The sequence below is a fragment of the Prionailurus viverrinus genome, chromosome E2, assembly GCF_022837055.1.
Source record: "Prionailurus viverrinus isolate Anna chromosome E2, UM_Priviv_1.0, whole genome shotgun sequence".
Lineage (NCBI taxonomy): Eukaryota > Metazoa > Chordata > Mammalia > Carnivora > Felidae > Prionailurus > Prionailurus viverrinus.
In genome coordinates this window covers 4,152,095-4,203,889 of record NC_062575.1, presented here as the reverse complement: position 1 = coordinate 4,203,889, position 51,795 = coordinate 4,152,095, and the positions used below count along the sequence as shown (strand labels likewise).

The 51,795-nt window shown below is 45.5% G+C and overlaps 2 protein-coding genes across 3 annotated transcripts; one reads left to right on the top strand and one right to left on the bottom strand.

Annotated features, from left to right (window-relative positions):
- Positions 1–11,581: 11,581 nt before the first annotated feature.
- Positions 11,582–28,567, bottom strand: LOC125152382 (V-set and transmembrane domain-containing protein 1-like). Of its 2 annotated transcripts, XM_047834183.1 has the most exons (9): positions 28,394–28,567; positions 23,078–23,113; positions 22,667–22,951; positions 19,439–19,477; positions 14,900–14,992; positions 14,760–14,787; positions 14,550–14,587; positions 14,412–14,443; positions 11,582–11,783 (listed from the first exon to the last, which is right to left on the bottom strand). In XM_047834183.1, the coding sequence occupies exons 1-9, from the start codon at positions 28,425–28,427 to the stop codon at positions 11,751–11,753; spliced, it is 618 nt and encodes a 205-aa protein (XP_047690139.1). In that variant the 5' UTR covers positions 28,428–28,567; the 3' UTR covers positions 11,582–11,750. The 2 variants fall into 2 exon arrangements, with proteins under 2 accessions (XP_047690139.1, XP_047690140.1); XM_047834184.1 differs by lacking the exon at positions 22,667–22,951.
- A 9,094-nt stretch (positions 28,568–37,661) lies between these two features.
- LOC125153178 (T-cell-interacting, activating receptor on myeloid cells protein 1-like) lies at positions 37,662–40,818 on the top strand. The gene is made up of 4 exons (XM_047836081.1): positions 37,662–37,737; positions 37,869–38,159; positions 38,417–38,713; positions 39,930–40,818. The coding sequence occupies exons 1-4, from the start codon at positions 37,662–37,664 to the stop codon at positions 40,070–40,072; spliced, it is 807 nt and encodes a 268-aa protein (XP_047692037.1). The 3' UTR covers positions 40,073–40,818.
- Positions 40,819–51,795: the final 10,977 nt, after the last annotated feature.

Sequence of the window (51,795 nt, the reverse complement as noted above, 5' to 3'; positions counted from 1 at the left end):
AAGGAGCGGTTTTCTGAGCCAATGTTCTTATCACACCTCCGTCTTTACAGCGTGTATGCTTACAATGAGGGTGACACAGTCTTCCTATTTGCCCGCGATGTTCTCAGTTTTAGCCCCCAAAACTGAAACATCCGTGTCCTGTGAAACTTCTCGTTCCCACATCCTGGGACACCACCCCCCCCCCCCGCACCCCCTCCTCCTCCGCCCCCCAGTCCTGGGAAAACTGGGACAGTGGGTCTTTCCACTCACAGCAACCCTATCGGATGCCTGTCTCTCTAGGGCAAGGACGTGGAGTCCTAGAGATTTTAAGAAATCTTCCTTAGGTTCACATGACCCGAACGTATACCCAACACCATCTGAAAACAAAGGACACTCCCTTTCCACAGTCCTGGCCTCTTCCCCCTCGTGTTGCACCCACTGGACACAAGTTAGGAGAACAACAGTGGACGTGCCCTGGCTGCTGCATTTGGGATTTTAGAAAATAAGCAATCAGGAGTCACTTCATTAAAACTGAAGAGGCGCCTGGGTGGCTCAGTCGGTTAAGCGTCCGACTTCGGCTCAGGTCATGATCTCACACTTCGTAGGTTCGAGCCCCGCGTCGGGCTCTGTGCTGACAGCTCAGTCTGGAGCCTGCTTCGGATTCTGTGTCTCATTCTCTCTCTGCCCCTCCCCCACTCACGCTCTGCCTGTCTCTCAAAAATAAACAACTGTTAAAAAAAACTTTTTTTAAAATAAAATAAAATTGCAGATGTCCTCTAGTAATTTAGGAGGAACACCAGAGGGGATGTCCAGGAATGATAGCTGTCGGGGTCATCGGTTTTAACGATATTTGTCAAGACTGTGTTGAAAACAAAATCCCTCCTCAGACTAGCTCTGACTTAAAAACCTTTTTTTTTGGGGGGGGGGGCATTTATGTAATTAATTAATTTTATTTGGGCTCACAGGGTTCCAGGAATGATTGAGCAAGAAAGCTGCACGGATGGAGGGCAGGGAGGGGGTGCTGAGTTTGGGAAGCAGTCAGAGCAAGAAAACAAAAGCGACAGGCACTCCCTGTCCTCCTTGGAGGGGGGGAGGGAGCTCTGAATCATCCTCGGGTTTCTTGTTAAAGAGCGGCTTCCTCCACATGGTGAGACAGATGGGCACCGAGAACTCCCAAGTTTTGAAGAGAATGACTTCCTGGACTTGAGGAACAGAGGTACGATCACCCTCCCCCCAGCTACCGCCCTCTCCCCGAAGCAGGGGTGGGGGGTGGGGGCGGGGCTCTCCAGCACCTCATGAGCCTGTGTGGGGAGCAGAGGGGAGCAAAGTGGAAGCTCCTTCAGGGGCCCAGATCCTGGGAGTTTCTGGCTGAAGCTGGGGTGCCAGCTGAGGCAGCTCCAGGGGGCACAGAGCAAGTCGGGCACAAGGAGCTCACCTCCAGAAGGGGCCCCGGGCTTGGGGCTTCCTGCTCTACCCCTGCCACCTTGAACCTCTCAGGCGTTTATCTTGGGAACGAGTTCCTACTCTCGTTGTGAAGAGAGACAGCTGGTTCTGCAACTTGGATGGGAGCTTGTTTCCCGGAGAATTTTGCAGCTTCTGGCCTCACCTTGACAGTCCGGGTCGCATCGCTGCCGCTGACTACAGCAACTGGCTTGGGAAGGGGGTGAACGAGTCCCAGAGCAGAGAGGCCTCCTGAATCTTGGAGCCCTGGCCTGTCCCAGATTCTCCCACCCACCTTCTTTGGGTGTGTCTGCCTCTCTGCTCGCACTGTGTGAGTTGGGGGAGGGCACTGGGCACGGGGGCGGGGGGGGGGGGGGGGGGGGGGTGAGGACAGGAAGCAGAGGAGGGTGAGGGGTCAGTAAGCTTGGAGAAAGGGAAAAAAGGGAAAAGAGAAGACACACTCTGGATTGTGAACCTAGAGGGGCCTCTGCTCTACAAAGAGTCTCTCTCTCTCTCCTCTCTCTCTCATGCACACACACACCATAGTAGACTCCCTCCAGCTGCCAAAATAACATTCTGTAGAATGGGTGATTTATTGATTTATTGATTATTTATTTTAACATTTATTCATTTTTGAGAGGCAGAGCGTGAGTGGGGGAGGGGCAGAGAGAGAGAGGGAGGCACAGAATCCAAAGCAGGTTCCAGGCTCTGAGCAGTCAGCACAGAGCCCGATGCGGGGCTCAAACTCACGAACTGTGAGATCATGACCCGAGCCAAAGCCACCGCTTAACCGACTGAGCCACCCAGGCGTCCCTAGAATGGGTGATTTAAGCAAAAGGCATTCATCGCCCTAATTCTGGAGGCAGGAGGTGCAGGATACGGTGACAGCCAATGCACTATCTGGCAAGAGTGGTCTTTCAGGCTTGCACATGACCACCTTCTTGCTGTGTCTTCACGTGACCTTTCTCTGTGCTCATGCAGTGGGTGGAGAGAGAGACAGAGACAGAGACAGAGAGAGAGGGCAAACTCTTGGGTGGCTCTTCTCATAAGGACACTAATCCTCGCAGATCGGGACCCCACTCTTATGACCTCAGGGGCCCCTCCTTTAGGCAAAACCACCTTTGTGGTAGGAGGGATGGCCACTGGGGCTTTGGGTGTCAAGACAGAGAGGACCCCAGGAACCATTCTATCCTGCTTGTTTCCCACTTTGTTGGATCTGAAAACTGAGGAAGGGGCAAAAAGGTCTCCCGTTGCACCCCAGAACATGTATGTCCTAGCTTAATTCAATTCTTATTCCGGTGATGTATTCGGATTTCAAAAAGCGATGGTCTAGGACGGGTGTTGGCCATAGGCCCATCACTTGTGTTTGTAAATAAAGTTTTATTAGAACACAGCCCCATCTATTTGTTTAACATAACAGATATGGCTGCTTTCATGCTTCAAGAGCAGAGGTGAGTTGTCATAAGAGATCCTGTGGTCCACAAAGGCTGAAAATACTACCCTCTGGTCCTTTTCAGAAAAATTTGCTGACCTCTGGTCTAGGAGCTGGGAGGCTTGGGCTTTCTATCCATTGTGTAGATACATGGATGAAGGATGCTAAACCCTTATTATTCCTGATAAGGTGGGGGCATGCATTCACCCAAGATAAGTGCTGGAGGCTTTCTTCTTCATGGGTTAGTTGTAATTATGTACGAGTGGAAGTTTGGCCTCCTAAACTGTAGTTTTCCTGAGGTGCAGGTTATAAGTGAAAGGCAAGATAAATGCTTGATTTCTTTCCTCTGTGTTTAACACTTTTGTGAGTTGGGTTTCTAGCATGTTCCAAAGATAGCCAATAATATCTTTTTCTAAATTGATCTAGTAAGTGAAAGCCCCCCTTACCTCTTTGGCTAAAAGTCTGCAAGGCTGTAAGCCTAGAATTGTCACTGTCAGTCCCAGACTCCTCAGGACAGCTGGTCTGAATAATAATGATAACCCAGAAATAGAAATAGGGAAGAGAGATACAGAGAAGTGTAAATGATATTTGAGCCTGTGGATGCAATTGTCAGAAGATATCTGTAGCTCTGTCTTTTGCTTAGTTAGGTTACATGACTCAATTTCTTCCTTCTTTCCCTCCTTCTCTCTCTCTTTCTCTCTCTCTCTTTATGTAAGCTCTACACCCAACATGGGGCTTCAAGTCAAGATCAGGAGTCACATGTTGCACTAACTGAGGCGAGCCCAGTACCCCCACCCCCACCCCGTTTTTCCTTATTGTTTCCAAGCCCTTCCAAATTAGGTTTCTCCTTTTGTCACTTCCTACCAAGAGTTTGAACTATGCTAAGAATGGAAGGCAGCATGATGGAATAGGAGGGGGCATATTTTGAGACGCCTGGGCAGCTCAGTCGGTTGAGCACCTGACTCTTGATTTCAGCTCAGGTCATGATCCCAGGGTCATGGGATTGAACCTCATATGGGGCTCTGTATTGAGTGTGGAGCCTGCCTCAGAGTCTCTCTCTCTCTCTCTCTCTCTTCCCTCCTCCCTCCCTCCCTTTGCCCCTCTCCCCTGCTTGTGCTCTCTCTCTAATAAATAAATAATAAAAAAGAAGGGGCACCTGGGTGGCTCACCCGGTTGGGCATCCAACTTCTGCTCAGGTCATGATCTCATGGTTTGTGGGTTCGAGCCCCACGTCAAGTTCTGTGCTGACAGCTCAGAGCCTGGAGCCCACTTTGGATTCTGTGTCTCCCTCTCTTTCTCCCTTCCTCCACTCACTCTGTCCCTCTCTCTCCCGAAAATAAATAAACATTAAACATTTTTAAAAATAAAGTAAAAAGTAAAAAGAAGTGAGCATATCTCATCAGATTGAAGACACAATTTTTTTTAAGTTTATTCATTTATTTCAAAAGAGAGAGCAAGCAGGGAAGAGGCAGAGAGAGAGGGAGAGAGAGAGAATCTCAAGCAAGCTCTGCACTGTCAGCACAGAGCCAGACACAGGGCTCAAACGCACAAACCATGAGGTCAAGACCTGAGTTGAAACCAAGAGTTGGACGCTTAACTGACTGAGCCACTCAGGCACTATGAAGACACAATTTGAAGGAAAAAAAACGGGTCTTTCAATAACAAAGGGCACTGGGGCAATTGGTTTTGCAAGCAGAAAAATTAGATCCCCACCTCATGCCTCAGACAAAAATTAGTATCAGATGTATGAAATATAAAAAAGAAAATTGAAAACATTGTTTAACGTTTATTTGTTTCTCTGTGTATGTGTGTGTGTGAGAGAGAGAGAGAGAGAGCATGAGCAGGGGAGGGGCAGAGAGAGAGAGGGAGATGAAGAATCCCAAGCAGGCTCCAAGCAGCCCCAATGTGGGGCTCGATCTCACAGTGAGATCGTGACCTGAGCTGATGTCAAGAGTCAGACGCTTAACTGACCAAGCCACCCGGGCGCCCCAAAATTGAAAATGTTTTAAATTTAGAACATATAGAAGAGTATATTTGTCATGTAAGGCTAGTCAGGACACAGAGAAGTCTCTCAACATATAAATGAAAAGATGAGTTACTTTGAGTAGCTAACATTTAAAAGATACAAAAGGAATGAAAATATGTCACAGACTTCCAGGAGATGTTTGCAGCACACGGCTTACAAAGGAAAGGTGTGCCTGCTGTATAAAAATCAGAAACAGGGGCGCCTGGGTAGCTCAGTTGGTTAAGCATCTGACTTCGGCTCAGGTTATAATCTCAGAGTTGGTGGGTTCAAGCCCTGGGTTGGGCTGTGTGCTGACAGCTCAGAGCCTGGAGCCTGCTTTGGATTCTATGTCTCTTTCTCTCTCTGCCCCTCCTCCACTCATGCTCTGTCTCTCTCTCTCTCTCTCTCTCTCTCTCTCTTAAAAATAAACATTAAAAAAATTATAAAAATCAGAAAGGAAAAGACCGATAGCTCAGCAGAAATATGAACAATGGATAGAAACCATCAATTTACAGAAAAGAAACCCCAAATGGTCAGGAAAATGCAAATTAAAACAACAATGAGATATCTTTATATAGGAGGCTTAAATTGGGTTATGAGTTCATCTATTTTAATCAGCAAAAAAAAATTATCAAGTTTAATATATTTCTGAAGTGGCAAGAACATGGGGGAATTGGGAACTTATACATCCCTGGTGAAAGTATAAATTGGGAAAAGTACCTTAGTTTTTTTTCAGTTTACCTCTCCTCGTGGGATTAAAGGTGTGCACATCAGACAAGACAGATTTTACTTCTAAATGTATGCCATGGAAAGATCACATTTGTGAACAAGAGGGTAGGTACAAGGACGTCTTTTGCAGGATTTTTCTGATAGCACAGCTCTAAAAACAACCCAAACATCTAGCAGTCAAGGAAAGAACAAAGAGAAACCATGGTTTGTGCAATTTAACCAAGTTCTTTTCAAAAATTTGTTTTATTGAAATCTAATTCACACATCAAAAAAAATCTATGCTTCTTTTTTTTTTTAAAGATGTTTAAGTAATCTCTACACCCAGTGTGGGGCTTGAACTTACAACCCCGAAATCAAGAGTTGCACGCTCCACTGACTGAACCAGCCAGGTGCCCCACAATCTGTTTCTAAAGTGTATAATTCAGTGGGCTTTTAAAAATATATTCACAAGGTTGTGCAACCATCACCAGTTTCTAATTCCACAGTATTTCCATCACCCCCATAAAGGAACCCCATGCCTATTCTCTCTTCCTTCAGCCCCTTGGCATGCATGAATCTGCTCTCTGTGTCTAAGGGTTTGCCTCGTTTGGCTATTTAATATAAATGGAATCCTATAGTATGCAGGTTTTTGTGACCAACTTCTTTTACTGGGAATAATGTTATTTTAAAATTGTTTTATTTATTTATTTATTTATTTTTTCAATATATGAAATTTATTGTCAGATTGGTTTCCATACAACACCCAGTGCTCATCCCAAAAGGTGCCCTCCTCAATACCCATCCCCCACCCTCCCCTCCCTCCCACCCCCCATCAACCCTCAGTTTGTTTTCAGCTTTTAAGAGTCTCTTATGCTTTGGCTGTCTCCCACTCTAACCTCTTTTTTTTTTTTCCTTCCCCTCCCCCATGGGTTTCTGTTAAGTTTCTCAGGATCCACATAAGAGTGAAAACATATGGTATCTGTCTTTCTCTGTATGGCTTATTTCACTTAGCATCACACTCTCCAGTTCCATCCATGTTGCTACAAAGGGCCATATTTCATTCCTTCTCATTGCCACGTAGTACTCCATTGTGTATATAAACCACAATTTCTTTATCCATTCATCAGTTGATGGACATTTAGGCTCTTTCCATAATTTGGCTATTGTTGAGAGTGCTGCTATAAACATTGGGGTACAAGTGCCCCTATGCATCAGCACTCCTGTATCCCTTGGGTAAATTCCTAGCAGTGCTATTGCTGGGTCATAGGGTAGGTCTATTTTTAATTTTCTGAGGAACCTCCACACTGTTTTCCAGAGTGGCTGCACCAGTTTGCATTCCCACCAGCAGTGCAAGAGGGTTCCCGTTTCTCCACATCCTCGCCAGCATCTATAGTCTCCTGATTTGTTCATTTTGGCCACTCTGACTGGCGTGAGGTGATACCTGAGTGTGGTTTTGATTTGTATTTCCCTGATAAGGAGCGACGCTGAACATCTTTTCATGTGCCTGTTGGCCATCCGGATGTCTTCTTTAGAGAAGTGTCTATTCATGTTTTCTGCCCATTTCTTCACTGGGTTATTTGTTTTTCAGGTGTGGAGTTTGGTGAGCTCTTTATAGATTTTGGATACTAGCCCTTTGTCCGATATGTCATTTGCAAATATCTTTTCCCATTCCGTTGGTTGCCTTTTAGTTTTGTTGGTTGTTTCCTTTGCTGTGCAGAAGCTTTTTATCTTCATAAGGTCCCAGTAATTCATTTTTGCTTTTAATTCTCTTGCCTTTGGGGATGTGTCAAGTAAGAGATTGCTATGGCTGAGGTCAGAGAGGTCTTTTCCTGCTTTCTCCTCTAGGGTTTTGATGGTTTCCCGTCTCACATTCAGGTCCTTTATCCATTTTGAGTTTATTTTTGTGAATGGTGTGAGAAAGTGGTCTAGTTTCAACCTTCTGCATGTTGCTGTCCAGTTCTCCCAGCACCATTTGTTAGAGAGGCTGTCTTTTTTCCATTGGATGTTCTTTCCTGCTTTGTCAAAGATGAGTTGGCCATACATTTGTGGGTCTAGTTCTGGGGTTTCTATTCTATTCCATTGGTCTATGTGTCTGTTTTTGTGCCAATACCATGCTGTCTTGATGATTACAGCTTTGTAGTAGAGGCTAAAGTCTGGGATTGTGATGCCTCCTGCTTTGGTCTTCTTCAAAATTACTTTGGCTATTCGGGGCCTTTTGTGGTTCCATATGAATTTTAGGATTGCTTGTTCTAGTTTCAAGAAGAATGCTGGTACAATTTTGATCGGGATTGCATTGAATGTGTAGATAGCTTTGGGTAGTACTGACATTTTGACAATATTTATTCTTCCAATCCATGAGCAGGGAATGTCTTTCCATTTCTTTAAATCTTCTTCAATTTCCTTCATAAGCTTTCTCTAGTTTTCAGCATACAGATCTTTTACATCTTTGGTTAGATTTATTCCTAGGTATTTTATGCTTCTTGGTGCAATTGTGAATGGGATCAGTTTCTTTATTTCTCTTTCTGTTGCTTCATTATTAGTGTATAAGAATGCAACTGATTTCTGTACATTGATTTTGTATCCTGCAACTTTGCTAAATTCATGTATCAGTTCTAGCAGACTTCTGGTGGAGTCTATCGGATTTTCCATGTATAATATGTCATCTGCAACAAGTGAAAGCTTAACTTCATCTTTGCCAATTTTGATGCCTTTGATTTCCTTTTGTTGTCTGATTGCTGATGCTAGAACTTCCAACACTATGTTAAACAACAGCGGTGAGAGTGGACATTCCTGTCGTGTTCCTGATCTCAGGGGGAAAGCTCTCAGTTTTTCCCCGTTGAGGATGATGTTAGCTGTGGGCTTTTCATAAATGGCTTTTATGATCTGTAAGTATGTTCCTTCTATCCCGACTTTCTCGAGGGTTTTTATTAAGAAAGGGTGCTGGGGGCACCTGGGTGGCTCAGTCGGTTAAGTGTCCGACTTCAGCTCAGGTCACGATCTTGCGGTCCGTGAGTTCGAGCCCCGTGTCGGGCTCTGTGCTGACAGCTCGGAGCCTGGAGCCTGCTCCCGATTCTGTGTCTCCCTCTCTGTCTGCCCCTCCCCTGTTCACGCTCTGTCTCTCTCTGTCTCAAAAGTAAATAAAACGTTAAAAAAATTAAAAAAAAAAGAAAGGGTGCTGAATTTTGTCAGAGGCCTTTTCTGCATCGATTGACAGGATCATATGGTTCTTCTCTTTTCTTTTATTAATGTGATGTATCACATTGATTGATTTGCGAATGTTGAACCAGCCCTGCATCCCAGGAATGAATCCCACTTGATCATGGTGAATAATTCTTTTTATATGCTGTTGAATTCGATTTGCTAGTATCTTATTGAGAATTTTTGCATCCATATTCACCAGGGATATTGGCCTGTAGTTCTCTTTTTTTTACTGGGTCTCTGGTTTAGGAATCAAAGTAATACTGGCTTCATTGAATGAGTCTGGAAGTTTTCCTTCCCTTTCTATTTCTTGGAATAGCTTGAGAAGGATAGGTATTATCTCTGCTTTAAACGTCTAGTAGAACTCCCCTGGGAAGCCATCTGGTCCTGGACTCTTATTTGTTGGGAGATTTTTGATGACTGATTCAGTTTCTTCGCTGGTTATGGGTCTGTTCAAGCTTTCTATTTCCTCATGATTGAGTTTTGGAAGCGTGTGGGTGTTTAGGAATTTGTCCATTTCTTCCAGGTTGTCCAGTTTGTTGGCATATAATTTTGCATAGTATTCCCTGATAATTGCTTGTATCTCTGAGGGATTGGTTGTAATAATTCCATTTTCATTCATTATTTTATAATGTTTATTTATTTTTGAGAGAGACAGAGACAAAAATGCAAGTGGGTTAGGGACAGAGAGAGAGGGAGAGACAGAATCCGAAGCAGGCTCCAGGCTCCGAGCTGTCAGCACAGAGCCCGACGCGGGGCTTGAACTCATGAGCTGTGAGCTCATGACCTGAGCCGAAGTCGGACACTTGAGCCACCCAGGCGCCCCTCTGAGCACAATGTTTTTAAGGTTCATTTGTGTAGTGGCATGTTATTCTTTTTTGTGGCTGAACAATATTCCCTGGTATGGTTAACAGCTAAATTCTATGCAGTGGATAATGAGCCAGACCCACAAAATTCCCCCGAGGCGATTTCCAAAAGCATAATATTGAGGACAATTAAGTCACAGAATTATAATATACAACATGATTCCGTATATTTGTATATATACTAATAACACAGAGAATCTTGCCCTATATTGAATATTAGTAGATGTCTGTGTAGTGAAAGTGAAAAAATGCATAAGAATAACATACAGCAGGGGCATCTGGGTGGCTCAGTCGGTCAAGCGTCTGACTTCAGCTCAGGTCATGATCTCATGGTTCGTGGGTTCAAGCCCCACATCAGGCTCTGTGCTGACAGCTCAGAGCCTGGAGCCTGCTTCTGATTCTGTGTCTCCCTCTTTGCCCCTCCCCCACTAATGCTCTGTCTCTCTCTGTCCCTCAAAAAAGGAATAAAGGTTAAAAAAAGATTTTTTTAATTAAAAAAAATAATAACAGGGGCGCCTGGGTGGCTCAGTCAGTTAAGTGTCTGACTTCGGCTCAGGTCATGATCTCGCAGTCTGTGAGTTCGAGCCCCACGTCAGACTCTGTGCTGATAGCTCAGAACCTGGAGCCCATTTCAGATTCTGTGTCTCCCTCTCTCTCTGACCCTCCCCCATTCATGCTCTGTCTCTCTCTGTCTCAAAAATAAATAAACATTAAAGAAAAAAATTAAAAAAAAAATAACATATAGCAGCTTGGATAATGTTCACCTCTGGGGAGAGAGGAAGGACAAGAGATTGGATGTGGTAGTGGTGAAACACAGCAAAAGTAAGGTCAGTGTGCCTGTTTCCATTTATACTATTTGGTGTTTTCCATTATGGTTGAATCACTTCATAATTAAAAACCTAACCTAGAAAGAGAAGAGTTACCCTGTATATGCTTGTGAGCTAAGAATATTTACATGTGCATCCTGAATGCTTATACTTTGGTTCATTCACATATTAAACAGTGACTTCCAAACCTGATTGGCTGACATAACTTTGGAATCAGAGCTCGTGTATTTGTGTTGATACGTAACTGGCCATTCGGTGTCATTGTCACACAAAAGAGCCCACCCTCAGAAAAATCCTTACAATGACATAATACGTAAATTAATGAAGTGATGGGTGCCAAATAACAACACCAACATATACTTGGCAAGTCTAGCTTCGTCGTATCCTTCGATTTCAAAGAAATAGTGTAGATAGAAACACGATGGCACTGAGAAAACTCTCCCATTCGCATCAGAAAGGAAACTGGTCTTAACTTTAAGACTGGATGGCTCTGCCCAGCACGGCTTGGAAGGATCATGAACCAAATATGTTTAGTGACTTACCCCGGTGCATGCGACTTAGGGTTGTGTTTGATAGGTCGTAGTTGGGTGCCTACATTTGTGGCTTGTATCTTGTGCTCCTTTTCAAAATCCCTTGGTCTATGGGATGCCTCACCCAACAGCAATCAATGGAGTTTTCTGGGGGAACAGTTTTCTATGCTTTCAAAATCCCTTGGTCTATGGGATGCCTCACCCAACAGCAATCAATGGAGTTTTCTGGGGGAACAGTTTTCTATGCTTTCAAAATCCCTTGGTCTATGGGATGCCTCACCCAACAGCAATCAATGGAGTTTTCTGGGGGAACAGTTTTCTATGCTTTCAAAATCCCTTGGTCTATGGGATGCCTCACCCAACAGCAATCAATGGAGTTTTCTGGGGGAACAGTTTTCTAGGTATGGGGTGCCATCTAGAATTCCCTAAGTGGGTATCCTGGTACTACCAGCCCATACACATGGTATGTGTTCTTAGCCTATGTTTTAAGCCAAACCGTACTAAAGTCACACTCCAAATTTTGGGGAAATCCAGCCAGTAATTCTTGAGAGGTGTGGAAGCAAAAAAGCAGAAACTTCATTTTATTACTATGGATTATGAGCCAAGGACACACAGTGACCTGGTTTCCCTGTGTTCGGTCACCTCCACCACCTCAAATCACGTTCTCCTCCTTCCAGGGATCCTACAGCACTGTCCGTTCACAGGATCCTGGGGGCTCCTCGGCGGGGGACAGAAGCCGCCGCAGGTGGTGCCTTGGGGTTTCGATCAGCATAGCTCACTCCCTGGGGGTCTTTCAGCCTTTGGGGAAAAGAGATGGGCATTTAGAGCTTAGCTGTCTCCTATGGTACCTACAAGCCACATATGGCTATTTACATTTAAGTGAATTAAAGTTGAATCGAACTCAAAACTCAGGTCCTCAGTCACACCAGATGCGTCTCAAATGTGCACAAGCCACATGCAGCCAGTGGCTGTTGTATGAGCACAGCTTTGGGACACTTCCATCATGGCGGGAGGTCCTACTGGACAGAGCCATTCTAGGAATGGCCATGTTTCACGGACGATGAGGGTTTTGACTCTGGTTTTTTTTAAATTTTTTTTTCAACATTTATTTATTTTTGGGACAGAGAGAGACAGTGCATGAACGGGGGAGGGGCAGAGAGAGAGGGAGACACAGAATGGGAAACGGGCTCCAGGCTCCGAGCCATCAGCCCAGAGCCGACGGGGGGCTTGAACTCACGCGAGATCACTCGAGATCTCGCGAGATCGTGAACTCCCGGACCGCGAGATCGTGACCTGGCTGAAGTCGGACGCTTAACCGACTGCGCCACCCAGGCGCCCCTTGACTCTGGTTTTAATGAAACGATGCTAATGAGTATAACTGGGACTAATAACAGTCATTGCAAATGTATGGTTTTGAGAATAAGAACTACTATCCTTCAAGAATTCCTACTGGTTATGTAATATTACACTGTTTTTAAAACAGTGTTATTGGGGCGCCTGGGTGGCGCAGTCGGTTAAGCGACCGACTTCAGCCAGGTCACGATCTCGCGGTCCGTGAGTTCGAGCCCCGCGTCGGGCTCTGGGCTGATGGCTCAGAGCCTGGAGCCTGTTTCCGATTCTGTGTCTCCCTCTCTCTCTGCCCCTCCCCTGTTCATGCTCTGTCTCTCTCTGTCCCAAAAATAAATAAACGTTGAAAAAATTTTTAAAAAAGTGTTATTAAGATATAATTTATGTACCATGTGTGCAATTTGATGACATTTAGTGAATCGGTACAATGATGTGGCTGGCCATCGCCACAATAAGTTTTAGAACATTCGTCACCCAAAAAAGTTCCCTCGTGCCTATGTGCAGTTACACCTGCTCTCCCCACCCCAGCCATAGGCCACCACTGATGTGCTTTTTCCTGGAGATGTTACACAATGGAACACCACCATGGACAGTCTTCTGTATCTGGCTTTTTTTCACTTAGCAAAATGGTTTTTGCAATACATCCTTGTACCAAAGGTACCTATCACTAGTTTCTTCCTTTTTTATTGCTGAATAGAATTTCACTGTATGGAGGTAGCACATCGTAATATTATATTATTTTAATATTATGATCAACAATTTGCTAATCAATGTCATTAATCCAACGCTTAAAATAGGCCAGATTTGTTCATTGAGGCTTCATTTGTGAATCTGTGAACTATGTTTTTCCATACCTTAAAAAATTATATGAATATCTAAGTGAATGCCATGTGCATAAATATTTTTTAAACACAACATTGAACCATTTGTACTTTTTGCTAATGCCTCTTTTTACTTGCTCTGACATAAAGAATAAACCAATGGACCTCTGTGTCCTATGGAAAAAATGTATAAACGTTATCTGTTATTGCTCTTAGAGGTAATGCTAATTAAAAAAAATTTTTTTTTGTTCATTTCTGACAGAGACAGAACGTGAGTGGGGGAGGGGCAGAGAGAGAGGGAGACACAGAATCCGAAGCTGGCTCCAGACTCCGAGCTGTCAGCACAGAGCCGGACACGGGGCTTGAACTCACAGACCACGAGATCATGACCTGAGCTGAAGTCAGACAACAAACTGAGCCATCCAGGTGCCCCAAGGTAATGCTAATTAATGTTGAATCACAAGTAAACAGTATTTTAAATAGAAAAAAATGATGTACATTGGTTAACATTTGTTAATTGATGCTTTTATGCCATCTGAAGTTTAAAATTTGCTGGAAACTCCAGCAAACCCTTTATGATTAGCACATCAGTGGATTCACACAGGCCTTCTCATGGGGGATTTTGATTCCCACTCGATATGGGAGGCAATGAAGGGTCCAGATCACAGGGGTTTCATGATTTGTCTCAGACCATATTGGTAATAAATAGTAGCCATGGGCAGTTGGAGTCTAGCTACTTGGGAACAAAAAGCCCATGTATCTTTGTTGATTGAGATGTAACTGACATATAACATTGTATAGGTTTTACCACTGTGGTGGTAATCGTGTTGCAATATATAAATGTATCAAGTGTTTATTTGATACATTTATATATTGCAACATGATTACCACCATAGTGCTAGCTAACACATGAATCCCATCACATAATTACCGTGTCTTTTCCAAGCAGTGAGAACAGTTAAGATGTAATCTCTTAGCAACTCTGAAGTTCCAATACATCGTTACCGACCATGATCACAATGCTGTGCATTTCATCTCCAGAACTTACTTATCTACCAACTTTCTCACCTCCTGGTAACCACCATTCTGCCCTCAGTTTATATGAGTTTGGCCGAAGCATATGTTTTTAAACACAATGTTCATTGGCCTCCGGTCAATTGTGTGAGCTGGGGGCAGTCATATAACCAGAGTGTGGGTTAAACCAGCGGGTGAACAGGGTCAGCCTATGGAGATAAGTGAGCTCGTGGGGAGAACTCACCGAGACAGATGTCCTTTCCAGGTCGGATGAATCTGCATGTGAGAGAAAGGGGGAAAAAAATCAGTTCTCAGATTGCAGGAGTCAGACTTACCCTTCCTATCCCACCATGCCCATGTGGTTTCTTCCCTTATCACTCACCCATAGCCTCCTGCTGGGACAGTTTGGAATGGCTGGTTCTGAGAGACAGAAACACATTAAAGTGTGGGATCTGAAGACTGGGGGAGAGGATAGGGTTTTGGACAGAAGAAGAGAGTCACAGCATGGGTTGGACGGGAGTGGGAATCACAGACACGCAAACAGGGTCTGTGAAAGGTGGGAGGGGGCACGAGATACGTTGAGTTTATCTACCTCTTGGTGGATTCTTCATGTGACAAATCTACAAAAAAACACATAATAATAATAATACAGGGAGGAATTTAGCTGATGAGAAAATCCTTCACTTCACTCCCCTTCCCCAGTGTTTTCGATCGGTGCATCCCTGAACTCACCATGCTGGGTGCATCTGTTGATGAGGAAGACGGAGAGGAAGAGGAGCAAAATGGAGAGACAGCTGCAGGTGGCAGCAATGATGGATCTGGTGACTGGTGGGAGAGGAGCAGGTCACACAATCAGTTTGGCTGCCCAGACACCCTGATCTGCATGCGGCAGGACAGTCATCAGCAGCTAGACAATCCGGCTTCTAAAGCCTCCAGCTGCTGCTTCCGAGCTGGACCTTCCGATGTCTTAGGGGAGTGAATCTGACTTTCCCTTTCCCCATTCAAAGCGAGGATGGGAATAGTAGCTACTGACTGCACTGCATGGTGGGGGGCTGGGGGGGTAACCAGGTGGGCACTCCCAGAGAGGCCCTCACCCAAGGGAAATTCCCAATCAGTGTGTCAGCCATATCAATAATAATGAAGATTTATGGGGCGCCTGGGTGGCTCAATTGGTTGAGCATCCGACTTCGGCGCAGGCCATGATCTCACAGTTCGTGGGTTCAAGCCCCACGTCGGGCTCTGTGCTGACATCTCACAGCCTGGATCCTGCTTCAGATTCTGTGTCTCCCCCTCTCTCTGCCCCTCCTCTGCTCATGCTCTGTCTCTTTCTGTCTCTCAAAAATAAATACATGTTTTTAAAAAAATTAAAAAAAAAAAAAAAGTCACACAGCCGGGATGGGCTTCAAGTCCTGGGATGTCTAACCCTTCAGGCCAGGCGGCCCCGGGTCCGGGCAGCTCTGTGCTGGCCACTGGGTGTGGAAACCCCAGAGAAGTGAGCTCACAGTCTGGGCAGATACGCGTTTCCCCACATAACGGCGATGCTGGCAGAGGCAAGTCCCATCAGACATGAATGGAAGTCCCAAGTCTCTCCCAGTTCAAGGGTTGTTTAAATGTTATACACCCCTGGGATATTATTCAGAAAATCCTACCATCTGCAACAAAGCCTATGAAACCTGGAGGGCATTATGCTAAGGGACATGAACCAAAGGCAAACACTACATGATTGGATTCCACTTACACTTGGAATCTAAAAAATTAAAAAAAAAAATTTTTTTTTAAATTGAACTCATAGAAGCAGAGAGAAGATGGTTGCCAGGGGCTGAGGGCGGGGTAAGTGGGGAGAAGCTTCCAGTTAAAAGATGAATAAGGATTCCTGGGTGGCTCAGTCGGTTAAGCGTCTGACTTCAGCTTAGGTCATGAGTTCGAGCCCCGCGTCGGGCTCGGTGCTGACAGCTCAGAGCCTGGAACCCGCTTCGGATTCTGTGTCTCCCTCTCTCTCTGCTCCTCCCCCGCTCCCACTCTGTCTCTCTCTCAAAAATAAATATTAAAAAATATTTTTTTTTACATATGGAAAGAGGGGCAACTGGGTGGGTGTCTCAGTTGGCTGAGTGTCCCGACTTCGGCTCAGGCCATGATGGCCCCACGTCTGGCTCTGTGCTGACCGCTCAGAGCCTGGAGCCTGCTTCGGATTCTGTGTCTCCCTCTCTCTCTGCTCCTCCCCCGCTCCCACTCTGTCTCTCTCTCAAAAATAAATATTAAAAAATATTTTTTTTTACATATGGAAAGAGGGGCAACTGGGTGGGTGTCTCAGTTGGCTGAGTGTCCCGACTTCGGCTCAGGCCATGATGGCCCCACGTCCGGCTCTGTGCTGACCGCTCAGAGCCTGGAGCCCGCTTCGGATTCTGTGTCTCCCTCTCTCTCTGCTCCTCCCCCGCTCCCACTCTGTCTCTCTCTCAAAAATAAATATTAAAAAATATTTTTTTTTACATATGGAAAGAGGGGCAACTGGGTGGGTGTCTCAGTTGGCTGAGTGTCCCGACTTCGGCTCAGGCCATGATGGCCCCACGTCCGGCTCTGTGCTGACCGCTCAGAGCCTGGAGCCTGCTTCGGATTCTGTGTCTCCCTCTCTCTCTGCCCCTCCCTGTCTCACACTCTTGTCTCTCGCTCTCACAAAAATAAATAAATATTAAATTTTTTTTAAAAAGGTGAATAAATTCTGCACATGTAATGTATCGTATGGTGACAGTAGCTGATACTCTATTGTATAATTGAAATTTGCTTAAAGAGATCTTAAGCATTCTTACTAAAAAAAAAAAAAGTGAGTACGTGAGGGGCAGGTGCATTCATTCATTTGATGGGGGGATTCCTTTCACGGCGTACTGGTACTCCCAACCATCACGGGGCACACTTTAAGTACCTTATTTTATTTCCCGGTTACAGCTCCATAAAGATGGGGCCGGAAGGAGAGGGGTGGGGTGAGAATACCTGACTCACAGAGCTGGATAATGACGGAAGGTGCGAGTGCTGGCTTTACAACGCTCAGTCTAGACTCTGACTCACCGTGTAGGATAATGACATCGCAGTGATAATGATTATTCCCCCCCCCCGATATCCCGCCCACACCTGTCTCCCTCTGTCGCAGATGACGCCGATACTCCTCCTTCCCTGCTCCCCCAGATCCCTTTGCCGTCTTTATGCACTCTGGATCGTGCTTTCCTGCCTTAAGCCCTGGCTGCCCGTGTGTGCCACCTTCTCCATCTCCTGCACTTTCCCGTGGCATGGAGCAAGAGGCACTCACTCGTGTTCTGTCCTTTTCTTCTCCTGCCTTCTTCCCCCGTGCCCTCTACAATATCGTTTCCACGCTCGTACTTAGGTGAGAGTCTGCTTCTAGCAGCCCTGAATCCAACACACCCTCAAACACAGCGATCTGTCAGCGCATCACCAGGGACGTGAGACACAGGGCAGGAGCAGCTCTTCCCGGACCAGCAAGGCCCCGAATGGACGCAGAGAAGCTTCAACCTTCCGCTAGCCTAGATTTCTCTCCCACAGCAGCTCACTAGAAATGAGAAGTGAACTATTACAAGACTTTCCTCTTCCTATGGCCCCACACCCATCGATCTGAGCTCACCCTGAGATGTCCACATATCCTGGCCAAATTTCACATCCCTGTTTACAAGTTGCCAGAATAAACTACAAAGAGTCTCTGGTGTTGGTGTGAAGGAATCAGACGAGCAAAGGGATACAGCTTGACATGGGGCGTAAATGAAGCCACAGGCACAGAAGAGAAGGCTGGCCTCGTATGCTGGCTGGGGACATCCTGTCTGAGCTTAAAGGCTTTATTCTGTTTAGAATCGCGGCGGTATAAGTTTGAACTCAGAAAGCACATCTTAAGAAGACACCCACTAGGGTGTCTATAATAAAAGGAAAATAAGGGTTGGCCAGGGTATGGAGATAATGGAACCCACATGCATTACTGGTGGGAATGTAAAATGGAGCGGCCACGTTGGGAAATAACTTGGCTGTTTCTCAGAAAGTTAAATGTAGAGTTAACATACGCCCTTCCAATTCTACCCATGGGTAGATACCGAAGAAAAATCGGGAGCGGGGACTCAAACAGGTACGTGCACACCAATGCTCAGGGTAGAATTATTGCGATACCAAAAAGGTATGAACAACCCAAATGTCCACCATGGGGATGGGGAGAGACCGCTTAACAGGCTGGCGATTTCATTTGGGGGTGATGAGAATGTTCTGGAATTGTATAGTGGCTGTGGCTGCACAGCCTTGCAAACATACTAAAATGCCACTGAGTCATATACTTCAAAAGGGTGAATTTAGGGAGTGTAGTTATGTATCAACCAAAAAGAAAGAAAACGCAAGAGCCAAAATCACCGTTTCTCTTCCTCTTTCCCCTCTGACACTTCCTGCTCTATTTCTGACCCTTTCATGCTCCTGGATGCTATCGGATTTCAGATCTCTCCAAGAAAACATTCTTGGCATGCATTATGGTCCTAAAGCTGGAGTAGAAATCATTTCCCAAGTCTGCTAATCCTGAATAAACACATTTTCAAAGACTATTACTTATTTTGCAAGGACATTTTGGGAGATACCTTTAAAAAAACACAAAAGCTGGTTATGTCAGTGTCAACTCTAATGACAGCCCTGAGCAATTTTGGCTCTTTGGAGTAGCTTAATAGGGATGTTACAAGTTGCAGAAATTAAAGATGAGTAAGCACCTAGTTGCCAATTTACATTATATATTTGGCCATTAAAATCTGGATGAGCTCCTGTTTTCATCCAAAGATGTCAAAAGCTCTAACTTTTACAGGCATCTCTGAGGATAGAATCTTAGCCAATTCTTCATGGCAAAGCAGCATCAGGGAAAAGTAACTGAATGTTCAGCTGTGTTTGAGAATTTAGAAGTTTTAGCAAGTCCTTTGGTCATACATATTCCCAAGGCACGTGGACTCCACAGCATAGGGATCGTGCTGCCCAAACCAGACGCACAAGCTCATCCCCATTCTTCCCAAAACTTCACCATAGTGTTTTCATTACGTAAAATGACAAACGATGCACCTCATGCTGTCTTACTCATCAGATTTTTATGAACCCAGGAGGAGCTCAGGAGTCATTGCCCAAGAGAGGAAATCATCCTCCCAATCGCATTGAGAAATCATGCATCGAGATGCTTCTTGTGCCTTTTAATCAAAAAGGATCCCCTGTCTCATGAGGTGGGTATAATTTGGAAAAGCATTCTTCAATTTATCTTACCTTTTCCCCCTGGAGGGGCTCTGCGTTTATTGCGGTCATCTAGAAAACAGGAGGTAAGAAAAAAAATCACAATGATTGTGTGGGAATCTTGGGGTCCTATGTCCTCATGTCCCACTTACGGACTCTATGCCTTCTTTGGGAAGCAGAGAATGTCTTCCCCACTCTTGGGATGCTCACTGGGTTTGCAAACCAGGGTCAGAATATGAGATTGCTCTCTCTAATATTCTTGGAGTTTTGATATTATTTCTAATAACAAAAATATTTTTATGACCCCACTAATTCCCCCCTCCCCTTCCAATCCTATTTCTTGCCAGTCTTCCCTATCTCAGGCAAGAGCACGGCCATTTTGCAAATATTCTCTCCCATTTGGTTAAGTTGTCTTCTCATCTTGTTGACTGTTTCTTCAGCCACGCAGAAGCTTTTTAGCTTGATGCCTTCCCACTTGTTTATTTTTGCCTTTTTTAAAAAAATTTTTTTAACGTTTATTTATTTTTGAGACAGAGAGAGGCAGAGCATGAACGGGGGAGGGTCAGAGAGAGAGGGAGACACAGAATCCGAAGCAGGCTCCAGGCTCTGGGCCATCATCAGCCCAGAGCCCGACGCGGGGCTCGAACTCACGGACCGTGAGATCGTGACCTGAGCTGAAGTCAGACGCTTAACCGACTGAGCCACCCAGGTGCCCCTATTTTTGCCTTTTTAATGCTTTTTGTGTCATATCTGAAAACCTCATTGCCAAGATTAAGCAAAGGAGTTTTCCCCTGTTTTCTTCAAGGAATTTTATGGTGTGGGGTCTTATGTTTAAGTCTCTACTACGTTTTGAATTGATTTTTGTGAGTGGTGTAAGATAGGGGTCCAATTTCATTCTTCTGCATATGGGTATCCAGTTCTCCCAACACCATTTATTGAAGAGACTACCCTCACCCCACTGAGTATTTTTGGCTCCCCTACCAAATGCTAGTTGATTGTATACGTGAGGCTTGAATTCTGGGCTCTTGGTTTTGTTTTGCTGGTCTATGTGTGTCTATTTTTATGCCAGTACCATACCATTTGGATTACTATAGTTTTCTAGTATAGTTTGAAATTAGGATGTGTGATACCCCCAACTTTCTTCTTTCTCCGTATTGCTTTGACCATTCAGGATCCAGCATTTTTTTGGTTGAGTCTTTAGGATTTTCCATATGTAAGATTACATCATCTGCAAATAAAGACAGTTCTACTTCTTCCTTTCCAGTTTGGATGCCTCTTACTTCTTTGTCTTGTTTGATTGTTCTATTACTACGTTGAATGGAAGTGGTGAGAGCGGACATCCTTGTCTTGTTTCTGATGTTAGAGGAAAAGCTTTCGACCTTTCCCCTTCGAGTATGATGCCAACTGTGGACTTGCGTATGTCCTTTGTTATGTTGAGATGTATTCCTTCTATACCCCATTTGTGGAGAGTTTTTAATTTTGAAAGTATGTTGTATTTTGTCAAGTACCTTTTCTGCATCTACTGAGATGATCGTGTGACTTCTGTCCTTCACTCACCAATGTGGTCTATCGCATTTATTGATTGTATATGTTGAGCCATCCGTATGCCACAGGGACAAATCCCACTTAACCATGACGTGTAACCTTAATGTGCTGTTGAACTTGGTTGCTAATGTTTTGTTGGGAATGTCTGCATCTATGTTCATCAGGGATATTATATTGCTCCGTAGTTTTCTTTTAGTGTTGCTGTCTGGCTTTGGTATCGGTGATGCCGGCCTCGTGAAATGAAAGTAGGAGTCTTCCCTCCTCTTCCATTTTTGGGAAGACTCTGAGAAGGATTTGCATTATTTTTTCTTTAAATGTCTGGTGGAATTCATAAGTGAAACCTTCTGGTTGGTCCTGGGCTCTTCTTCATTGGGAGGTTTTTTGATTTTTGAGGCACTCTCCTTCTCTGTTATTGATCTGTTCAGATTTTCCATTTCTTCATGATTCAGTCTTGGTTTGTAGATGTCCACACAGGTTCCCTTGTCCATAAGTTACTGATCACATCTCCAGGTGCTTCCAGACCATGGCCAATAGGACCTGGAAATAATTTACAGTCTCCTGCAGGTTCCACAGCTGGTACTGAGGTCTGTCTGCCTACTACTCAACTCACAGGTGGATGAGACTCCTCTTGGGTCCTTTGGTGTATAGTGCCGAATCCCACAACTCCCACAAAAGCGCTTTTGTTTGTGCATGGATGCCACATTTCTGTTGTTGACGTGGAAGATTGGTACAAAAATGAGGGATGTCTTATGCTGCCATGATGTTCAGTTTGGATTTTCTTATTTTCTCAACTTGTAGTGGCTCTGCCATCACCGTTTTCAGCAGAACAATATCCATACATTTGGTTCTGCTGTATGGAATCAGAGTCTCACACTGTGACCTGGAATTGTCTCAGGATCTATGCTGAGTAAGAGGGAAGGTTTTAGGATTAATCCTGAAGAGTACAAAGCAACGGGGGTAAAGAGGAGGACCAGGGTTTCCCTGGGGACATTCTTACCCATCTCTGTATTAACCATGTCTTTTATTTTCTGTATTTGATTCTTTGACATTTTGGGACCTTGCTGACCCTGGAGATACTCTCCTCCCAGGGTATCTACTTCCTAGAGATAAGAGACAGCTCCCCCTCAAGCACACCTCTCAAATGCAACCCAAGCAATCCAGAACTCACACTCTCGACCACCTCCTCTATGGCTCCCACACTCTGGACCACTATTCCCCTGCCCTAATGACTCCAGGGCCAGATACGAGACACTCAGGGACAGCCTCTATACCCCAGAGCCAATACTAAGCCTGTTCCTTCCCACAGAAACCACAGTAAAGGTTTCTGCCCCATCTTCTCCCTCCCTCTGCTTCCTGACTAGCCCTGGTGCTTCTCTGTGTGGTCCTGCATGGCATCCCCCTCTTGGAAACTCTAACAAACACTTTTTTTTTTTTCCCCAGTGACAATCACATCTCCATCTTCGGTCATACTTCAAATTTTCTGTTAATACCTATATTCTAAAACACCCTCCACACCCACCTCATTGATACCCATTCGGAATCTCTGATGAGAACTGGTCACCAAATTCAGTTCCCATTCCCACCTTCCCCCAATTCTCTACACTCAAGCGGTCACAGCTGTCTTTTTGTTTCCTGGACTCTTCTCTCCCCAGCCATGTTCCATCACAGGGAAAGGAATATGTGCCTCAAGGGCAAACCTGAAGTTGCCTTTCTCACCTGTGACCTCCAGCTGCAGGTGTTCACTCTCCTCTGACCACTCCTGGGAGTCCATTGTCTTGTAGGCACAAAAGTACGTCCCAGCATCCTTTGGCTCCAGGTGAGTGAGGAGGAATTCAGCCTCATATCCTGCAGATCTCTGCTCCTGTCTGTACCCAGAGTCCTGCAGCTTCCCCAGCATGAATGTCACATTGTGGCAGTGACCCAGGCACCTCAAGGTCACGTTATGTCCCTGTTCAACCAGTGGGCTGGGCAAGGCACTGAGGTAGGGTTTGGTAAGTGTCTCTGGAAAGAATTCAGAGTTAGTCTGAATCTTCCAAGTGATGACTGCCAATGCCCTCCCAGAATTCAGAGGATCAGAGAGAAAACTTGGGATGCAGGAACAGATAAAGTGTATGCAAGAAAACTCACCATTCTTTTTCTCAACTTCAAAGCCCAGGGAAAGCCCTGGAAGAGAAAACCTCATTAGACGTGAGTTTATATACTCATCTTGGAGTACAAATCAGGCAGATGATGTGTGACTAATTTGTTAAAGATCCATCCCATTTCTTGAAGTTACTTCCTTGGGTTGATTAAAAAAAATTTTTTTTAATGTTTATTTATCTTTGAGAGAGAGATAGTGACAGAACACGAGCAGGGGAGGGGCTGAGAGAGAGAGGGAGACACAGAATCTGAAGCAGGCTCCAGGTTCTGAGCTGTCAGCACAGAGCCCAATGCGGGGCTCAAACTCACAGACTGCAAGATCATGACCCGAGACAAAGTCAGACGCTTAACCAACTGAGCCACCCAGGTGCCCCTCCTTGGGTTTACTTTTTACCTTTTGCTTATGTCCCATTGTTTCTCATTCAGGAGTTATGTTTATGTACAAAATTCCAGTAACCTTTCCTGATTTATTGTGTTGCTTTCCCAATTAGTCTTTTCTTTCACCATCTAGAAATCATTGCACACTTACCTATATTTTCCTCTCCTGTCTTGTATGACGGCAGTTTTCACCCTTACCACTTAAATGATGCAATGGTTATTTTATTGTGGAGTATGAGTGGAGGGTTTCCTCTCTGATTCAAATGGAGAGGAAGTTGCTCTCTCTAACAAAGTTCTTCTTTTCACAAAGAATTCAAGACATTCATGGTCCTAAATGCTTTCTTCACTCTTGGCTTTGATCTTGACAAACATCAGCCCCTCCCTCTCCTGTGTTCTGTTCTATTTATTTCATTCTGGGACAGGAACATCATCCCATGGATGAAAATATGGGAAACCAATCTTGGGGTCTGCCAAGAGTTGAAGCTAGAATTTCTCAATGCAAGAGTATCTCAAGACATCTGGCCTTTGTTTAAACTCAGAGGTCAACTCACAACAGGGACCCCCAAGCTTCACCTAGAAGGAAGGAGGTGGAGTCTAGACAGTGTGCTGAGAGGGCGCTTGCAGTGACAATGTCTGGGATTAGTAGGTACGAAATCATCCTCTGGGTGATCAGGGAGTCCTAGGTCTCATGGTCCCTTTTTAGTGCCCCGCCCCCACCAATCCTGCTTTCAGACTCATGTTTATCTCAGCTCTGATATCAGCCAATATTCTGCTCAAATAGTGATTCCCTTAAACACACACACACACACACACACACAAACATACAGTTGCCTTTAGTTCATTTTACATTGTGAAACCCTACCAGAGAATAGAAAGTGAGGGAGGGGTCCTCTTTCTTTGTCAAATAAAATTGTGTATACTTAAGTTCTACAGTATGATGATTTTATATCTATCTATCATCTATCTATCAATCAATGATTACCACCTTCAAGCTAGTTAACACCTCCATCACCTCATATAGTTACCCTTTGTGAGTGTGCGTGTGTGTGTGTGTGTGTGTGTGGTGAGAATACAGAATCGTTAGCTCAAGTCCCCATACTGTGCATTGGATTCCTCAGAACTTGTCCATCTCTCCTAACAAGGGACGACAGCTGACTTAGACAAGGAAGACTGAAATGGAGAAAGCTGTCATTAAGGGGAAGAAACCCAGTGGCGTTCAGGATAACCTGAAAAAGCACATTTCCCACAATACAGTAGAGAAACTACCAATGATCAAGTATCTGTCATTTGGCTGACGCTTTACAGACACTGACCATTTACATACTCGTATGACTTAGCAGGTCCTTTGCAGATGACTGTCACTTGCCATACAGCTACCATATTTGCACACCTCTACCATATATCCTACATCTAACATTTAGAATGGCCTTTACATACATCAAATGGAGAGCTGTACAATGTCCAGCCTAGTTAGGGGCTATTACCTTTACTGAGATAGGAAGGAGTGGGGGCCCTAGAAACCACAGTTCCCTAAAAACTAATGTGATACTGTGATTTATGGTAAGAAACATACATTTGGTTTCTGTCCTGGTTCCTGGCACAGAGGTCCTGAAACCCTTGGAATTTTCTAAGTGTTGAAAGCGATAAGCATTCTTTCATTATGTAAATGAAGGGACTTTTGGACCACACCTAAGGATGGGGACTGGTTGCCAAGGGAATCAACCCTAGGAGGACAAGGCTGGAACTTTCAGTCCCACCTCACTGACCTCTGGGGAGGGGAGAGGGGCTGGAGATGGAATCAATCACCAATGGCCAATGATTTCATCAACCATGCCTATGGAATGAAACCTCTATAAAAGCTCTAAAGGACGAGTTCAGAGAGCTTCCAGGTTGGTGAACATATGGAGGTGAAGGGGAGAATGGTGCACCTGGAGAAGACATGGAAACTCTGTGCTCTTTCCCCATACCTGGCCCTCCACACCTCTTCCATCTGGCTGTTCCAGAGCCATATATATTTATATTTTTATATTTATAATATTCTCTTTTTTTTAATTTTTGTTTTAACGTTTATTTATTTTTGAGACAGAGAGAGACACAGCATGAACGGGGGAGGGGCAGAGAGAGAGGGAGACACAGAATCAGAAGCAGGCTCCAGGCTCTGAGCCATCAGCCCAGAGCCCGACGCGGGGCTCGAACTCACGGACCGCGAGATCGTGACCTGAGCTGAAGTCGGCCGCTTAACCGACTGAGCCACCCAGGCGCCCCTGTAATATTCTAGTAATATAGTAAGTAAAACACTTCTGTGAATTCTATGAACTTCTCTAGCAAACCAATTGGACCAAAAGAGGGGGTCATGGGAACTCCTGATATATAGACAGTTGATCAGAAGCCCAGGCGACCAGCTGAACTGGTGACTGGCATCTGAAATGGAGAGGGGGCGTTCTTGTAGAACTGACACCTTACCTATAGGATCTGATGCTACCTCCAGCTAGATAGTATCACAATTGAGTGAAATTATAGTATACCCAACTGGTGTTCAAGACTTGCTTGGTGGTGTCAGGGTCCCACCCTCACACATTAGAACTGGGTGCCAAACTTGGGTCTCCCAGTTATCGTTAAATTACAACTTAACAGATCCTTTGAACTCATCATCTGGAAAGCTTGAAAATTTTTATGTAAAAGATTATTCAGATTATAGTATATTATATAAAATATTATCTTATTCCATTATAGAAAGAAATGTCACAGCGATACATGCTGCACCATGGATGGACCTTACAAATATACCAAGAAAAAGAAGCCAGACATGAAAGGTCACATGTCATATGATTCCATTTACATGATATGTGCAGAATAGCTAAATCTAGAGAGACAGAGAGTAGATTGGTGACTGCCAGGGTCTGGGGGAAGGGTTAGGGTTAGGGTTAGGGTTAGGATGATGAGTGACTGCCTTGTGGGTATAGTATTTTCTTTAAGGGTGATGAAGTCATTTTGTGGTGGTTTCATAACATTGTGAATCTCTACCATGCCACTAAATTGAATACTTTAAAATGGTTACTCTTATGTGAACTGTACCTCAATACATTTAAACATTTTTTTTTCAACGTTTATTTATTTTTGGGACAGAGAGAGACAGAGCATGAACGGGGGAGGGGCAGAGAGAGAGGGAGACACAGAATCGGAAACAGGCTCCAGGCTCTGAGCCATCAGCCCAGAGCCCGACGCGGGGCTCGAACTCACGGACCGCGAGATCGTGACCTGGCTGAAGTCGGACGCTTAACCGACTGCGCCACCCAGGCGCCCCAACATTTAAACATTTTTATGTAAGTTGGGTACTTTTGCCCTAAAGATGCACAAAGATTCAGGTATCAAAAGTCCACCTGAAATAAGATTAAGTGGAAATGCCTAGTTGTAGCGCAAGCAACCTCTGTCAAGTGCAATGGTAGATCTGGCTGGCCTCTAGAGCCATCTGATCCAGGGTTTCAGTGCTGTTAGGGCCTTTTCTCTTCACTGGCATGCATCACTCCCTCTGAATATGGTCAGGATAGGACCAAGAGCCTGGGAGCGGGGCTGAGGGCAACTACAGTCTGGCATCTTTGGAAGGTCACTTCATAGAGGACCAAAATTTATCTGTGTCCTGATGCCAGTTTGAGAAACTTCCCGACAGAACTGGACTGGCTTGCTTTGCATCATCCCTGGAATAATGATTATGGTCAAAGAGAAGGACAGTCTTATGGGTTGATTTGTGTCCCTCTCAAAAGATATGTTCAAGTCCTAATATGTTATTTGGAAATAGTGTTATTGGGGAGTAGGATGGCCCCCTAATCCAGTATGACTGGTGTCTGCATAGGAAGAGGTGGAGAGATATGGAGACAGACACAGAGGGAAGACGGCCATTTGAAGACACGAGAGATCCCAGCAAAGTATCTACAGACAAGGAGCCCAAGGACTGCCTGCCATCCCCAGAAGCGAGGAGAGCTGGGAACAGATTCTCCCTTCAAGCCTCAGAGCCCTCACAAGGAACCAGCTCTGCACCTTGATCTTGGACTTCTGGCCTCCAGAACTGTGAGAGAATACATTTTTATGGTTTTAAGCCACTTGGCTTGTGGCACTTTGTGACAGCAGCCCCAGGAAATGAATATGGGCAGGAAAAGGTCAGTCTCTTGACTTCCCAGATTATTCTGCCTTACAGCGGGAGGTTTGGGGTACAGTGACTGACAGCCACCCCAGAAGCTCAAATGTGTGTGTGGGAGGAACAATACCCCAAAGGGAAGGTCTATACCCCAGAAGAAGGAGGAAGGAACTGGGGCAGATGAGAAGTCCTGCTGTTCTCCACACACACCCTTCACCTCCTACTCACGAAAGAGGGAGGAAGTGGGGGCTTGGTCAGTGGAGCTGCTGGTTCAAAGTCTAGAGCTCCTGTATGACCAAGCCACAGTTATAATCGAGGCGTTCCTTTCTACAGGCTCAGATCCATCACGTTCAAGTTGAGGACAGTTAAAATCAGGCTGAGGATAGGGCTGGCCAGAAAATTTTCATGTCATCCATTGTCTGCAGCATAACTCTTCACGGAATTCCTGATTTGTACCCAAACTCATCACTCCACACTGTACATACCCCACCCTCCTATATGCCTACGAGCATTCATGGCAAGACTGGTATTTAGACAAAACAGGTTTGGGGACCCCATGGGAGCTCTGCATTTCACAGCTGAGTAAACCAGGGTGTCACTACACATCTCTGAACCTTGGTTCCTCATTCCTTATGTGCAAGCACCAGTACAGAGGCATGTTGTACCACAGCCCACCAAAGTCTGACAGGTGACATGTGTCTAAGACACAGAAGCCATCAATTCACATCAACCTCCACTTCATGGTAAATTTTCTCACCCACCCAAACCCATCCATCCCAGTCCTGGAGACTCACCGAGGCAAAGCAAGGACAGGAATTCTGTGATCATAGTGTCCCTTCCACCCAGACCGAGATCCTGTCTTCAGTTTTATAGTTCAAAGGAAGAAGGGGGACTGGGCCATCATGGCTCCCTCCTGCCACTTTGTGCCCAGGCTGTGTGGGTAGAGGTTTCACCCTGACACTTTGGTTCTCCACCACCTGGTGTAGAGTTTCCTTCTCACAACCAAGCCAGGAAATGATCAATGACAACATCTCCTTCATAAATCCGGTGTGTGTGGCTCCAGCTCCACCCACCCCAAGATCTGTCTTATCTCATCTAAAGTCCTGACCAAGATATTTTCTTTAAAAAAAAAAAATAATTGTCTTGGAAAACGTTTTAGAGTTGCAAAAAAAAAAAAAAAATACAGGGTTCCCATGTGCCCATCAACCAGCTTTCCCTAATGGTAATAGAAATACAGTACATTATCAAAACCAGAAATTTAGCATCAGCACAATACAGTGGCTGGGCAAGCACATGGTAATGTCTAAAATGCAGGAGTCTCTGGTAAAAGCTGGGCACCTGCTGCCCATGAGAGCAGGTTGGTCAACAAGAAAGCAGAAATGGATGTCTCCCTTTGAAGCTGAGTAAACTTGTCTCTTAGTAAACCTTGACAAATGGGTCACACATTGGATTTTTAGTGTGCTTTCTTTTACAGAAGAGAAAGTAATCAAGGGAAATTGGAAAGCTTCCATTCAATTTTTTTCCCCTCACGGGGAGAGTGTAATTCCATTTTCCAGGAACAAAGGAGGAGATATTGATGAATTAAGGGAGAAAATTCCTCTCTAAAAGTACAACACACATCTTTCTTTCCCAGCTACTCATTGCTTCCCAAGTTAGTTAAGACTCTTGTTAATTAATGATTGCCTCACATAACTGAAAACACTAGGGTTGTAATGGGTTCAAGCATGGGTAGATCCAAATGCTCAAATAATAGAACTCTGTCTTTCTCCATGTCTGGGCGCCACTTCCCACTGTGTAGACTTCACTCTCAGGTTATTTCTCATTATGTTCTGGGAAGATATCCACCAGCATATCCAGGCAGAAATAATGTACTTGAAAAAAAATAGTATGCTTGCGCTAACACTTGCAACAAAACTCATAAGGCAGACTCAACATTGCTTGATCTTGGTTTACATATCTGTTCCTAAATTGATCAATGTAGCCAGTGTGATAGATTATGCTGATTGGCCTTTCTGGGGCAATGAGCACACCTGCAGCTAGAAAGTTGGATCAATCTCATTTAACCACAGAGAGTAAGTGATAGTTGGCCAATGTCCCAGTCAAGATAGTCTTACCAGGATATACAGGATATGAGTAGTTAGACGTGCAAAAAGTCAATACTGTCCACTATGTGCCTTCGTCTGCCCATGTAAGGCTGTGCCCAGGCACGATTTTGCCTCCTTCCCAGAACTAATCTATGATTCTTCTCTCCCTTAACCATGAATATTTAACCATGAGATTGCTGAAATTGTGTGCAGGTGCCATAATGTTATAACAGCTATACATCAGCTTTCTAGAATTATTAGGTCCCTTGCCTGGAGGTGAGGAGAGTTGGGAGGAAACATGGTTGTTTGCAGATACACAAGGATTGAAAAATCATACACTACACCTCAAAGCAGATGCCAGCACCTTATTTTTTAAAAATTTCTAATATTTATTTGTTTTTGAGAGAGAGAGAGAGCAGGGGAGGGGCAGAGAGATAGGGAGACACAGAATCTGAAGCAGTCTCCAGGTTCTGAGCTGTCAGCACAGAGCCCGACATGGGGCTCAATCCCACAAATCCCACTTGGATTGAAAGTATTGGAGTAATTAAGATTGGAAGGGAAGACTTCGGAAATGGAGAAAAGCCCCAACCCTGGAGCACTCCATGTCTACTAAAAACAGCTTGTTTGATACTTATATGCCCTCTGATTCAACCTCAACCTTGTCCTGCAACTATTTTTTAAGTACAATTTTTCAGAGGTTAAGTTTCCAACAAAACACCAGTGGAAAGTGAGTTCTGATTTTCATTAAGATTTGAAATCACTCAAGGGGCGCCTGGGTGGCGCAGTCAGTTAAGCGTCCGACTTCAGCCAGGTCATGATCTCGCGGTCCGTGAGTTCGAGCCCCGCGTCAGGCTCTGGGCTGATGGCTCAGAGCCTGGAGCCTGTTTCCGATTCTGTGTCTCCCTCTCTCTCTGCCCCTCCCCCATTCATGCTCTGTGTCTCTCTGTCCCAAAAATAAATAAACGTTGAAAAAAAAATTTAAAGATTTGAAATCACCCAGGTTCAACCCTAACTAGTAATAAGAATGTGTGAATGCACATGTGTACACATGCTCTCCATATTTCCCAGATCTACTTATTTCTGTCCAGCCCTTTCTGCATTCAGATGGGGTGACTTGGCTCTTTCATCTTCCTGCTGAGAACAATGTGCTAGCCCTCACACATTCTTCTGGTGGAAATGGAAGATGTACTAGGGGCCGAATCAAAATATGCCATGCCCCTGAGGACCTGGGCTGGAGCTACAATATTACCACTTGCACTTTATCCTCTTGACCAAAGCAAATAACATGGTGAACCCATAGTCAAAGGGCTTTAATGAAATCTATTGCACTATGACTTCTTGGCCACAGTTATTCATATCCATCCCATGTACAAAATATGCTCATCTCCATCCCAGAACCTGCTCCCCTAAATCTTCATCCAATAATGGCATTAGTCTTCAAATCTAGGATCTATTGATCATTATCAAGTCTATATGTGGCTCCTTTTGATCCAGGATACATGCACTAAAAAGACAAATTAGCTGTCCCATACATCTTCCATATAATAGCAAAACAGAAGTGGGATAACCACAGCACTCCCACGTGAAAAGGCTTCTTCCCTGTGGGAAACATCAGCAGTCACTGGTTCATAGCAATTGCAAAATCACTCTGGGCAAACGCTGCAAGATGCCACAATTCTGGGGATGGAAATGTTCCTTCATAAAGTTTCAGTTCTATTCTCTGAGAAGGGCTTCTCAGCCCACTGTTCTTCACAGCTCTTGGTTCCTCCCTCTGAGTTATCTTTATTTTATCAACCCTCCTCTCCACTTCTGAAGAGGACCCTGGAGAATATGACCCTCTTGATGGATGGTACGATTTCTCAGCTCGCTTTCTGCCCAAAGAAAATTGAGCCTTCAAGTCTTTGTGTAATTTCCTTTTTCTTTTTCTTTTTAATGTTTATTTATTTTTGAGAGAGAGAGAGAGAGAGAGCAAGCAAGGGAGGGCCAGAGAGAGAGGGAGACACAGAATCTGAACCAGGCTCTAGGCTCTGAGCTGTCAGCACAGAGCCCAACATAGGGATCAAACTCACAAACCGTGAGATCCTGACCTTAGCCAAAGTTGGACGCTTAACCGACTGAGCCACCCAGGCACCCCTTTGTGTAATTTCTTTAAGTAGTGCTGGGAGCAATTTTGCCAGCGTAGCTCTCAAAAATGTTGTGGCTTTCTATCCATCTGACACCAACCCATCCCATATGGTAGAACATACAGCCACCATTCTTTTTGAGACATAATTCTCTCTGTACGTTTAACGATAGTGTTTTGGGCAAACCAGGATCCTGCAGGTACACTTTGTTAAGCTTTCTCCAAGAAATCTTCTGTCCAACTAGACAATGTACTTGATATCACCTTAGTCTTCCTAAAGGCCTTAACAAAAAAAGTTTCAAGACAACTTCTTCACTTTCCTGAAAGATTTCATGTACACAGAAATCACGAGTGGTCCATGGAGATTTGTGTCTGCTATGTCACAGAGGAGCTAGAGAAGGAGTTTTATATCACACTCCCCACTGTTGATTTTCTCCCATTTTTTCCCCACTGCACATGTCCCTGGTTTCTATGATGTCATTCATCTAGATTCCATCTTTAGCCCCACTCTGAATTTGTTAACTCATTTTTATACAGAACAGTTCAGATCATCTACCAATTGACCCTTTGCACCTTCATACCCAAACCTACCACTGCACTCAGCAAAGGTGTTAATTTTATTTATTTTTAAAACAATTTGTAGTGTTTATTTTTGAGAGAGAGAGAGAGAGAGCGAGAGACAGAGAGACACAGCATGAGTGGGGTAGGGGCAGAGAGAGAGGCAGACACAGAATCTGAAACAGGCTCCAGGCTCCGAGCTGTTAGCACAGAGCCCAACACAGGACTCGAACCTACGAACTATGAGATCATGACCTAGGCTGAAGTCAGACGCTTAACCGACTGAGCCACCCAGGTGCTCTGAAGATCTTCATTTTAAAAGGCTCACGTACTTTAGAAATGTTTGGGGGTAATATATATTTACGTGTGTGTACACACACACACACACACACACACGTGTATGTATATCCTATACTGTTATCTTATTTTGTCACAAACCAATACATTTTATTTTTTTCAACGTTTTTTATTTATTTTTGGGACAGAGAGAGACAGAGCATGAATGGGGGAGGGGCAGAGAGAGAGGGAGACACAGAATCGGAAGCAGGCTCCAGGCTTCGAGCCATCAGCCCAGAGCCCGACGCGGGGCTCGAACTCACGGACCGCGAGATCGTGACCTGGGTGAAGTCGGACGCCCAACCGACTGCGCCACCCAGGCGCCCCACAAACCAATACATTTTAAAGAGTGTTCCATGCCAATGAGTACTTTCTCACAACATGACCATAAATTGCTTCCACAGCGTGATTTATTTATAGAATTTTTTTAGAATTTTGAGTCTTTTATTTGTTTATACATATTTGTATACATTATCATATCTTGCTGGAAAATTGAAATTTTATTTGTATACTCCACAATGTGACTCAAATTGATGCATAGTGTTCCCCTCTATGGAAGTAAGTACTTATTTGTACCTAACCAATTTCCTACTTTTTCACATTTATATTGCTTCCAATTCACTTGCTAATATAAACATAGTTAAAATGAGCAACTTGTAAATCTTTTGGACAACTTTAATTATTCCTCAGGGCAAACTACTGGGATTTAAACTTCCAGGTGAAAGACTATAAATGTTTTGTGTAGTGGTGGCGGAAGGCAGATAAGCTTCATAAGCTAGTTGCCATTTAGTAAAGAACATTGATTTATCATCCTAAAAACTGATTATGTGCATGTATATTTTCCTAAATTCTATTCAACATTACATATTAGCATTAAAAACTTTTGGGGGCACCTGGGTGGCTCAGTTGGTTAAATGTCCAACTTCGGCTCAGGTCATGATCTCACAGTTTGTGAGTTCTAGCCCCACGTCCGGCTCTGTGCTGACAGCTCAGAGCCTGGAGCCTGCTTCGGATTCTGTCTCATTCTCTCTCTGCCCCTCCCCAACTTGGGCCCTGTCTCTCAAAAAGAAATAAATGTAAAAAAAAATTTTTTTTAATTTTTGTCAAAAAGATAGAGTGAGGGGCGCCTGGGTGGCGCAGTCGGTTAAGCGTCCGACTTCAGCCAGGTCACGATCTCACGGTCCGTGAGTTCGAGCCCCACATCAGGCTCTGGGCTGATGGCTCAGAGCCTGGAGCCTGCTTCCGATTCTGTGTCTCCCTCTCTCTCTGGCCCTCCCCCGTTCATGCTCTGTCTCTCTCTGTCCCAAAAAATAAATAAACGTTGAAAAAAAAATTAAAAAAAAAAAAAAAAGAGTAAAAAAAAAAAAAGATAGAGTGAATGGCATCTTATTTACCTTCTCCTGGTTTGATTGCTTGGAATAGCAAATGGCTTTCTTTTCTTTCTTTGGGCTTGTGTGGGTTTTGTTTGTTTGTTTTGGTTTGGTTTTTTTCCATGTGGAATGCAGTTACTGAGAGAGATGTGTTACAAGATAAAGTGATTATATGTTTATTTCTTTATGGTATCGACAATTCTTTTATGGATTTTTGTGTCTATGTTAGTAGGTGCATACAAAGTTAGAATTATTATGTATTTCCCTTGAATTGACTATTTTATCATTAGGAAATATTCCTCTTCATATCTAATGCTATTTCTTGCCAAAAAATCCACCAGTAGAGCCATTTCATCTTTCTTTTTCTGGTTATATGTTATATATTTCTGTGGGGGGTTTTTTGGGCTTTCAACTTATCTTTGCATATACTTAAAGTGTTTGTCTTTAAAAAACAGCATATATTTAGGTTTTTAAGAAACACCCAGTCTAATAGTCTTTCAATTGAATTTTTGGGCCCATTTACATTTAATGTAATTACTTATTCACAGAATATAAGTTTATCATCTTGCTAGTCCTTCTATTTGTGCGTCTCTTTTATGTTTCCTCATTTCCAAAGCCTTTGTTTTAAAAACAATTATGGTTATTTTTTAAAGTTTATTTATTTATTTTTGAGAGAGAGAGAGAGCACAAATAGGGGAAGGGCAGAGAGAGAAGGAGAGAGAGAATCGTAAGCAGGCTCTGTGCTCAGTGTGGAGCCCGACTTGGGACTTGATCTCATGAACCATGAGATCATGACCTGAGCCGAAATCAAGAGTCAGATGCTTAGCCAAGTGAGCCACCCAGACACCCCTAGTGTTATTTTTTTCTTATTGTTATTTTTAATAGGCCATTTTAACTCCCCCCACCTTATTTTTTTTTTTTACCTCTGTTTTTTATTCATTTCTTTTAGTGATTACCCTATGGCTTGGCAACATGTATGTTTGACTTACTAATAGCTATGTCAAAAAAAATCTTTACACAGTATAACTCTCCAGACTAAATTTGTTTTCAAATGCATGAATCATGGTCTTTTTTGTTTTTTAAAGTAAGCTCTACACCCAATATGAGGCTCAAATTCACAACCTTGAGATCAAGAGTTGTAATGACCCACCAACTGAGCCAGCCAGCCAGACACCCCCATGAACCATCGGTCTTGCTCCATTTCTGCACATTGACCTCAGAGAAACACCTCATCTGTTAACAGTCATTCAAAAATAGTCACTAACACCAATTCCTTCATTCACTTCCAAAGTCCAGTATCTTCCCTATAGGCCAGAGAAGCTCTAGTGGTCGCTGCACCAGCCTGTTTCCATCTCCTCAGGGGCATTGTTTGGGTCCTGGTTTCCAGCAGCTCTTGCTCTTGTAAGTGGGTTTGAATTTGTGTACTGAATTCACCATGTTCAGGTAAAGACTTTGCATGAATTATGATCTCATGGAGCATTTTATTCCGTCTTGTTTCCTGAATGTGGGTGGGACACAAAATGTGTAGGTCACATGAGAGGAAGGAAAGGAAGGGTTGGCCAAAGATGTCACCACCCACATGCAGCTTACCTCCCTGTCGTGGTTGAGATAGGAGAAGGGCCCTTAGAGCAGACTGAAGGGCCACTATGATCTCTGAATTCTTTTGCCTCCTCTGCCTTGGTAAGTTTCTTGGGCTTGTATACTGGGATTAGAGGTGGGGGCGGCTGGAAAGAAATGTGACCACCTGCTTGTCTTTACTGATTGCTTCATATGTGTTAGGTACCTTGCAGAGGCTTTAGGTACATCAAATGTTTTCTAGTATGCAAGTCCTTACATACCACATCCATGGTCTATCCTGTAGGCCTACCTCATCCCTATTTATTTAAAATCTTACTGGTTCAATATCTTTATTTTAAACAAGTACATTCATTTGAAGACGGAAACTTTATGCCAACTGCTTAAATAAAAAAATTTGAGGGTGCCTGGTGGCTCAGTCAGTGAAGCCTCTGACTTCGGCTCAGGTCATGATCTTGCGGTTCGTGGGCTCAAGCCCCATGTCGGGCTCTGTGCTAACAGCTCAGAGCCTGGAGCCTGCTTGGGATTCTGTGTTTCTTTCTCTCTCTGCCCCTCCCCTGCTCATGCTCTGTCTCTCTCTCTCTCTCAAAATTAAGCATTAAAAATTTTTTTAAATATGGGGCGCCTGGGTGGCCCAGTCGGTTAAGCGTCCGACTTTGGCTCAGGTCATGATCTCACGGTCCATGAGTTCGAGCCCCGCGTCGGGCTCTGTGCTGACCGCTCAGAGCCTGGAGCCTGTTTCAGATTCTGTGTCTCCCTCTCTCTCTGACCCTCCCCCCCATTCATGCTCTGTCTCTCTCTGTCTCAAAAATAAATAAACGTTAAAAATTTTTTTTTTTAATTTTTTTAAATAAATAAAATTTAAAAGAAAAACCAAGGTCACTACCAAAAACAGGTCAATTTAAACATATATACATTGCAAAGAAGAAGATGATAGGACATTCTAGCCATGCATTGTTGCCCATCACATTTCTGAGCCCATGGCCAGCTCTTCCTTATTACAAAGGGCAACAAGGCAGAGGCGCCTGGGTGGCGCAGTCGGTTAAGCGTCCGACTTCAGCTCAGGTCACGATCTCGCGGTCCGTGAGTTCGAGCCCCGCGTCGGGCTCTGGGCTGATGGCTTGGAGCCTGGAGCCTGTTTCCGATTCTGTGTCTCCCTCTCTCTCTGCCCCGCCCCTGTTCATGCTCTGTCTCTCTCTGTCTCAAAAATAAATAAAACGTTAAAAAAAAAAGGGCAACAAGGCAGAAAAGGTTGATCTCTAGCTTGAAAAATTATTTGTTGTGATCAAAGCAGTGGAAGTGATTTAAAAGGGTAATGCCTTTCCTTTTCAATGCCTTTCCCAGGTATTCAATGCTATAGAATACCATGTCACTGCATTCCCTAAAGTCAGCTCCTAGAGCATCCGTGGTTTGTAATCCACCTTGTGGGAAATACCGTTTCGACCCTCACAAGTAGTCCTGCGTGGTGGGAATTAGGCCCACATTGAGAAATGAGGACTCTGAGATTGACAGCTCAAGGCTCCTGCTCAGGGCCACGCAGAGAATTAGCAGAAAGGTCAACATTCAAACCCAGGCCTGTCCGCCTCCAAAGTCACTGGTTTTTCCACCTGAAAAATCTCTCTGAGCCATGCTTCCATTGGGGCATCTCTTCAGTTGATCAACACGCATCTGTTGAGTCTCAGTACAGTACAGAATGTGTACAGACACTGGGGAAGCTGAGGTGAACAGCCCAGAGCAGCTACCTTCCAGGTGTTCACAGAACAGTGACACTTTGTGTCTCCTGTGGCATGAAGTACATAAACTCTAAAGAATTGAGGGTTTTGTGGATGTTTGTGGAACCAGCAGAAGTCCTGGGGCCATGGCAGGTGAGATTTGCACAGGACACCTTCTGGGGGGAAATGGGGCAGGAGCTGAGGGCAGAGCGGAAGCCAGGGGCCAGTGTGGGGAAATGAGAAACCCAGATGCGTGACCTCCAGGGTCTGGTCTCAGCGGCAGCCCCCTGGGGAGGCCCCTCGGGATGGGGGCTCAGTTTCCACGGACAGATGGTTCTCTTGCAGGGCTGTGCGCTGGCCAAGGAAGCAGGGGGACTGACGGTGAGTGTTCCTTCAATTAAACCCTCCCTCTCCTTCGCTCCAAATTCCCCACATCCCTTCTCTTTCCTTCAAGGGGTTTCCTGACAGCAGGCGAGGGCACCAAATCCTGTCCCCAATCTGCTTCCTTCCAGAGCCCCTTCCCAAGCCCACCCTCAGGGCCTGGCCCAGCTGGGTGGTGCCTCCCAGAAGCAGTGTAAGGCTGCGATGTCAAACCCCGACCAAGAATGTCAACTTTGCTCTCAGGAAGGGAAATATTCTTTTGGATTTTTCACGATCACTGACTTCCAAGAAGGGCCTGGCTGAATTTCACTTCACTGGCCTAAGAAGCAGCCATGCTGGAGACTACACCTGTGAGTGCTACAGACCAGGGGCCCCGGACATAAGATCACCGCCCAGTGAGGTCATCCTGCTGCTGGTGACAGGTGAGGAGCAGGACGGGCCTGGGGGAGGGACCAGAGGAGGGGACAGAGAAGGTGAAGACACACAGCAACAGAATGACTTGGTCAGCCTCATCCAGGGCTTGTCGGGGGGGGGGGGGACCTCCTTCCCGCAGAGTCGAAAGAGGGTGACACCAGGGATCTGTGTCCCACACTCAGCAGGAACCCCCTGCGGGAGAACAAGGGTGAGTGGGGGACACCGGGCTTCTCCCTGTGACCTCAGAGCCCCCCTTCTCTTACAGGAGGTCTCCCTAAACCTTCCCTGCAAGCCCACCAAAGGGGTGTGGTGACCGCAGGAGACGACGTGACCCTGCAGTGCCAGAGGCCAGACAATATTTTCGGGCCCATGAGGTTCGCCCTGCTGAAGGCGGGAGTGGCAGAGCCCATCTGGCTCCGGACCCCAGCCGGCAAGGAGGCGGACTTCTCCCTGCAGACTGTGACAGTCGGTGACGCCGGGAACTACAGCTGTGTCTACTTCCAGACCGGGACTCCTTTCTGGGCCTCACAGCCTAGCGATCGTCTTGAGATCCGGGTGAGAGGTGAGGTTTTGCACCATTTTTCAGAAGTTGGAGAAAGTCAATTCATTTCTTCATCAGCTTGTTTTTATTTTGGCTGTTTTGCTTGCTTTCCCAGTTGGGTGGACCCATCACTGACTTACAACACTATCAGTTTAAGGTGAACGACGTGCTCTTTTTTCTACCTGGAGAGCGTCGCTTCTGTTCCTTTCTGATTCTTCTTTCTCTTCTGATTTTACCGTCATCTCCTTCTCACACCTGCCCTTTCCTAACCTCGAGTCTTTGGCCTTTGTTGTTCTGTATTCCTGGAGAATTGCTCAAGTTGTTCTTGCAAACGATCCATCCCGCCAACCGTCAGCGTCCCTTCCCCTACCCTTTGTGTCTCTTAGACTTGTGGGTCGTCCCGGTGATGGCAGCCTCATGGCTTGCGGTCTCGTTCTTAGTGCGCGCTGCTGCCCTGGCCGCCAGGTTCTGGGTCACCCGTGGAGGATCTTCCACAACCATCTTGTGTGTCTGGCCAGAATGTTGCTTCCTTGGATGCCACACCCCGTGCTTCCGTGGCACCGTAGACGTGTGCATGTGAGCCGTGGTGGCCCATCGCCCTCTGGTTGGAAAGCAGGGACCGTGCAGCCAGCACAGACAGGTGCAGAGGGCACCCTGGGCTCCGCGACGTCACCAGGGGTTCCTCCCACGGACTCTGGGCCCTGAGCCCAGGTCCTCATTAGGAGCCAAGGCCAACACTGAGCCCTAGCTCTTCTTGGGCGCGGTGGGGATGAAATGCACAGTGCTCTCGGTGCTTAGCTACTGGACTTGAATATTCTTGAGCTCACGGCTGCCTGAAGTCTTTGCCGTGAGGAGGGGGTGCACAGACACCCACCGAATCATTTCCCAGCTCGGGGCAGCATCTTTGGGTTTTGGTCTTGCTCCTAAGCCCGATTCCTAATATCAGGAGGGAGAAGGGAAAAGGGACACGTGGGAGGGTCAAAAGATATGAAGAGCCAATAAATGAAGGAAGAGAGACCGAGCAGAGAGAAGACAAAGGACAGAAGACCAAGGAAGACCCACTAGAACCCTCACGAAATCCCACGTTGGGTTTTCAGTGATTACAACTTCAGGGCGGCCACAGCTGACCACTGGCCAGGGCACACAAGTGGGTGCAGGAGCGTCCCGTTGGGCAGATCCATGTGGGAAGGATGGACGCTCCTCTACTGGCTGGTGCTGACGCTCTCCTCTCTCCCAGTCCCCCCAGGTGCCATATCCAGGAACTACACCATGGGCAACCTCATCCGCCTGGGTCTGGCTGCCCTAGTTGTGGTTATTATGGGCGCTCTCCTGCTGGAAGCCTGGTGCAGCCAGAAGGAGTCTCCACGTGGATCCACGTAGAACAACTGAGCACTTGTCTTGTTCACGGGCTGGTATAGTGACACGGGGTTCTCTGAACACCAAACTCCACCATGGGGACATGCTGTTTCTCATCATGGGCCCAAATGATACTTTGGGTGGGATATTTCTTCAGCATGTGGGACTGTCCTGTTCCTTGTGGGAACATTCAGCACCATTTCTTTTTCTCATTAAAGAGCAGCTGAAGCCCCAGTCGTTGTGGGACAAGATAATGAGTGCTATCAGGACCTTTCCCAACATTCCTAGATACGGAGGATGGGTGGTGGGGTGGTGTTCCCTCGGTGGAGAACCTGTGTTAGGAGGCCAGGAGAAATATTTCCTCTTTTCCTTACTCCCTGTCCTCAGGTCTGTCCTTGCATGCATTGGCTCCACAGTTACCATGGGGAATGAAGAGTCCTTGATCAAGTTACCAGCTTGTGTGAGATTATACTGGTTCTCTTCCCTCCTGGGACAGAAGGCACACCATGGGGGGAGGTCTGGGAAGTTTGCAGATGAGATGAGATCTCACTCATCTCCTGACAATATCAAAGACACAAAGTGGCCCCTATGTCTCCTAAGAGTGACACCTGGGATAAAGTGACCAGGAACTGTCCCCAATATTAAAGGCTTCTTGGTGCTTAGGATGAGATAAATTTAGAATCATTTGGTTGTAATTTTTTTGCATGTCAAAATCAAAATTAATAAAATGTATGGCACCAGCTGTCTTTCACTAGTACTAGGATATGGAAAAGGTAGACTTTAACCAAAAAAATTCTACAATTAGTTAACTGTGACACAGCATTCAGCAACGTTCTAGGAAAAGCATCATGACTTCTAGGTGTTCCATTAGCTGACAAACTGGAGAATAAATATCCTTTACTTAACTGTGATCTTGTTTTCTGAAATCAAGAGCTAAGAGCAGGTGGTCTGGCAAGGGATTTTTTTTTTTTATGTTCATTTATTTTGGGGGGCGGGGTGGGGAAGGGCCGAGAGAGAGGGAGACACAGAATATGAAGAAGGGTCCAGGCTCTGAGCTGTAGCACAAAGCCTGAAACGGGGCTTGAACTCACAAACGGTGAAATCACGACCTGTGCCGAAGTCAGACGCTTAACCAACTGAGCCACCCAGGTGCCCCAGAGGATTTTCTGATGTGTGAGTTTATGTATAAGTCATTGAAAGACATCAAAACTGCTCTCAGAAATCGTCCATTGCTCTCAGGACCAAGTCCTAAAGCATCAACGTGCTCCTTTAAGTCAAGAAAGATTTGGGTCCACTTCCCTTGGGATTTGGGGGACATTAAAAATGCGATAAATGCCGAAACAGTTTACAAACACAGGCCACAAGGTCGAGAACCTGGAAACAAACGGGGAGATGCCTCTTTTATTTAAGCCTCAAGACGCATCTCCCTGCCTGTGCTGAGAGTCTCCCCGGGAGGGAAACTCGAAAGAGGAGTGCAACCTTCAAACAGCACTTTTTTTTTTTTTTTTTTTTGGTCATTTTTTTCCCCCTTCCCTCCTACCTTCCAAGTTCATCTTCCTGCTTAAACTCGAGTGGGCACGAGCTCACCTACCAATCCCAGCAAGGAGCTGAGCACAGAGCAAGCGCTCAATGGTGCAGGTGAAGCAAACGGACTGGTCCCCTACCCTACAGATTCCCAGAGGGGATGACGGATCCGTAGGCCCCGCCCTGGGGACTACAAGTCCCCGCGGCTCCTGCGGGCCTGGCCCCCGTGCCCGGGGTGGGGGTCAGGGGGCGCGCAGGGTTTTTCCTCCCAGCGGGCTCCAGCCGGACAAAATGCTGGAGCCTCTCGCGGCGCAGGGTCGGGGCCGCACGTTGCCCGGGACGCACCGCGCACTGTTGCTAAGCGTGGGCGGGACGGTGAGCAGGGCGCCGAGGGCGCCTGCGGCCCGCGCGCTCCGCACCTGCGCTCCCACCTCCGGGACGTCCGAGCGTGCGCGCCGCGTGCGCCTTCGGGAAGCTTCGGTGCGCGCCGTCCGCGCCCTGGCACCGCACGCGTCTGTGCTGGAGAGGCGTGGGAGCGGCGTGGGCGCGCCCCTCGCGTCCTGGTGTGAAGGAGCGGTGGCCCCACGGGTGAGTAGCGGCCGCGAGCTCCCCCGCGCCGCCCGAGGAGGGCGCTTTCCCAGGAGGACGCCTCCGAGTCCGGCCCTGGAGAGCGCTGCTCGCGGCCTAGGGGGCGCCCCGTAGCCCCAGGCGGGTGGGCCGGGGGCACCCGCGGGACCCTCCTTCGCCCCTGCCTCGCAGGGGAAGGGGGGTTCCGGGACTTCAGGCGCTCAGGGGGTGCATCCCAAAGAGCGCCCTAAGTATGTAAGTCGGACGCCCAACCCACTGAGCCACCCAGGCGCGCCCCTTAACACTTTAGATTCTTAAAGTGGGGCATGCCAGACCTTTTATTATTATTATTGGATAAATTTGACTCGTAGGGGTACCCGGGTGGCTCAGTCAGTTAAGCCTCCGACCTGACCTGGGCTCAGGTCATGATCTCACGGTTCGTGGGTTCGAGCCCTGCATGGGGCTCTGTGCTGAGAGCTCAGAGCCTGGAGCCTGCTTTGTCCAGATTCTGTCTCCCTCTCTCTCTTGCTCTCCCCTGCTCACGTTCTCTCTCTCTCTCTCTCTCTCTCTCTCTCTCTCTCTCTCTCTCTCTCTCAAAAATAAACATTAAAAAAAATGACCTGTAGCATTGTGTAAAATTATAGCGTATAGCTATCATTTTGACATTTATATGTTGTTAACATGATTGTAGCGCTATTTATTACATCGTGTAATTATAGTACAGTATTATCGTCTATATTCATTATGCCGAGCATTAGATCTTTGGTTTATTCCCTGCTCGTTACAAGTTTGTACTCTGAACCAGCCTCGTCTAATCCCTGAATCCCCTGCTAATCACCATTTACTCTCTGAGTTTTTTTTTATGGGTTTGACTTTTTTTAGATTCCACATATGAGTGATAGCACAGTACCTGTCTTTCTGTCTGACTTATCTCACTTAGCGTGATGTGCTCAGTGTCTATCCACGTTGTAAATGGCAAGGATATCTTCCCTTAATATTCCGTGGTGTGTGCATACTCCACCTTTTTTTTTTTTTTTAAGATTTTATTTTCAATTAATCTCTATACCCCATGTGGGGCTAGAATTCACAACTCTGAGATCAACAGTCGCACACTTCACCAACTGAGTCAGCCAAGTGCCCGTATACTACATCTTTTTATCCGTCCATCCATTGATAGGCATTGGTTGTTTCCGTATCTTGGCTCTTGTGAGTAATGCTTCGATAAACATGGGTGTGCAGAGGTCTCCTTGAAATCCTGTTTCATTTCATTTGGGGATCTTCCCAGAAGTGAAATTGCTGGGTCATACAGAGTTCTATTTTTAATTTTTTGAGGAATCTCCATATTATTTTCCATAGTGGTTGGACCAGTTTGCATCTCCACTGCAGTGAACAAGGGTTTGTTTTTGGTTTTACTTTTCACCACATCATCACCAACACTTTTTGTCTTGTCTTTTTTTTTTTTAAGTTTATTTATTTTGAGAGAGAGAAAGAGCACGTGTGTGTGTGTGCATGCCCCAATAGGAGAGAGGCAGAGAGAGAATCCCAAGCAGGCTCCGCACTGTCAGTGCAGAGCCTGATGCAGGACTTGATCCCACAAACAGGGAGATCATGACCTGAGCTGAAATTAAGAGTAGGACACGTAACCAACTGAGACACCCAGGCACCCCTCTTCTTCATGAGAGCCATTCTGACAGGTGTGAGGTGATATCTCATTGTGGTCTTAGTTTGCATTTTCCTGATGATTAGTGACATTGAACATCTTCTCATGTACCTGTTGGCCAAATGGATGTCCTCTTTGGAGAAATGTCAGTTACTTTTTCGGCCCATGTTTTAATTGGATGGTTTTTGTTATTGTTGTTACTAGATTGTGTGAATTCTTTATATATTTTGCATATTAACCCCTTATCTGATACATGGCTTGCAAAAATTGTCTTCCATTTTGTAGGTTGTTCTTTCATTTTGTTAATTGTTTCTTTTGCTCCGCAGAAGCTTTTGAGTTTGATATAGTCCCATTTATTGATTTTTGCTGAGAATTTTTGCATCTATATTCATTAGGGATATTGGTTTGTACTTTTCTTGTGGTGGTGTTCTTTTTCTAGTTCTTGAGGTGTAAAGTTAACTTGATTATTTGAGATCTTTCTAACGTCTTAATATATCCATTATTGCTATAACTTTCCTCTAAGAACTGGTTTTGCTGGGTCCCACAAGATTTGATAAATTGTATTTCCATTTTCGTGTGTTTCAAGATAATTTTTAATTTCCCTTTGATTTCTTCTTTGAGCCATTGTTTAGAAGTGGGTTAGTTTCCACATATTTGTAGATCTTCTTTCTCATTTTCTTGTTGTTGTTGATTTATGTTTCACTGGTCATTCTGACCATTGTCGTCAGAAAAGATAGTTGGTGTGGTTTCAGTCTTCTTAAATTTGCCAAGATTTATTTTGTGGCCTGTCTCGATCTGTCCTGGAGAATGCTCCATGTGCACTCGAGAAGAATGTGGATTCTGTAAATGTCGGATAGCATGTTCTGTATTAGTTCACTTGTTCCAAAGTGTGGTTCAGTTCCAACATTTCCTTGTTGATTTTCTGTCTGGATGATCTGTATGTTGCTGATATTGAAGTCCCTTATTATCATTGTATCATGGTCTGTTTCTCCCTTAAGATCTGTTAGTATTTGTTTCATATACTTTGTCGTTCAGGTGTTAGGAACATATATATGTATGATTGTTATTGTCTTCTTGATGTATTGACCCGTTCATCATTATATAATAATCTTTGTCCCTTGTTACCCTTTTTGGCTGGAAGTGTGTTTTGTCTGATAGAAGTATGGTTTTGCCTGCCTTCTTTTGGTTTATGTTTGCTTGCAATTCCATCCTTTCAGCTCGGGCCTCTCTGTGTCTTGAGAGCAGAAATGAGTCTCCTGCAAGCAGCGTAGAGTTGAGTGGGTTTTTTAAAATCCAACCAGCCAGTCTGTGCCTTTTGATTGGCAAGTTTGACCACTTTACAGTTAGGGTGATTGTTGATATGTAAGGACTCACTACTCCCTTTTATCTTTTTACCTTCTGGTTATTTTGTCTCTCTGTTGTTTCTTTTTTCCTCTGTTTGTGTCTTTGTAAGTTGGTGGTTTTCCATTGTGATTTGCTCTGTCTGTCCTTTCTTTATGTTTCATGTCTTTGCTGTAGTTTTTTGCCCTGTGATTACCATGAGGTTTACACCAAACATCTGATAGATGAAATAGTGCCCTTGCTGCTGATAGTAGTTTATCTTCATTCGCCTGTAAAGGCCCCATCCTTTTACTCCTCCTTCTCCTGTATATTTTTGATGTCATAAATTACCTCTTTGGATACCGTGATTTCATCACCAAATTGCAGTGGCTATGGTTATGTTTAATGCTCTTTTTTTTTAACCTTCTTGCTGTATTTCAGTGTTTAATATAAAAAGAGTTACACTTTTCTCATGCTATTTATCACCTTTATCAGATTTTTTTTTGTATTTGTGTCCTGTTTCTGCTTGAAGAACTCCATTCGGCATTTCTTGTTAGGCAGGTTGAGTGGTGATGGGCTTCTTCAGCTTTTGTCTGAGAAAGTCTTTCCTCTCCTTATATCTGGAGAGTATTCTTGGCTGGCAGTTGCTGTCTTCCAGTATTTTGAAGAGGTCACGTTAGTCTCTCCTGACGTCTAGAATTTCTGCTGAGAAATCTGCTTATACCCTGAGGGAGGTGCCTTTATAGGTTACTACCTTCCCTTACCCACCTCGGCTGCCTTTAAAATTCTTTCTTTATCATTGTCTTTTGACAGTGTTGTTGTGATGTGTCTTAGAGAAGGTCTTTTTGCCTTGAGATTATAAGGTGTTCCGTTAGCTTCATGGACTTTCCACTTTCTTCCCTAGGTTTGGGGAGTTCTTAGCTGTTGTTTCTTTAAATACAGTCTCTATTCCCCTCACCCTCTCTTCTCCATCTGGTATACCTGTTAATCTTGTGTTGTTTCCTCTGATGGAGTCTGATTGTTCTTGGAGGGTTTTGTGGGTGGGTTTTTTTTTTTTTTTGAGATTTTATTTATTTTTTTAAGTTTATTTATTTATTTTGAGAGAGAGAGAGCACGCACACATGAGCAAGGGAGGGGCAGAGAGATAAAGAAAGAGAGAGAATCACAAGCAGGCTCCTCACTGCCAGCACAAAGCCCGACATGGGGCTGGAACTCACAAACCATGAGATCATGACCTGAGCCAAAATCAACTCAGATCCTTAAAACTAACTGAGTCACCCAGGCTCCCCAGATATTTTATTTTTTTAAGTAATCCCTACACTCAACATGGGCCTCAAACCCACAACCCCAAGATCAAGAGTTGTGCGCTCTACCCACTGAACCAGCTGGGCACCCCAGCTCTTTTGAATTCTTTGTAAGTCAGCTCACAGTATTGTGTCTTTGGGTTTAGTTGGTTGCTGGAAAATTGTCATTTGCTTTTTGTGAGGCCATGTGGCTGTGATTTTTCATGGTGTTTGATGAGAAGTATCCCTGACCCCACACTTGAAGTAGGGACCCTCTTTTGGGTAAGGTTCTGTTTACTTTGAGTCTAATCGAATGGTTCAACCGATGGGCCCCATAGGAGCCTTTCTTTTGTTTTCCAGAAGGTGGTGCTAGGGCATAAGTCTTGGTTTCTCTTGCCAGTGCTGTCTTCCAGCTCAGGTTGGGAGCATGTGAAAAAGCAGGTTGAGGAAAAAGGTGGGGGTGGCACAAAGTGGGGAGAAGTATGTGCTTAGCGCTGTGGCTCTGGGTGCGTCCCCACCTTGGAGAGGGGGTGTCCCAGAGCTCCTCCTGGGCAGACAGCACAGGCAGCAGGAGCCAGTTCCCTCAGTTTTGTGTACACCCTCCCCCTGCCCAGCCTCACCCCAGCCTTCCCACTGGTCTTGGCACTCTCTCCTCCGAAATAGGGGTGTTGCTGAAGAGCGGGGGACCGTCCAGCCACAGCCAGGCATGCAGACTTCCACTGACCCCTTCACTGCCCACCTTCTCCACTGCCAAAGCCACCACTGCTGTCATGTTGCAGCCACCTCCAGGCCCCGGCCACCTACCTTCCTTGCACAGAAGGATGAACCTCTGGTGTCCTAGTGGGCTGTGCAGAGGTGCTGTCGTTCAGTTACAGATGTGGATTCATTGTGCCCAAAAATGAGAGAGGAAAGGACCAACTCCTGTCACCATGATGCTAACATCGCTCTGGTTGTAAACTCTTTTTTTTTAACGTTTTATTTATTTATTTATTTATTTATTTATTTATTTATTTATTTATTTTTGAGAGACAGACAGAGCATGAACGGGGGAGGGGCAGAGAGAGAGGGAGACACAGAATCAGAAGCAGGCTCCAGGCTCTGAGCCATCAGCCCAGAGCCCGACGTGTGGCTCGAACTCACGGACCGCGAGATCGTGACCTGAGCTGAAGTCGGACGCTTAACCGACTGAGCCACCCAGGTGCCCCTCTGGTTGTAAACTCTTGGGTGCGTTTATACAAGTGTATGTGCTTCACGCCATGGGAGGTACAAGATGTCACTCACCCAGAAAGCCCGGACTCTGTGCTATCCACCTTGGCATCCCTATGTCTGCACAGGTCCTGGCATGTAGTAGGACCTCAACAAATGCACAGTGGCAGACTGACAGGGTGCCCAGTGTAAGCACGACTCACAAAGATTATTTCTAGGATGTGAAAAGATGCACACTCGCCATAACTCACCATCTTCCTCCCACCCAGTGAACCCCACTTCCAGTAGCACGCCGTTGTCACCCACATCCAGTTGATGGGATGAAGGGCTGGCTCAGAGATGGAGAAAGCCCCATCACCGCAGGGAACAAGTGACAGCCTTAGCTCTGGCATCGAAAGGTTTTTGGACCAATCTTTTCCATCGTCATTTTTCATTCCTTGAGACTCCAGATGGGACGAGAATCACTGCTCGGTGCCCTAAAACAAACCTCAGAATCCAAGTGGATATTCAAAAAGGAAAAAGGTCCATCCACCTCTGTCCCCCACACAGGTGGATTTGTTGCGTCTTTGTCAGCTCCCGCTGCTCTAACAGAAGACCCTAGACTGGGGGGGTCTTGGCTCTAGAGGCTAAATTCTGAGACCAGGGTATGAGTTTGTTTGGATCCTTGTGAAGACATTCTTCCCGCTTTACAGACCGCTGCCTTTTCCTCTGTATCTTCCTGCAGTGAAGACAGATCATCTCTCTAGGGTCTCTCACAAGAAGAGACTAATCCCATGCACGAAGACTCCCCTTACAACTGGATAGCGCCCAAAGGCCCCACCTCCCAACATCATCACCTCGGGGGTTAGGGCTTCCATATGGGGACTTTCAGGAAACAAAGACATTCAGTCCATAGAACTAGGATACTCCAACCCAGTTGTTCTTACTCCTGGCTACTTCTTGGCTCCCTTGGAACTAAAAATAATTAAGAAGGGCGCCCGGTGGCCCAGTCATGATCTCCTGGTTCGTGAGTTCGAGCCTTATGTTGGGCTCAGGGCTGACAGCTGAGAGCCTGGAGCCTGCTTCCAAATTCTGGGTCTCCCTCTCTCTCTCTGCCCCTCCCCTGCTCATGCTCTGTCTTTTTTTCTCTCTCTCTCTCTCTCTCTCCCTCTCTTTCTCTCTCAAAAATAAATAAACATCAAAAAAAATTTTTTTGTAACATTTATTTTTGAGACAGGGAGAGACAGAGCATGAACTGGGGAGGGTCAGAGAGAGAGGGAGACACAGATTCTGAAACAGGCTCCAGGCTCTGAGCTGTCAGCACAGAGCCCGACGCGGGGCTCAAACTCACGGACCGCGAGATCGTGACCTGAGCTGTAGTCGGACACTTAACCAACTGAGCCACCCAGGCGCCCCAAAAAAAAATTTTTAAGGGGAGGAATATTGAAAGTGTCCATCCCCGAGTAACTACATTTAAATAAAAAATACTGAGTTGCTAAAAATAAATAAAGTGGAAGCCATGTAGGCATAGAGCACAGTCATGGATATGAAATGTAAGTTTTAAATATTGCCATCACTTTACAGGAAGCATGTCTAAAGCCGCCAATGAAGGGATACTGACGGTATTTCTTTCCAACTTCATTACCTTTTTTTTTTTTTTTTAATTTTTTTTTTCAACGTTTATTTATTTTTGGGACAGAGAGAGACAGAGCATGAACGGGGGAGGGGCAGAGAGAGAGGGAGACACAGAATCGGAAACAGGCTCCAGGCTCTGAGCCATCAGCCCAGAGCCCGACGCGGGGCTCGAACTCCCGGACCGCGAGATCGTGACCTGGCTGAAGTCGGACGCTCAACCGACTGCGCCACCCAGGTGCCCCATCCAACTTCATTACCTTAACGACGTCTCTTACTCAGTCCACGCCTGTCCTGAATCCCAGTACAAGCAGTCCAAGGAACTTACCAAAGCGGAGGAGGCAAAGGAATTCAGAGATCATCCTGGCCCTGCAGCCTGCCCGAAGGGCCTGCTTCAGTTTTGCAACCACGGGAAGGAGGGAAGCCCCCCACGGTGGTATCTTTGGCCCGCCCTGCTCTTCCTTCCTCTCTCTTGACTCGTGAGTTTCATGACACACCCATGCTTCCACGGTGAGAACCAGGTGGCGTGCACAAACAGCCCCACAAGCAAGTACTTCTGGCGTCGCCATCCTGCTCTGATTGCGTGCGGGCTCAGGTCTCAGTTCTGACTCCTCTTAGCCCCGAACACTGGGACCAAAGGATTCTGTTTCAGGATACGGAAACCGGTTGATGTGGAGAATATTGCTAATTCCCTGGCTAATGGAAAAGACGCTGGAGACTGGTATGAAATGAGGTCATCCACATTGCTGAGTGTTTGAACGGCTATAGCGAGACCCTTCATTAAGGTCGTTAAAAAGTGCGTGAAACACCTCCACCCCTCCATCCAGGCACACAAGGGTTCTTCCATCATGGGAAAAAAACACATTTTTTAAAGTTGATTTATTTTGTGAGAGCAAGAACACAAGTGGGGGAAGAACAGAGAGAGAGGGAGAGAGAGGATCCCAAGCAGGCTCTGTGCCGTCAGCACAGAGCCCGATGTGGGGCTTGAACCCACGAAGCTGTGAGATTGTGACCTGAGATGAAATTAAGAGTCTGACACATAACCAGCTGAGCCACCCAGGCACACCTTTCATGGCAAAACTTTTTAAAAAAGATTTCCCTGTTTTTTAATTAAGACTTTATTTTATTTTTAGGGTTTTTGTTTTGTTTCTTGAGAGAGAGAGACAGAGAGGCAGCCTGAAATGGGAAGGGACAGATAGAGGGAGAGAGAGAATCTTAGGCAGGTTCCACACTTCATGTGCAGCCCGACTCAGGGCTTGATCCCATGACTGAGATCATGACCTGAGCCAAAATCAAGAGTTGGACGCTTAACCAACTGAGCCACCCAGGCACCCCTTAAGATTTTATTTTTAAGCAATCTCTACACCCAACATGCACTTGAACTTACAACCTTGAGATCAAGGGTTATGTGCTCCACCGACTAAATCAGCCAGGTGCCCCCCCATCATGGAAAACTTTTATCTGCACACAGTTATTGATGAAACAAGCAAAAATATTAGGCTAAAGAAGATTAGAACAACAGGATTAACCAACTTGACCTAGTTAACGTTTTCAGAGCACCACTACCCCCAGCAGTTACAAAATGTACATTATTTTCAAGTAGGCATGAAGCATTAACCAAAATAGGCCACATGCACTGTTAAAAACAAAAAAGGTGGGGTGCCTGGGTGGCTCAATCAATTAAGCATCTGACTCAGGTCATGATGTCTTGGTTCATGGGCTCAAGCCCTGAGTTAGGCTCTGTGCTGACAGTGCAGAGCCTGCTTGGGATTCTCTCTCTCCTCCTCTCTCTCTCTCAAAAATAATAATAGTTAATTAGTTTTTAAAAGTAAAAATTAAAAGCAGGGCGCCTGGGTGGCTCAGTCGGCTAAGCGTCCAACTCTTGGTTTCAGCTCTCGTGATCTCACAGTCTGTGTGAGACTGAGCCCAGTGTTAGGCTCTGTGCTAACAGCAAGGAGCCTGCTTGGGATATATTCTCTCTCTCTCTCTCTCTCTCTCTGCCCCTCCCCTGCTTGCTCATGCTCCCTCTCTCTTAAAAATTAATAAACTTAAAAATAAAAAGCAAGAAGGAAAAAAGCAAAAAGAAGAGAAGGTTTGTGTCTCTGTGAGTGAGGGCTCTAAGTCGTAGTTTAATAGGTATTTAGGAGATTGGAGCCTGCGGTGGTTACTTTGGACTTACGACGGTTTAAACCTGCCTATATATTCTTTTCTGTTCATCACACCAAAAGTTAGAGTTGAATTCTCCTCTTCTGGAACACGGGCCATTTGTAGCTGCTTGCTTCTAACAACCAGAATACAGGCAAGTGTGCAGGGAAGGGTTAAGTCAGCAGGCCCGCCTTGCTCAGAACCTATGTGTTACTAAGAAAATCCTGTCTTCCCCTCAGGGCTCACCTTTGGCAGCTCCTGAGGGATGGGCTCTGAGCCCTTGGAATGTTCTCCCTGGTCAGCCTAGCAGAGTGTGGTACCCCCTCTGTAACCCTGCACCAAATCTCTGTAGAGAATTACATGCTCTGGGAGAAGTGGATTCTCTAGGAAATCTTTAGGGAAAGTAAAGAGGTGTCAAACATTCATCAAAC

Excerpts from the sequence above, each read along its gene's own strand:
- LOC125152382 (XM_047834183.1), bottom strand. The coding sequence starts at position 28,427 with ATGATCACAGAATTCCTGTCCTTGCTTTGCCTCG. Across the intron at positions 22,952-23,077 it reads TGAAGTTGAGAAAAAGAATG|AGACACTTACCAAACCCTAC; the intron begins GTGAGTTTTCTT and ends AATTCTTTCCAG. Across the intron at positions 11,784-14,411 it reads TGGAAAGGACATCTGTCTCG|GCTGAAAGACCCCCAGGGAG; the intron begins GTGAGTTCTCCC and ends TTTTCCCCAAAG.
- LOC125153178 (XM_047836081.1), top strand. The coding sequence starts at position 37,662 with ATGGGGGCTCAGTTTCCACGGACAGATGGTTCTCTTGCAGGGCTGTGC. Across the intron at positions 38,160-38,416 it reads CATCCTGCTGCTGGTGACAG|GAGGTCTCCCTAAACCTTCC; the intron begins GTGAGGAGCAGG and ends CTTCTCTTACAG. Across the intron at positions 38,714-39,929 it reads TCTTGAGATCCGGGTGAGAG|TCCCCCCAGGTGCCATATCC; the intron begins GTGAGGTTTTGC and ends CCTCTCTCCCAG.